The sequence below is a fragment of the Podarcis melisellensis genome (assembly GCF_964234715.1).
Source record: "Podarcis melisellensis genome assembly, chromosome: 2".
Lineage (NCBI taxonomy): Eukaryota > Metazoa > Chordata > Lepidosauria > Squamata > Lacertidae > Podarcis > Podarcis melisellensis.
The window spans coordinates 38,907,769-38,974,630 of record NC_138529.1 but is presented as its reverse complement, the minus strand read 5'-3'; the positions used below and the strand labels follow the sequence as shown (position 1 = coordinate 38,974,630).

General features: G+C 45.1%; 1 protein-coding gene across 2 annotated transcripts; it reads left to right on the top strand.

The window, feature by feature from the left end:
- Nucleotides 1-6,681: 6,681 nt before the first annotated feature.
- PMP22 (peripheral myelin protein 22) lies at nt 6,682-38,892 on the top strand. Of its 2 annotated transcripts, none has more exons than XM_081895642.1 (5): nt 6,682-6,836; nt 10,259-10,359; nt 11,626-11,725; nt 30,805-30,945; nt 37,144-38,892. In XM_081895642.1, exons 2-5 carry the CDS (start codon nt 10,282-10,284, stop codon nt 37,308-37,310), a joined length of 486 nt encoding a protein of 161 aa, XP_081751768.1. In that variant the 5' UTR covers nt 6,682-6,836; nt 10,259-10,281; the 3' UTR covers nt 37,311-38,892. The 2 variants fall into 2 exon arrangements, with proteins under 2 accessions (XP_081751768.1, XP_081751767.1); XM_081895641.1 differs by lacking the exon at nt 6,682-6,836 and adding an exon at nt 8,330-8,473.
- The last annotated feature ends 27,970 nt before the right edge of the window (nt 38,893-66,862 follow it).

Here is a 66,862-nt window from a genome sequence, read left to right as displayed (position 1 = left end):
ATGTTTCACAATTTGGGACATTCACTATTGGTGTTTTTATTTGAGGAGCAAGTATTCAGAGTTCAAAATGTGGTGCTTCATTGGAACAAAACTGAGGCACTCTTAAACACACTTACCCACTGAATACCATGAAGCCCACCTCTGCATAACTATGCCCAGAAGTACACTGGTAATATATGAGCTAGCAACTCAGTTTATCCAGCTAAAAAATAATCTGTGTTAGATTTTGAAGCTTCCTTAACCCAGGAATAACCCTAGAACAAGGCTGAACTCAGGGTTTTAGGCATTAGGCCAAGAACAACATATTTTGGCCCAGAATTTGGCTGTCTTTACACTGTGCCCCAAATTAGCTGCCTGATGAGGTGAAGATTTCAGACTGCCTCATGATGAGGCCAGCATTGGCTTGGCCATAGAAGTTGCTGCAGCTGTGAGATGTCAGCTCACAGATTAAATAGCTTGTGTACATAGGCTTTTTCTTGCGAATGGAGGAAAGAGGGTGGAAATGGTCAAAGGTAACATGCAAAATGGGATCGAAGGCTATTGAAACTGTGGTAAGTGGGGTGCTTTCCCACTGCGACTTGCTGAATCAGCTCCCTCATAGAAGGCCTGAAGTACATGAAGTGGGAGGTGAAGGAAACCAAATGCTGGCAATCCTCAACGTGTGTCAAAGCACGTTGTTGCAACACACATCATTTTTAAAGACTGGAAGCAGTTTGGTTTTTTAATAATAAAAAAGGTTTTCCCACCCTCATAGGAACATAGGAAATTGTCTTATGCCAAGTTAGACCATTAGTTCATCTAATTCAGGGTTTCCCAAACTTGGGTCTTCAGCTCTCTTTGGACTACAACTCCCATCATCCCTAGCTAGCGGGACCAATGGTCAGGGATGATGGGAACTGTAGTCCAAAAACAGCTGGAGACCCAAGTTTGGGAAACCCTGATCTAGTTCAATATTGTTGGTGCTGAGTGGTAGTGGCTCTCCAGGGTTTCAGACAGAGGCGTTCCTACTCCTATGCAGCGATGCCAGGGATTGAACCTGGAACCCCTGAGTTTTGGCTCTTCCCCGTGTTCATAACTATGCCTAGTTTCAGTAAGTCAATCTTGTCCATTATTTTCCCCAAGCTGCCCCTTTTCAGTCCTTCAGGGAGCTCACCTAGCCTTGTCTCCTGTTCCAAGTGTTTTTTCAAGTTCCAAGTTGAAATCATACAGTGATATGGATTCTGACAGGACAGTATACCACTGACACCACCATCTATTTATCCTTAACATCGGGGGCGGTGGTGGTGGTGGGGTGTCATTTCACTCTGGTGCTTGCTCAAGGACTGCATGCCATGGTTGGCGAACCTGGTCTACAGCTTCCATCTCCCGAACCAATGGCCATGCTGGCCAGGGATGGTGAGAAGTGGAGTCCAACAATATCGCCATGTTGGCTACCCCTGGTGTAAGGAGCAGTTCTGTGAACTGACTGAGAATGAATCCAAACAAGACTGAATATATCAGGTGGATCAGTGACTTGGAGCTATAGATAGACACCTGCCATTGGTTCTTCCTGGTCACTGAGTCATGCAGCCTTGAAGTGTTCCTAGAGACCCGGATTAAGATGCTGCTCCAAGTGTCTCCACCAAGTAGCCTGAGGCCTTTTCAGAGGCAGGAGGACACACCCAGGGCATGGAACAGTCTCTCACATAGGCTCAGCTGGCGTCTTCTTTACAATCTTTCCTTTGCCAGTTAAAGACCTTTTTATTCACCCTTTTCAAAAAATCATGGTATTGTAGAGTTAGAAGGGACCCCACGGGGTCATCTAGTCCAACTCCCTGCGATGCAGGAATCCTGCCCACATCTGCCCCTGGGTAGGCTTGAACCACCAACCTTCTGGTTAACAGCCAGCCACACTGACCCAATAAATAACTTGTGATCTAGTTATCTAGTCTATCAATGCCTGGTCTATATTATGTTGTATAGCTATACCCTCTTTTTTTCATTTGCTAGTTTTAAAATTCACACACACACACATACACTACAACAGGCACATCCAGTTTCCATGAGACTGTGATCTACTCCCACTATAAAAAAAAACTGGCAGTGATCTACCCATCAAAGTTGTTGAGTTTTGGGGGGGGAGCATCAGCCGAAGTTGTTGAGTTTTTTTAATGGGGGGGGTGATTGGGGTCCTGCGATTAACTAGGATCAACCAGGGACACCCCACAATCAGCCAGTAGATCACAATCGACCTGTTGGACACCCCTGTTCTAGAAAATGTATGTCGTTGAGTACCTTATACAAAAGCAACAAACAAATAAATGGCAAATCACACTGCAGAAGTATCATATCAGGATGGGGAAAGGCTGAATTACGGGCCTGGTTTGGGTGTGATTGCTGCACTAGCTCCAAGCTAGGACATTGACTTGCCTCTCTACTGTCTGTCCTGGACAGTGTGAGCGGCAGGGCTGTCAATACAGTGGTAGCCTGGCATTTCACTAAGTCCTATCAGACAGTGCCTGGGGATTGGATTGTGCCCTAGATAGCTATATGGGTGTGTTTGTGTGTGCGCTTATTTTAAACATTTAATATTGATATCCAACCAGGAATTAAATTCTAGTAAGTCTGTGCAATGACTTCCTCACATGTCTTAATGCTACATACAAAACAATCTCAGCTGATTTCCCCCTACACTAGCAGCAGCCTGGTATCTTACTGGACGTCCCAGTCAGAACAGCCAAGGGGGACAGGGTTGTTGGCAGTTGTAGTCTAGCAACAGCTGGAGGGCACCAGGTTGGGGGAGGCTGCCCTACAGCAGTCCCTCTTCCTTCGCTTTCAAGCAGCTGCTCAGGACTCTTAGTTAGAGGCCAATTACTCTGCACAACACTAACGCCAAGAAAGTGGGCATTGTACATAAGGAACAAAGTGCCTACTCAGTCTTCGAAACAAACTTCACTTTATCTGCACATCATTAGAAACTAAGAGTGCTTGAGTTCTTCCCCCTGGAGAGCACATGCCCATGTTTGGAATGCCTTATGGATGGAATACTTGAAGTGAAAGGGTGTGTGGGTGTGTGAAGGGAAAGGAGGAGGAGAGAGGCAGCTTCTTATTCAAATAGATCTCAGATAGTAGTGCTGGGGGAGTTTTTGGATTCATTAATCTTGCATTTTTATGTTGTGAACCGCTCTGAGATCTACGGATGAAGGGCAGTATACAAATTTAATAAATATGAATAGTAGTAATAATAATAAAAATTCAGATCAGAACCTGCTTCTACCCTGATGAACACATGATTCAAATGCACACCCTAAGAAAACTCTGATTTGTATAATAATTCACTAAAAGCAACACTGAGGTTGCTGGATTTTCCATAGCACTTGGGTGTCTCCTCATTTGTCTCTCTAGCAATTTACTTAAACCAAAGATCCTAACAAATTGTGAACTGAAATGTATGATCAGAGAGGACATAAGAAAATATTACCGAGGACTCCCATTGACCAAAAAAATGGTTAGGTTTCCAAGGTAAGGGGGGAGGCAAAATCCAAAAACACCTGCTTTCCTAGTGTCACTCATTGCATTGGGGCATACCCCATGAGTATATATCCCTGAGTATATATCATTCAACTCTGCTGGTGCTTACTTATAAGTAAGTTCAGTGAAACTTACTCCCACCCACCTAAGCATGCATAGCACTGCAGTCTTCCAGACTATTGCACAACATCATAAAATTGCTGAGCTGGAACAAATGTGAAGGCCACCATACCATTTGTTCAGCATGATTCTCCATTTCTGGCTTCTCCTACATGATTTGCTGGTACTGTATTATTCATCATGTTCTGGATGGCAACAAAAAGCATGGGCATAGCCAAGATTTCTGTTAGGGGTTTTTGTGGGGGTTTTTTTGGAAATCCAGTTGTTGAGCTTTATTGAGCTTTTTTTTTTTTTTAAGGAAATCAAGGTTATGGAGTTTTTCTTAGGAAAACACGGATAAAAATACCCCATAAATAGGACATTGCACGGGACAGGCTTCTGCAGGGGGCGGGAGGCAACCTCAGATAACTGAGTACTTTCAATGCTTTTGAATAATATTTGTGGATCCCGCTACCCTCCCCCCCCCGGCTACACCCATGGGTACAGGAGATGGGGAGGAAAGGGGGAGGAAAGGAAGCGACAGGAAGCCTTTCATGTGAACAACTCCAAATCCTTACCTAGTTTGGAGTGAGGCATGACTTATTTTTATTTTTGGACTGCTCTTTTTTGCAAGCATGGTAGATCACAAAAGGTGTATGTGCACATGTAAACAAATACCCATAGATCTCAGGTTTCCTGGGCTTGGAGCAACACCCACACACAAAGCTGATGTTTTGCGCAAATCTGCTATATTGAGAAACTTGTATTAAAAAAGAAAAAAAAAGGTTTGTGCTTACAGGTAAACAGATACCAGTGTGGACACCCATAATGACCTCAGGGAAGGCCAGCCCACCCATGAAGTGGTGTGAATTAGAAGCCCCCAAGTCAGCACCCTCATAGGCACCTCCTGTCAAGCCCCCACCTCTGCCAGAGAAGCAGTGCCAGTATAGGTGCTGATTTCCTGCAAAGTCTTGCAAGATGTCAAGGAGAGCAAATGATCTCATGAGATTTAGGTGAGATATTGAAAGCTCTTTCACGGAATCGGCACCCATGCCAGCACTGCTTCTCAACAAGCGACGGAGGTGACTCAGCTAGTGGTACAGCTGCAGTGCCACCGACAGGTGGTGCAATGGTGGTGAGCGTCCCACGGGTGGTGGTGCAGCAGAGCTGGGTGGCACTTCTTGTTTTGCCTCAAAATGGGACGTACCTCAGGATTCCAGAACTTACAGATGTCAGCCCAAGTGGGGCTTGCTAGTTCGGGGAGGAGGTATGTGATTCCTCAGCTGGAGTAGGCTCAGGACAGGTGAGGCTCACATGCCTCATCAAGCTCAGAAGGTATAAAATGAAAGCCGTTCTGGCCAGGCTGGCGATTTGGACTGGAGCCACAGTGTGGAAAGAAAGGATGAGTTTGCCCTTATGGGATCTCCAATGTGGTGTGCCCAGCCCCTACTCACAGTAGTCCTATGTTGTGAAATGTGGTGTTTGGGGGTGGGGTTGATTGGGATACTGCCTGTTTGTTGGTGGTGGGTTTTTTAAATATATATACCTGTGGTCAGTGCTATTTTTCTAGAAAAAGATGTGCCGGAAATCAACACAAATACCTTCCTTGTTCTCTTAGAATGGCATTGGTGCCCACCTGAGAGGTGCCGGAACTGTGGTTCTGTGAGTTCCGGCTGAAAAAAAGCCTTGCCCATGGTGATATCTTGCTGGATGCTGTCTCCCTCCATGCCCTCTACTTCCATTTTGTTTGCATCGGCCCAAAGTAAAGGCTGCAGTCTGCCTTTTCCCACAACCAGGTGCTGAAGGGACAAGTTATGGTATTTCTATCTTTACAATTAAAACAGCTCTTTTAGACAGAAATGCATTTGCGCAAAAGAGCGATATTAAAAATAAAAAGTTCCCCTTGCCTAGAAGCTGGACAGAAAACACATTTAGCAAAACAAACCTCCCTTGTAAAAGATGCATGTAAAAGATGCAGGTAGAGACAGATGAACCAAACCAGATTTCATCTTCTGAAGTTAAGTGAACAAGCTAGCTATCTAAAAGGACTTTTCATATCAGACCTTAAATTGGTCACGAATGGACTGAACAGTGGGCTGGGCCCTGGCTTCAGATCCTAGCTTTGGAAGCGTTGGCTATCTTCTGTCCATCTTCCTCAGCAAAGAAGAAATAAGCCTCCTTCAATAAGTTGTTCCTAGGATAAATAAACGTGATGCAGTCTGTAGAGTGGAATTAACAAATTCCGAATTAACACCCTCCAAACTTGATGGCTTTTAAACAGAATCTGCAAGTTCCATTGTCAAATCCAGAGGATACATGATGTTCCATGGCAGGGACAGACCTGTGATTTTCACATGGCAGCAGGCATGGCCTGCATTTTGATGGTTCTTTGGAGGAGGGGGAGAATGAGAATCCCTGTAAATGTGACTTTCCCCTCTTTTCTCCTGTTTGACTGAAGGCATCTCCTGTAACTAAACTTACAGGTGTTAAGGATGAGTACCCAAGGAACACACATCTGCCCCACCTCCACCAAGGACAGCCAGTCTTCAGGGATGATGGCACTGTGGATTGGAGGAGAAACCCTTGTGCGATCGAAATGCAAAGCGGGGAAAGTCGCTAAAGGCTATGCATCTCCCATTCTTACAACCAGGTGAGCTAAACTGATGTTGCAAATCTATTCAGTGAAGCCACTTATTGTATGGCACGGGAAAAATCAGAGCCGCTGGTTCCATCACCTTTAGCACTGAGTCCCAGGACACCTTGTCCGCTCTCCTTTTGCTTCGGTCTTTGAACGACAGCTGCCAACGGAATGATTGACATCGTTCCGGACTTTTCACCCAGGCTTCCGACCACGGAGATGTCAAGCCGGCCACTCCCTCGCGGCGGAGTAATCCTTTGCTCACCCTAAATAGGCCCTGCGTGCTGGCGATGTTCCCTGCCGGAGGATAAAGATAGAGAGGCGCTGCCCCTTTAAATAGTAAAGGGTGTTCTCTCTCAGGCCACCATGACATATCTGGGCGTTGGAACGGGGGCTGAATAAACGGGGCGAGCACGAGACCTGCGGATGCAGTAAAGGGTTTGCAACCAGCGAGGGCTCACTCGGCGCGCACAGGAGTTTAGAGGCAGATCTGCTTCTGTCCGAGATCCAGCAACTGGAGTTTAATCCCACCTGGCTCTCGCTTTCTGGGGAATACTGCTTGGAAAAAAGAGCGAGCTCTTTGGCCTTGGTAAGTTGTTTATTGTTTTTATTATTTATTAATTAATAAACGCTCAGCTCTAGCAGACATCAGTATTGGGACAGCCTTTCCTCTTACAGGCTTGTGGGTGTCAAAGATTCAGGAGGAGCACAACTTCGAGAAACGCGGTGGCTGTTCTCTTAATTCGGATTGCCACCGATACAACACTCTAGAACTGATGCTAGAGTTCCACTGCTCCGGTTACTATGGGCGGGAGGTGGTGGTGGTAGGAAGACAGGTGGCAGACGTCTGTCAGGTGTGAAATCCTAGCAATACAATCAATTTAAAGGGTGAGGTATGCTACCCCCGCGGTCGGATTCCTCTCTGGATGTCAGGTGAGCAGTCACAAATGCAGATAAATGAAATCGAGAGAGGAACGGATGTGATCGGCTTGAGAGAGAGCGTGCAACATAGGCAACAACAGGTTTTGGGGTGAGGGTGGCCGGGACAAACCTGAGCCTTCCGGCCCAGGAGCGATCGGACGCAGCTTGCTCTTGCACGCATCAGCTGGGGGGGGGGGCGCAGAGCGGTTAACCCCCCCCCCGGGAACACGCCAGAAATCGAATCAAGAGCAGCTATAAGGAGAGTGTAGGCTAGCGGTCTCTTCTCGGGGTTACCGATGGAACGCCTTGCGCGTGTGTTGTGTGCCACGCACCGCATCCCACCCCAGTGAGACGAGCACTGGGACGGGACGTGTGGAAAAGGAAGCGCTTAATGGACTTTGGCGTGGACGGACTGTGCTGAATCCGTTGTGCCTAGCTGAGCTCCCTAGGCACATCAGGCCGTTGGCCTCTTCTTCTTCTGAATCCCCGGAGCCCACCAGCGGCTCCATGGTAGCTGCGCCTACCTGGCCATCGCGCCCCCGTCCTGCGCCCCTCTCTTCGAGGGATTTGCATCCGCAGCCATCGAGGACGACCGGACGCGAAGATCTCCACCGCCGCCGCCTCTTGACCCGCCTTGCGTTTCAGCAAGGAACATCGCTTTCCCAGGACCGGAGAGGGGAGAGTGCTTGTACCGCGGGGCCACGATCTTTCCCATGGCCTCCGCCATAGCAGCCAACTCGTAGGGGCTGAAGTCCCTTTGCCCCCCCTAAAATATTTGAGTTGGTGGGCATTGCTATTCCTATGGTGTGGGTGTCCCTCATTTTGTAATCAACGCCCCCCCCCCCAATATTTTATTCAAGTTGGCACCCCTGCATTACGCTTTTCCACTGGGGATGAGAAAGAAAGAAGGAAGGAAAGAAAGAAAGAAAGAAAAACCCAGAAGAGAAACTGTAGTTATCCGGGCTTGGATTTCTGGGGCCCACGATCCAAGGCGGCCGCTCCATTGGCAAAGCGATCGTCCGCGCGCTCTCCCTTTTCCTTTCCCGTCCGGGAAAGTATTTATAGACGCCCGCCCGTTTCTCCTGCCCGTCGGTTTACGCCGGCGCCCTGGACCCGCCCTGCTTGGCGCCCGGCCACCATTGGGCGTTGTTCTTGGGGTCCCGCCCATTCGCGGGCTCACTCGATCTTCGGACGGGGAGGCACGCGGGCGCCCGCACTCGGCGCGCAGTCTTCGTCGGAGAGAGCGAGTGGCCAGGTCGCCTGCCAGAGGGAGCGCGAGCTTTTATTTTAATTTTTTGCAGACCAGTAAGTAACCCGCCTGTCTTCCCAGCGCATTCTTTTACAGATAGATATTTGGGGTGGAGGGGAGCAAGAGATTTTTCCACTGAAGCGCCCCCTGGGACCTCTCTTCGCAACCGGACCCATGGCCCCTCTACAGTCCGTGCGCGCACTCTAGATTTGGATTATAACGTCAGCAGCAGCCCCACCCAGCCTTCGACCCCTGGATGCGGGACCCTACTCGACCCAGCTCCCCAGAAAGTTTATCGGGGGCTCGCTGCGTCTTGATGCTTGTTGCATTGAACCCCACTTTGTAGGACTATTGTGTCTAGCGGTGAGAGTGGGGTGGAGAGCTCTCCCCAAGGCTTCGCGCCGCTGAGAAAGTCCGCTACTCCAGGCTGGGGCTGATATAATTAGAAACGGGTTGAAACATTTTAGCACGTAGATCTTTCCCCCTCCTCCCCCCCCCCCGCCGGCCCTGGAAGAATTCCACTCCTCATAACAGTCGCTTGGCAGATTTTGAAGTGTGCGTAAAGGGGAACGCGAGAGAGTGCATGGCGCTCTTCTGTGAAAGAAAACTTGCCTAAAGAGATTTCTCCCATTTGATTATAAAGATCCCTCCCACCCAAACTTTTTACAACAGTATTTCAAATAACTGATCCCCTGGTCCCTCCGAATCCGCAGGACTTGATCGTTGTGCCTGCTCCCCAAATTCCATCTCTCCCACAATTGGCCGCCTAGGAATCTTGCCCCCCATACACCCAAAAAAGAGGGAAACCATGGGCTTTTTTGTGAATTTCATGCAATATCTGTATTTTTGTACAGTTTCCACATTCTATTTAGAAGCTGTGGGGGAGATAGCTGGCTGGCTGAGTTTGTGGTGCTGGTGGTTTAATGGGCTCCAAATGTTGATTATTCAAGGGAGAATGGTGGCTTTGTGGCATAACGGTTTCCATTTCCCGCCTCCTGAGCCAGTGGAGGTCTAGTCCAAGCGGGGTGGCTGTTTTCCTGCTTTATTTTAGACTCTTTTCTTTTCTGCTTTGGAGCTCTTTCTTAAGCACTCATTTAGAAAACAGATACTTGATATATGTATATATCACCTCATCATCTGCTGGCTGTTTGGGAACAGAGTCCCCCCCCCCCCCGCAATAAAATGGAAACTTTGAGGAATGTGATGTCGTTTGAGTTTTTCCATATGCCAATAGTCACCATAAGTTTTCCAAATCTTGGAGGTGGGGGGGGGGCAGGGAGAGGAAGGAATCCAGCCCTGAAAAGGGAAATAATCTAAAAGATGTGATATTTTAGGGAGAGGTTGGAGGGGAGTTTCAGATCATTTATTCTGACCCCTTCAGCTCTGTTTGCCTTTTGATGGGTATGTTCACTGCACCAGGCTCTGGGTCTGGTTTATTTCAAATCTCACACTTTACTTTACAAACCTGCCAAATTGGTTGAATTTCTTCAGACATGCAAGATTAATTACTCCCTGCCCTGCCCCTATTGGCTAGATCTCCTAGTCAAGAAGTTTGAAAACTTCCCATCTGCCTCCACCTTCAGTGCACATTCTCTGCCCCCTCTTACTTACACACACACACACACACATACACATATATATGATGTATATTATTTTTTCATGTATTTATTTAGCTTCGTCAAACCATATGGTGTATATTTTCTGTCTCAGAGGCACCCTCTGCTGTTCGTGTCTCAAAATTAGACTTGCCTCATCATCCCAGGATTATGTAGAAGGCTGTTCACTGGTAACCTTTCTCCCATTACTTAAATGTTTCTGTGTGTTTTCTTTTTCCCTTCCAGATCTATCCAACACTTTTGCCAAAATGCTCCTTTTGTTGTTGGGAATCATTGTGCTCCATGTTTCAGTGCTTGTCCTTCTCTTCGTCTCAACAATTGTCAGTGTAAGTACAAACACTCCTCATTTGTTTTCCAATTCCCTTCCAAGTTGTTAAGGGCAGGAGGGTGAACCAGAGCTTTTGAACTCTGGTCCTGATGCTCTCTGCCTGCAGATGCAATTCCATTGGAATCTGTAGAAGTTTACTTTGCATTTAAAACTGCACTTTCTCCACTGAACTCAGTGAAAGGTCTGAACAAACATGTTAGGGTTAGGCTGTTTTTGTTTGCAGCCCCCAATGCTTCTTGATGGAACTGATCACGATGGAGATCCAATGGCTTCTCATGAAAAAGGAAGCTGTTGCAGCCAAAATGGCCCCCCAATGACTTCATTCTTTTCGTCGCAAGAATAGCTGAAGAACCGTTTGTTTTTTTCCGGAGATCAGGTTTCTGGCATGTGTGAGCATCTTGAAGCATATGAAACCTTTATAAATAATGTTAGTCTTTGCTAGTTAAAAAGAAAAGCCAAACTAGGAGAGCCACAAAGCTTTGTTAAATCTGAGCCACGACTCTGTCCCAGAACTGGTTTTAAGTTCTAGGGAAGACAGAGAGCCTGAAAATCTACAGAGCACATTTCCCTCTCCACTAAGTGACTTGCCTGTACAGTCAGCCACTACATATTCAGCATTCAGGAGAAGAATTACTATGCTGCTGGGTGCATTCACATTTCCATATCTGTTAGCTAATCTGTTACCTTAGGCAGAGGTGTGTCAATGAATGCCTGATTGTAATCAATCGTGTGAGCAGCTTGTTTCATTTGCATGCTTTTCAATAAGGTCTTACAAAAAAAGAAAAGAAAAAACAGCCAATGGATGTGTTGGGAGTGGGAGGTGAAGCTTGGGGAACTGGATTTCCCTTTCCCTGTCTATTTGGCAAAAGCTTAAAGAGAGAGGTGTTTGCTTTTTCTTTGAACTCTCTCTCTCCTTTTGCAATGGATGCAAAGAATGAAAGTACGAAGCACTTTTTCTTTATTTCAGTCAATTTAAATAGGATTGTGTTTATTTTTGTGTGCCCCCCACCCCGGAAATAAGCTTTTAGTTATGCGCAAAGGTGTTTTTTAGGGTTTTTTTTTTAAAGAAAGCTTAAAATGCCTCTTTACTGCTCAGGGCTTCATTTCAGTCCTTAAGGACAAAGCAAGAACAGACATGCAGATGAACTTGCACCAGGAGAGGGGTCACTTTTAGTACATGGTTTCTCTCAGTGCTTAGTTTGTATGTGGCCCTGCTCATTTTAAACTTCCCCTCCTCTCACTGTGTTCTGTCCTTCCCTTTCAGCAATGGCTCATTTGGGATGGGCACACATCAGCCCTTTGGCAGAACTGCACCCTCCAGGGGTCCCTGAGTTCGTTTCAATGCGCCAAAACGTCCGCAGATGGTAAGGATTCTGTCACCTTTTCTTCACTTTGCCTCCTATGATACCTTTTTAGAAATAGATTTGACAATGAGCTAGTCCTCAGGGCCTGCTCTGAGTGCAGTTTGGGTGAAATCCTGCACCCTACTCCCATCAGTGTGTGTGTGTGTGTGTGTCTTGCAATGGTCTCCTCACTGTTTAGCCCATGTTGCTCAAGGGATGGCCATCTGCCATGGATGCTTTTGCTGAGATGGATGACCCATGGGATCTCTTCCAGCTCTATGATTCTAAGGACCTACATCTTCTGACTTCTTGCCCAACCTTTCAGAAAACCTAGAGTCCGATCTGTAACATTCTTTTAAAAGAGAAAGAAAGAATTGGCCCACCATTCTTAAGATCATGTGAACTTACAGGAATGTGTGAAACTGCCTTATACTGAGTCTGTCCATTGGTCCATCTGGCTTGGTATTGTCTACCCTTGGAGCACATCTTCAGGGCTTCATGGATTCTGCTCTACCTGGAGATGCCAGGGATTGAACCTGAGATTTTTTAAATGCAACCACTGAGCTATGGCTCTTCCCCTTCTGTTGTCTGGCTTTCTGATAGAGAAGAAAATATTATTATCCATGAATAGTTAATACAGAGATGGCTGCTTAAAACATAATCTTGTGTATGATGTACTCTGGCTACCTACCCACCCACTTCTACCTACCCACCCACTCACTACTTGACATAAGCTTATGTCAACATTTAAAATCTAGCCTCACTTGCTGTGTTTTGAGTCTTGGTTGTGAATAAAACCTGTACAGGTGGCACACTCTTAGTGGCATAATGGACAGCTCTGTGGGTTGGGATATTCTACAGGCTGGATCACGGTTGTGCTTTGAAGATAAGCTAGAAAGAACTGTAATATATTTGGCACATTAAGGCTGCAGTCCTGTGCACACTTACCTTTGAGGAAGCCCTATAGTACACAGTAGGTCTTAACTGGTCAGTGAACATGCATTGGATTAAGCTGTAGAAGCTGTTAATAGCAGGTAAAATGAGGATTCATATTCAAGAAAGTCCTAGTGGAAATGTAAGTTGGCAACATTCCTAACTTGCCACAGAGTTGCTGCTGGTTTTTGTTTCATGTCTAAGTATCCAAACATTTCTGCTTACTTTTTTGCTCGCAGTTGATTTGTATTTGTTACTATCACTGCATACAGCTTGTTCACACATCTCACGTTGGCTTGTAGCAAAATACTTCCATGGCTTAATGGCTAGAGGTATCTTGTTTCTACAACTCAGGAGTTGAATAATTCAGAAGTTGGTGAATCATAAATCTTCTGACATTATTAAACCACTGACATTATTATTAACTAATTAGATGTGAATGCTATGGAGAAAGGCTTATTGTCAGGCAACCATGATTCTTTTGCAGCATTTTATTCTACAAAAAGGAATCCTTTGCTAAGAGGCCAGTAACTAGTTAAGGCAGGAGTCTGGGAACATGCATAAATATCAAGTTTTCTCAATGGACAGATGGGTGCAACAGATATATTGACACCATAGCTATTATATTTGTTTCATGAATTGTCTGGAACTAGAGGCAAACAAGGAAGTAGTCAGGACTGCTGATGATCTACTCAAATTTATGACAGCAAAATACCATGCAGGTAGCAAAGACTCTTTTGAATCCAGTTGACAGGATGAAAAGATGACAGCTTAGATTTTGGAGCAAGTTTGTATCACTGTTTTCTTCACTTCATATAATTAAAAATAAATAAATAAAAATAATGGAGCTAGAGAGGGTACAACAAAAACCTCCACAATTAAAATGATGAGGGGATGGATGATCTTTTCATCTGAATAAATGTTTAAGAATTTGAGGGTGGGGCATGGCGTCCAAAAGATGGTCACCAACTTGGATGGTTTTAAAAGGGGATTAGACCAGTTAATGGAGGATAAAACTAATAATGGTTGCAGCCCATTGTTTTGAATATGAGTATGAATATTCCTCTGAAGACCAGTTGCCGGGGCTCATGAGCAGGAAAGTTCTGTTTTGCTCCTGCCCTACTTGTGAGCTTCCCTACTTGTGAGTAGTCAGGCCCACTGATGATCTACAGAATGCTCAACAGTGGAGGCTGGTCTGTCAAGTGGGGTGTTACCCCATCACCTTTCACCTCCCTTCAGCCAGCTCCCTCCTCTTTGCCTTCTTACATTCAGCCCAGAGGATGGCATTGGCTGTCAGTTTCCTCTTCCTTAGTTTCAATGTTGCCATTGTAGAACACAGTGGGGAGGAGGATGGGAGCAGAACTCGTCAGCTCTGCCTCTCATTGGCTCTGGCTCCACCTACTGTTGGACTCCCTGCCTTCCGCCCCACCAGTCCCAATGGGCACCAGCCACCACAGATGCTGGACTAGGAATCCATTAGTCCCATGGTGGCTAAACTTGGTCCTCCAGCTGTTTGGGACTACAACTCCCATCATCCCTAGCTAACAGGACCAGTGGAAATGTAGTCCCAAAACAGCTGAAGGGCTGAGTTTGGCCACCACTGCTTTAGTCTGATCTAACAGGGCTCTTCTCCCATAAGGAAGGCGTGGAGGGAGTGTAATTTGCTTTCTATTAAATGAATTAATTGACTATTAAACTTTGATTTACAACCTTCTGAATATCTTGGGAGTCCTCTGAGTATGTAGAAGCCACTCCCTTATATTTGTTGCACCCCCTAAGCAATAGGCAGTGGCTCACAACCACCTGCATTTGCAATTATGTTAGACATGGTAGCTAAAAATGGAACCTCTGAGTTCACTGCTTGGAACAATCAGTGGGGGAGAGCTCTCCCATTGGGATCATAGTCATGCCTTGCTTATAAGGCCTCTAAAAGCTTTTGTTGGCCACTGGAGTAGATGAATGTTTGGTATGATGCAGCAAGACTATCTTTGTAGATTTGCAGCTGCACTGTGTGGGAGCAAAGCATCTCCTCCCATTCTCCAGAGTTAAAATCTTAAACCTAGATGATGTAAGCAGAAGCTGAATTTTGCCTATGGAAGAAGGTGGAGAGGGAGAAACCGTTTGAGAGTTATGACCCAAACTGAGCCCTTTTCCATTTCAGTTTGTAAATAATCACTCTCCTAAGATTGTTCTTCTACCCAGCTCAAGTCCTGGAATTTCTTAGCAGTTGTGGGAGCTGCTGTAGGCTGCAGTCCTATACACCCTAATCTGAGAACTAATTTGAGGAGACATGCATAGGATTGGGCTGTTTGACGCTGGGCCTTAGTGTTTCAAAATTGCAGTGACCTCTCCAGTTTGTTCTTAGGGTGTGGCAAAGATGGCCTTTCCTAAGATATTGTGCATCTGCTATCAACCACCATTCTACTTGTGGGTTGCTTCTGTTCTGAGGATGCCCTAAGGAAATGGCACCAAGTGTCAAATCCATATCATAGTTGTTGTTGCCTCCTACATCACATTGTCTCCTAAGGTCATGTGGCTTTGAGGGCACTTAGTGATTACAGATGTTCCTTATTCCATCCTAATTACTGAAGAGCAGATTTCCTCCAGTCATAACTTGGCCACTTTGAGTATCTTCTCAATGAGACACTAGGAGCTGAATCCCAAAGCATTTCTTTAGGCATAGTCATGCAATGTGAATTGCTCCACTTCTGTATCCCCTCCAGGCACATTTTTTCAAAAGTTGAATAGAGTTGAAATGTTCTCAAATCAAATAATTGGACAATTATTTATGTAACAATTAAGAGTTAATATTAAAATTGTGGTTGTGCAGTGGGCCATCATTTTTCTTCTTAGTTTAAAACAGCTCACTCCGGTAGAGTGATAGTTTGTGTTTCCATGGGAGCTGGAAATCTCATGGGTTGAAGGAGAGCTTTGTGACAATCAGTGGGACTGGCCAGTCAACATTAATGGTGAAGCAAATCTAGGAATTGATGCCTGATAGGAACTGGAGTGCAGTCACTCCACACATCAGCCAGGTAGGTGCTCAGGGAATTAAAGAATAATTGTGATTATGGCAGTATTGTGGAAGGTCACACTTCTTGTATTCATTTATAAGTTCCTTAACAATTTGGTCCAGGATACCTTGAAGACTGGGACGCGGGTGGCGCTGTGGGTAAAAGCCTCAGCGCCTAGGACTTGCCAATCGAAAGGTCGGCGGTTCGAATCCCCGCAGCGGGGTGCGCTCCCGCTGCTCGGTCCCAGCGCCTGCCAACCTAGCAGTTCGAAAGCACCCCCGGGTGCAAGTAGATAAATAGGGACCGCTTACTAGCGGGAAGGTAAACGGCGTTTCCGTGTGCAGCTCTGGCTCGCCAGAGCAGCGATGTCACACTGGCCATGTGACCCGGAAGTGTCTCCGGACAGCGCTGGCCCCTGGCCTCTTAAGTGAGATGGGCGCACAACCCCAGAGTCTGTCAAGACTGGCCCGTACGGGCAGGGGTACCTTTACCTTTACCTTGAAGACTGCTCAGTACCTTATATCCAGTGTGATTATTGAGGTTTTCAGGGGAGTCAGTGTTAGTGATTCTCCATGGTTCAGATGCATAGCTCAATTCCAACAGGAGTGTTCAGTATTGTGGGTTCAATTCTGTGGAACTCCCTGCCAGTTGAACAGGGAAAGTGCCTGTTTGATGTCAACTTCTGGCACTTATTGAAGACTTCTGAAAACAAATCAATGGGCATTTTAAGTGAGGTCCCCCCCCCCCGATTTTTATTGCTTTTATGTTGTATCTTTCATGTATGCCTGCTTGGAAATGACAGTATTAACTGGTATATAAAATATGAAGAATAAGGGGGAAAGGATAGAAGCAGAATTTAAAAACTGGTTGGTATTTCCATACAACCTATGGATCTCCAAGTGTAGTTGAACTCTGACTCCTATTATCCCTGACCATTTGACATGTTGGCTGGGCCCGATGGGAGCTGGGGTCCTGCAATGTCTTGAGGACGTCAAGAGTTTCCCATACCTGACGTACAAGATGAGTTGAAGACCTGAGGCTTGGGAAGGTGAGACATGGTTGCCTACTTGCATAGTTTGGGACAGTGACTGGTTGCTTGTTTTTCGGTTTTGTTTTTAAATATGGACCTTTATTCTTCTCTCACTTGTGTGGCATGTCCATATGAACATACTTCTGGGAGCATTTTCTTTCTAGAATCCTTGACTCCAGTGAATGGGAGCATGTTGTGTGTTGCAAACAATGAGCTGCTTTTGTTCTGTGGAAAGTCTATGAAGAAACTGGTGTGACCTTCTAAATCGCTGCAGTATATTTCATGCTGGAGCTCTGTGGTACCCTGGGTTTAAAAGATCCCTAGGTGCCCAGTAGCTGTTGTGGGAGCTCAGGGTGGAGGCTTCTGCTGGAATGTTAAACTATGCCGAAAGCTTAAAGGCCCATGGCTGCTCTTTCCCCCAGAAGAGAAAACTCCGGAAAATGGGTGTGTGTGGATTGTGCTGTTTTGTGCCTCTCTGCTGGCCCCTAGTGGAGCCAGCTCCATATACAAGCGCCTGGGTACATCTGTGTAACAATGTGGCAGATTTACACGGCTGCAGCGATATCCTTAATCAGCATTCAGTGGCATTAGTTTCGGCATAGCTATATGTGCAGGGTAGGCAAGCCGTTTCAGAGTCGCTCATGCATGGCGGAATTTGGCTGTGTTTGTGTTTCCAATAAAAGATGTCCTTCTTAATTATGTCCTGCAAATTGGGGGTGCCTGTTAGCACAGCAGGGAAAGGCTAAACTATTATTAGCCATGTAAATTTATAGTGGTGGATGTTCCAGATTTTACTAACTTATGGGAAGGAAGTACAGTGGTACCTCGGGTTACATACACTTCAGGTTTCATACGCTTCAGGTTACAGACTCCGCTAGCCCAGAAATAGTACCTCAGGTTAAGAACTTTGCTTCAGGATGAGAACAGAAACCGTGCTCCTGCGCCACGGCAGCAGTGGGAGGCCCCATTAGCTAAAGTGGTGCTTCAGATTAAGAACAGTTTCAGGTTAAGTACGGACCTCCGGAATGAATTAACTACTTAACCTGAGGTACATTTCTTATCCCAAAGGATAACTACAATTAAATAATAAAGAATTATAGAGTTGGGCCCTGAGGGTCAACTAGTTCACTGCAATGCAGGAATCTTTTGCCCAACATGGGGCTTGAACCCGCAACTATGAGCTTAAGAGTCTCATGCCCTACTGACTGAGCTATCACTTGGCTTTTGTTTTGGATAAGTAAATTGTGAGAACAGGAGGGTGGCCCATAACAAAACTTGGATTCCTTTTCCCTGCCTCCTTATTTCTGTTACTTCGTCAGCTTCACTTTGACACTGTTACGCTCTCAGCTGCAACAATGAGGCTCACAATCTTGTACTGATGCTAAGGCTGAAATTGTATTGAAGGCTAGAATGTCACAAGTCCCTCAGAATGCTGCGTGTTTTCTGCTCTGCCCTGTAATAAACCCAAACCCCACCTGCACCCTGAGAGCTGGTTGCTGCCGAGACATATAGCATCTCCTTCCCAACGCATGCGGGACACATGACAGTGCACCCAGTCATTTTGTGTGTGTGTGTACATATTGCACAGACCACAGAGGGAGGTGATCACCCCTACTTCACTTAATGGGTATCAGTGACCAGTCAGTCCTCACATCCTGGGATGTGGTTCCATGCTTACCAAGCATAGCCTCTCATTTGGAGGCTTGGAGAAGAGCAGGCCTCTAGATGCCTATAGGTGTGGTGCAGAAAGGCCTCAAGGAATGGTTAGGTGTGTTTTAGTGTGCTCAGTTCATGGCCAGCACTAAGGGGGGTAGGATTGCAGTTCATTCTGTGAGAAGTACCTGTACCATTTGCCAGCTCATATGTGGTGTAAGCTGATATAGATCTGGTATTGACGACACCACAGCCCATTCCCCAATACAAAGCTGGCAGAATTCCCAGGGGCAATTGTGGGATCCATATACGTCCTGCTAAGCTCCTGAGGGAATCAAGAGCACCCCTTTTCAAGAAGCTGCTGTGAACCTGGAACTGTTTCAAGTGATTTGTCTGCAGATATGCCTTCTTGGTTTCCCTTGTCAACCACAAATGTGCCATGACTAGTTTGTGAGTGTGCATTAATAATAATATCGCCTTCTTGTCTCCGGTTCTGTGGCCTGTAGGATTTTTAGCTATTGAGCCCTATAGGTAATGGGTTTTACCAGTTGTGCTTTTCATTCACACACCTTTTCTTTCTTTCTTTCTTTTTTTTAAAACCACCCTTCCCCACAAAACATCACCAGTGGCAGCATTGTACTTATTCTATAAGAGGGGGAAACTGAGGCAGTTGCCAACACCCAGCAGGATCGCTGTAGCAATGCAAGTAGCAAGTTGCTGACCGTGGTCTTTCAAAAGTCTACACCTGCCTTTCCTCATCTAACACAATTGGTATTCTTGCTTCTGGCAGAACATTGCCAGAAGACTGAATTCTACACTGGGAGGGGGAGTTACAGAATTAAGCAGAATGCCCTCCTCCCTTAGCCTTTTATGTCTGGGACAAGTTTGTTTGATCTGAGCACATTTCCCCCAGTAAGGATAACTCCTCAATTAGCTGATCAGTATGCGGTCATTGCATGTTCAAATGTTCTGGTCATAGTTTAGTTTGTTCTGCCAGACATTCCTCGTGCAGACTTATCTAAGGAATTCAAGACTGAATCCCACTCGTACCAAAATGAATATCTGTCAGATTCTCTGTTGAAGTGATGCCGCTGCAGTTGGTGAAGTATAGCCTCTCGATCAAGCCCATATAGCATTTTTCAAATTACATTTCTAGGGACACAGACACCCACCCACCCACCCTTCTCTTCTCAATGTTCTTACTTTCCCAGCATGGTTGCAGAATCCAGAGTCTTGGGATTGTTGAGGTCTTCAAAGCCTTGACAAGACCATGGAGCTAGGTGTGCTACCTCTTCTCATTAACCCTGTTTCTGCACTTTGAGCACAGGACTGAATGAAGCTTTTTGCCATATTTCCCCCCTGATAAACATGCTATGTCTTTAATAGTTTGCATAACAAGTGGAAATCTATCAGGTTCAATTTCATTGCAGGTCATTGCATCTATTTGAATTTCTTCATGACAGTCTTCTGCTGTGAATACAGAACCTGTTTAGAATGGAATTTGTTGTGATGATGGTACATAGCCCTATATAGAAATATCTCAGCTCCCAAATCTGCTTTAGTTTGTTCTCTGGATGCAAACAGGACAGGATTAGGCTAGCTTCTACTGGTGCATAGGATGATCATATTTTTCCTCACAGGGTTCTTGTGACCCCCCCCCCCCAATGTGGGGATGGTGAAACAGCACCTGTTGAATCTCTGTTTGATCTGTAGCTGTTTAAAGGCAGAGGAGCACTCCACAAATTTGGCAAGCATACGGCCCTGGTAATCTAGCCACTCTGCTGCTGTGCAGAACTGGAGTCCTACATATCACGGAATTGAGAGTGGAATATAAGGAAACAGCTGACTGCTTCAGTGCTTAATACAAACAGGCAGATGGAGACACCTCTTTACACGATGTATGATGAATTTATGGAGTTTGATACCACAAGATTGGGTGCCAATCACTAGCTTAGATGACTTTCAAGGAAGACCAGGCAAATGCATGGAGGAGAAGTCTTGTCAATGGCTATTAGTTGCATGAGGGATGTATTCAGCATCTCAGTGCTGGTTATTGCCTTCACTTCCTGTTTGCTGTTTCCCCAGAAGCATTGGTTGGCCGCTGTGGGAAGCAGGATTCTTCTGTTTGACCTATCAGTGCCCTGTTGCCTAGTTCCCTGGAGCTCTTGAACCAGAGTTGAGGAACCTTTGGCCCACCAGGTGTTGCTGACCTACAACTCACACAATTCCTGGCCATTGGCTGTGCTTTCTGGGGCGGATGGGAGTTGTGGTTTAGGAGGGCCACAGGTTTCTCACACCCATGACCTCAAGAAATGGGGTTTCAGCAGCCTTGCTTTGTTTGCAGATTCTCCCATCACAATATCCCTGTTTCAGGCAAAGCATTGGCTGCATGTCTGGCCCGGTGAGGAAAAGTCAGTGGCAGCACTATAAATTAGGGTGTGGTGATATTTAGGGTGGGATGCTTTCTCAGCCAAGGATTATTGTGTCTCCTAGGAGTACCATGAAGTATTCTGCAAATGCCCTGAAGCATTGCAACGGAGCCCAAGGGGCATTAGAATTAGGCAGGAGAAAAATGTAAGGCATGCCAAACATCTCCTTGGGATGTTCTCCTCTTTGGGAATGCTTACCTTGCTTGCTGGAGAAGCCACCAGGCAGGAAGCACATAAGTGAGTCATATAGACATGCAGGCGAAGGCACCTCTCCCCCCCCAAAAAAAAAATTCAAAAAGCTTTGCAATCGACTAGAAATCTTGTGTATTTGCAGATGCAAGCAGCCTCTGCATGAAGAGGGCCCAAGTGCATTCTTGTCATTCTTTCGTTAGAAGAATCTCAATTTATGGCTTCTCCCCCCTCCTCACTCGTAAAGAATTCTAGTCTGTTAATTTCACTTCTCAGTGAAACCTGCTTGAGAGCCTGGTACTGCAAGATAGCAAACAGAACAAAAAGATAGCGCCCTTATTTTTCTTTCTTTTTAAATGGCACGGTTGCCCTTTTGGCTTGGACCTCATGACCGTAATATATAAATACATCTAGGAAAAATAAAACGCTGCTAAAATTACAGATCAAAACAGGCAACTGAAAGGCCTCCCACATCTAATTCTCTCCGCCTGCTTAGATAGCAAAAGTCTTACATCATTCTTGGAATATACCTAGATGGGAGTCTCAGCTAGAGACCAGCCTCTTGCTGATGGTATTTAGGGGCATGAAGGCATCGTTGGGAGACTGCAGTGGATACAGTGGTGCATTGTGAGGGCATGATATGATCCTGGTAATGTAGTGCTTTAAGTTAAAGCTCCGACCATGGGTCCTCTTCCTCAGCATGCAGACGCTTTAGGTGGGATTTATGCTGGTGGAGGCATTCAGATATTCAGGTGTTGCTGAATTACAATTCTCATCAGTTCTAGCAAGCATGGCCAATGGCCAGGAATGACGGGAATTGTATTGTGTGTTCTTTTAAATTCTGTTGGAAGCTGCCCAGAGTGGCTGGGGCAACCCAGATGAGCAGGGTACAAGTAATAAATCGTTGCTGTTGTTCAGCAACATCTGGGGAGCCAAATCTTTCCCACCCCTGAAATATGTGATGCCCTACCTGCTGTCAAAATGGCGCAGTCCAGGAAAAATTCAGTGACTCGGTCCCTCCATGGCAAAAGACCTCCCAGCTGTTATTGTTGCAGCCTCCTCTCAATTCATCTCACCCCCATCCAGCCGCCCAACTATAGTCAGGTGCTACCCTGTACAAGATTAGCTCGGTGGCACCATTGTGAGATTGGGTTACACAAATCCGCAAGGTTAGTCCACACCAGTTAGTTATGACTGATTCCTGCAACTTGCCATTTTGTTTTGCAAGTGCAAGAGAGCCAGGTTTTGTCAAGAGGGCTTATAATGCAGGGGAGACAAGCGAGGGAAGTGGAGCACTAATGTGCTGCCTTGGAAAACAACCTGCCTTGGTCTAAACTGCTTCCCTAGTGTTTTGTGGACGGTTGGTCTAAAAAGAGCAGACAGGAGAGAGGGCGCCCCTAAATAAGAAAGCTGCCAAATTGTTGACAAATTGGCCCACTGGTTTTTGTGCTCCATCTTTAAAATTGATTTGAGGAAAACTAAGATGGATTTGGTTTCCTCCCCCAAAATACTGGGATTGGAGGGTCTGGGTAAAATTGTTTCCTTGGATTACATGCTTGACAACAGAACTCTCTCTCCTCCCTCTTCTCTCCCTGCCATTTCTTTAATTTGGCTAGCTCTATTTTTGGGGTGATGGTGGTGCCCAAATTACTGGCTCATCACAAGGTGCTTTAGGGGTGGGGTTCCCACTTCAACTTGGAGCACCTTATCTTTAAGTTTGCCAAGCCCAGAACTCCACCAAAGACTTTGGGTTTGGCTTGGGATTCATTTGAAGCTGCTACACACCCCTAGAGAACAGGAAAATATTATTTCAGTTAACACATGTACTTAGCGTTGTTACAGTACATGTTACATTGTGAATATGGGCTGTGTGTGTGATCTTTTTGCTTGGCAATCTTGAAAGTGCTAATCCCAAAACTGGATTGCTGGGGGGCAAATAACATGTATGAGCCCACTCATCAAACGGTGCATTTTCATTTGCTTCCGCAAGGCTGCAAGTTCAGTCAAAAACATGCAAGCCAAACCAATGCTCCCTCTATCCCAGTATGGTTGATGCTGCCTGGTAGCTGTTCTCCAAGGTTTTCTGGCCAGTCTTAATTGGAGATGCTGGGGAGTGAACCTGGTACCTTGCATGCAAAACATGCTGCTCTCAGTGTTCCACGAATGGGGGAAAGGTGTACAGGACTAGCAACCTTAACAATGTGTGGTTAAAACAGTGGTGAAAAATCAGCCCTCTTAATGCAAAGGCTAGGTTTGGTGAGGAAAATCTTCACTGCAAGCTTTCTGTCTATCGGTCTGTCTTTCTTTTCTTTTTAAATATACAGTGGTACCTTAGGTTACATACGCTTCAGGTTACAGACTCCCCTAACCCAGAAATATTACCTCGGGTTAAGAACTTTGCTTCAGGATGAGAACAGAAATCGTGCTCCGGCGGCACAGCAGCAGTGGAAGGCCCCATTAGCTAAAGTGGTGCTTCAGGTTAAGATCGCACCTCTGGAACAAATTAAGTAGTTATACCTGAGATAAACTGTATTCATTATGTTTTCAAAAACAACATACAAACACTAAAGAAACAAAGACCAATGATGGTGTTGAGAACAATATTGCAGTTAAAACAAAACAAAACAAATGTTCGGTATAGTTTTGCAAGCATAATAATAAAATGGATTCCACAAACTGACATTTTTGAAGTCAGAGCTACATATCAATAAGGTAACCACACCGCACAGAGACACGTGTTGTTGGGGGCCTGTGCAGTGCACAATGTTTATTTATAAAGCATATAAATGGAGACCATACAACATCAAAATGATCTCCTTTCATAACTCCTCCTGAAGCCCTCTTGTGATGGTTTAGATGCTCAGGCAGGGTAATGTCCCAAAACCCTGTCAGATCATCCATCCCTGGAGAGAATTCACTGCATCCTTATCTCATTCTGAATAGCTTAGCTGTGGAATTGTGTTTACTTCTTTTCTGCATATTGTTACATTTATTTTAATATTACCCCCTCCCCCAAAAAGCCTATTTGGGCTACCAGATGTAAAGTAAAGGTAAAGGTACCCCTGCCCGTACGGGCCAGTCTTGACAGACTCTGGGGTTGTGCGCCCATCTCACTTAAGAGGCCAGGGGCCAGCGCTGTCCGGCGACACTTCCGGGTCACATGGCCAGTGTGACATCACTGCTCTGGCGAGCCAGAGCTGCACACGGAAACGCCGTTTACCTTCCCGCTGGTAAGCGGTCCCTATTTATCTACTTGCACCCGGAGGTGCTTTCGAACTGCTAGGTTGGCAGGCGCTGGGACCGAGCAGCGGGAGCGCACCCCGCAGCAGGGATTCGAACCGCCGACCTTTCGATCAGCAAGTCCTAGGCGCTGAGGCTTTAACCCACAGCGCCTCTATGCCAATTTTTACTATGTATTTTCCATTCATATGTAAGATTCTATCCATTGTTAGTGGGCTGCTCTGACATCCCCATCAGTCCAAGCATGCCACATTCTTTCCACCTACCGTTGCCTCACTGCTGTACTGTGTTTATCTTATCAACATGCCTCTTATATCTTCTCAGGCAAGTTCTTTTGCTCTGACAGTCTTATTATTCTGCCCCTTGAAGATTTAAAGGAGTTTTTCTTTTGCTGTCATATGCTGCAGTCAGCTGGCACACTGGTGTACATCAACTGAAGCTGCTTGCTCTGCGGGTCATGCTCTGAATTAGCTGCCCTTTACCGTTTCAGTATTGTTGACTTTAGTTAGCTGAGACTTTCTGAGATCTCCGGCAGAGGTTTTCCCCCAGACCTACTCCCACTTCAGGTCTTGCTTGGATCAGATTTGCTAGGGAATGAAATCAATACCATTATACTTCATTTATTTGACTTACATTCTGCCCTTCCTCCAAAAGGGAGCCCAGGGTAGCAAGCAACAAGCGATAAAACCAGAAAAAAAACATATTTTAGACCAGGGGTCAGCAAACTTTTTCAGCAGGGAGCCGGTCCACTGTCCCTCAGATCTTGTGGGGGGCTGGACTATATTTTTTTTTTGGGGGGGATGAATGAATTCCTATGCCCCACAAATAACCCAGAGATGCATTTTAAATAAAAGGACACATTCTACCCATGTAAAAACACGCTGATTCCCGGACCATCCGTGGGCCAGATTTAGAAGGCTATTGGGCTGGATCCAGCCCCTGGGCCTTAGTATGCCTACCCATATTTTAGAAAAACAATTCCATACAGATCCAGACTGGGGAATATCTCTATTTAAGAGGCTTCTTGGAAGAGAAAGGTCTTCAGCCAGGGCTGTGAAAAGGCAACAAGGTCGGCAACTATCTACTGTTCAAAGGGGGGGGATTACATAGGGTAGGTGTGGCCATGCTAAAGGCCAGATTCCTACCCTGAGGAATCAGGAATGGGCCTCCTGATAAGATGGTGCCTGCAGGAGCAATCCCCCTCCCCCACTTGCAGAGTTCAGTGATCATTTGGGTACATAAGGGATGAGTCTATCTTCCATGTGCATTCATGCTTTCAAAGCATTTAGTTCAGTTTTTGCTTTTACACCCCACCTTTTTGTCCAAGGAGCTCAAGGTGGCATACACATTTCTCCCCCTCTCCAGTTATTCCTCACAATAACCCTGCAAAGGAGGTTAGGCTGAGAGGCAGTGACTGGACCAAGATCACACTCGAACCCAGGGGTAGGCAACCTAAGGCCCAGGGGCTGGATGTGGCCCAATCGAATTCTCAGTCTGGCCCATGGACGGTCCAGGAATCTGTGTGTTTTTATATGAGTAGAATGTGTCCTTTTATTTAAAATGCATCTCTGGGTTATTTGTGGGGCTTGCCTGGTGTTTTTACATGTGTAGAATGTGTGCTTTTATTTAAAATGCATCTCTGGGTTATTTGTGGGGCATAGGAATTCGTTCATTCCCTCCCCTCCAAAAATTTTTTTAGTCTGGCCCACCACATGGTCTGAGGGACGGTGGACTAGCACATGGCTGTAAAAGGTTGCTGACCCCAGCTCTAAGCACTACACCACACTGGCTCCCACTAGGCTATTGCTGCTGCTCTGCTCTGTGTTTGACCCTTGGTGCCTGGGGGGAAATAAGCACACCATGTCCGTAAATGAACTGGGCCACTTGTAAAGTCCTCCAACTGCAGCGCTCTTCCTCTGAGAGCCTGCAATCTGGAGACAGCTGCATTTATTTATTAGTTGCTTACACTAGTGACACTTGTAATAGCTCTTATCTGCCTGGGGCTACATTCTTGAAAGCTCCTACAATGATAAAAGGCTTGAAAGAACCTGCACAGTGCATATCGTTCTCATTCCTCCTCCTTTTTCTTTCTTTTTAATCTAAAAGAAATAAAGTAATAAGTAGGCATTCAAAACCCTTCATGTGGGTTTCTCATTAAACCACCTAAATCTCCAAAATGTTATCTTCCTCTTGGATAGTTTTATTCAAAGGGTGTGTGTGTGTGTGTGTGTGTGTGTGTGTGTGTGTGTGTAGAGTAAAAGCTCTCCCCGTCACTGCTGTGGGGTTCAGTTGCAACTTGCGGGTGGGGCAGATCATGTTGGACTTGCTCATAAAATGGGTAACCCATCTTCAGGCATCAAAGTTGTAGGAAAGCCCCACACAATCCACTCCACCCACCCTGTTGCATCATTCTCTCACACTCCCCCTGCCCCATCACATCATGGAAAAGTGGCTTCTACGCTGGTGTGCGTGAAGCGAGTCACAATCCCTTCTGGAAACTCTGCATTTCAACACTTTGTAATCCTTCCAGAACTTCTCTTTCACCAGCAGAGGCACCCACCCGCCAGCATTTGGCTGTGCAATAGCAGCAGAGTGACTGCTCCTGTTCAGTAAATAGGGAGCCGGTGGGAAGATTTGGGATTCCATCAGAGGTAACGTTGTGTCACATCTTTTGGGAGAAGGGATGCAGCTCAGTGGTAGATCACATGCCTTGCATGCTGAAGGTCCCAGGTTCAGTCCTTGGAAGCCACTGACACTAAGTCTAGACCAAGCTGAGCTTAATGGACCAGAAGCCTCTGATATACAGTACTATCATTTGTGAAAAACTCATAGGAAATATCCCTGTGGTTTGTACACATTTTTTGAAAAGTGGGTATTGTTGGAAGAGCGAATTATATTTGTCCTCGGTAGTGTTTGAATTGGCTTCCACTAATTTTGGTGTGGGCCGTTCTCCTGTGATAGACAGTCTGCTTGGATGAATGACTCCAGACGAAGTTCTAAGGGAGCAGGATGTACGTGTGGGAGTTGAGATTTATTTGGGATACTGGAATGACAGCTGGCCCTTGCGTCTGTAAAATATCTAACATGATTGGGGCAAAATCCTAAGCACACTTTGGTTGGAAATAAGACTCATTGAAACTGAATAAGAGTGCATAGGATGGGAACGTTAGTGACTCACCAAGAACAGTGAATGCCCAATATTCACCATTTTTATCTGGACTTAACCTAGTAGTACAAGCCCTACTTTTCCCACTGCTACCTAACTGAAGTCTGTCTTCTGAGCTGACGGCTAACTTCTTTCCACAGCAGTATCTCTAGTGGTGAAATGGAAATATTTATGGATTTATTTCATAAAATTTATACACTGCTTGATTGTAAAAAAACAAAAACCCTCAAAGCAGTTCCCAAATAATAAAACAGTAAAATCAAGAAAAAATTACAAGCCTTCTTGAAAACATACAAAAGTTTCAATGCTGAAACACTGGAATTTGCCTCCAAGTAAATGCTCTTGGGATTATGGCCTAAATATACTGAGTAAATATTACTATGTTCCTTCTTAATAAACAATGCATTTATTGAAAAGAATTTTAAAAACCTGAGCTTTGGGGATATTCAGGACTTCAGTTTGCAGAAGCTTATGTTGTAGCTGAAATGGGGGCTGGAAGAGAGAGATGATTACAGTAAATTAAAACTAAAGGTAATATGGTGTTTGCATGGGAATAATAGGATATCGTAAATTTCTGCTTAAGAAATCAAGTGCTATGGCCAAAACCTCTTTTAAAAGCTGTAATTTCAAAAGAACTATGGCAATATTAGATAAGTCTGTCTTCTGAGCTGACGGCTAACTTCTTTCCACAGCAGTATCTCTAGTGGTGAAATGGAAATATTTATGGATTTATTTCATAAAATTTATACACTGCTTGATTGTAAAAAAACAAAAACCCTCAAAGCAGTTCCCAAATAATAAAACAGTAAAATCAAGAAAAAATTACAAGCCTTCTTGAAAACATACAAAAGTTTCAATGCTGAAACACTGGAATTTGCCTCCAAGTAAATGCTCTTGGGATTATGGCCTAAATATACTGAGTAAATATTACTATGTTCCTTCTTAATAAACAATGCATTTATTGAAAAGAATTTTAAAAACCTGAGCTTTGGGGATATTCAGGACTTCAGTTTGCAGAAGCTTATGTTGTAGCTGAAATGGGGGCTGGAAGAGAGAGATGATTACAGTAAATTAAAACTAAAGGTAATATGGTGTTTGCATGGGAATAATAGGATATCGTAAATTTCTGCTTAAGAAATCAAGTGCTATGGCCAAAACCTCTTTTAAAAGCTGTAATTTCAAAAGAACTATGGCAATATTAGATAAAATATGTACCCAGATTCCCAATGCCCAAATCTTTCATGTTTTCCTAAGGAAGATGGGATACATTGTGGGTCAAGATGGAACTCTTCTAAGGCAGAGAGGACCTGGGTACCATAAACAGAAACAGCAGATGTTACAGACTTGACAACACACAAGCCTCTCATCCAAAGGATGCTCCATTGAAGCCCCTCTTGCTTCCAAAATATGCAAAGCTAGGGCTCTGGTGAAATTCTCAGAGCCTGTCTTAGAATAGCCAGACCACCAGTTTGCAGGTTTCTATGCCTCCTAGACATAACAGCAATAGTAAGAGCCCTTGTCATTGAAAGGCCGTCTGTTGCATGTGCAAGTTGAGCAATCTTTTTGCTTGGTCTGCTAACTTTCTGGGGGCTATAAATAGGTGGAGCTGTTCCACTGGGTTAAGCCAACCCTGCCGTCTCCCTTTTATGCCTGCAGGAGTAAACTGTGTTATAGAGAAACTTAAAGGTTCCTGGGGTGAAGCAGTGCGCTGTTGTGGTATTAGGAGTGCTCATTGTAGTGTTTGTTTTGCAAGGGCACTTACCCACCCTCAAGGCATGCAAATAGTTCAGCTCTGACTCAGACATCAAGGATGGCCTTTTGACTGAACTCATGTTGTAAGTCTCCTGACTTTTGACAGCTGGGCTACAAGTGCCTCGCCTTAGGTTCCAAATGGGGACAGGACTGTCACTTAATGATGCTTGGTTATTTCAGACTTTTGCAGCTTTCTTAGCACCCCGGTCGAAGCAGCAGCCATGTCTAAATAACTGCTGTTTTACCCCCTCTGGAGATTGCACAGCTGCTTCTCTAAACCCTCTTGCCAGCGTATTGCTGCAAGCACTGCTGCCATGGAGAAATTGCAAGTGTTCAGTTCCTCAAGCCACTGATAAGATCAGTGGTTTGGAAAGTGCAATTCTTCCCCCAGCAACTGCAGGTCATTCAGATGAAGTGCTGTGGTTAGCAATCTGGGTCATGAGCATAAAGGTAAAGGGACCCCTGACCATTAGGTCCAGTCGTGGCCGACTCTGGGGTTGCGGCGCTCATCTCGCTTTATTGGCCGAGGGAGCCGGCGTACAGCTTCCGGGTCATGTGGCCAGCATGACTAAGGCAAACTAAAGCAGCACACGGAAATGTCGCTTACCTTCCCACCAGGGTGATACCTATTTATCTACTTGCACTTTGACGTGCTTTCAAACTGCTAGGTTGGCAGGAGCAGGGACCGAGCAACGTGGGGATTCGAACCGCCAACCTTCTGATCAGCAAGTCCTAGGCTCTGTGGTTTAACCCACAGTGCCACCTGCGTCGGTCATGGGCATAGTGCCTAGCAAATGACTGTGGAATGTAACAAAATTGGGATGGGGAACCTCCGGACTGCAGGCTGAATCTGGTCCTCTAGCTGGCCCTGCTTTGCATCCCAAAAGGGCAATCGTGTCAATTAGTTCTGTTTGACTCAGCCAGGATCTTTCAACCTCACCAAATAGGTAAAATATCAAGAGCTGCAGGCAAGCTAGCTCTGGAAATGATAGAAAGGGGGCTATGAACAGCTGCTTCATTATTAGGTTCTGGGAGAGTTGTGAGCCAGTGAGTAAGTTGTGGTCTCCTTGTCGTACTTTCCGTGTTTACCCTCTGGAAATTGGATAAAAAGCACTGAAGATTTGGTTGGAGATGGCACAAACGGCCAGAAAAATTGCTCAGTTCCTGCTGACCCCAGAAGCAGCACTTATAAAACACCCTTCAATTTCCTCCTTGTTTGCTTGAGATGAGATTTGCAAGAGACTCTATTGGTGCCTTAATTCTGGAACTGCTTGGTTACCTTCCCAGGAAGAAACATGTGCCCCAACAAGCTGAGTCTGAAAGTGCTTGACTTCTATTAACACATAGCAGGGGTAACTATCCTGATGCCCTCTTAAATGTTTTTTGGACTCCCATTATCCCTATCCAACATGGCCAATGGTGAGGGATTTGAGGAGCTGTAGTCCAACAGTCTCTGGAGGCACCATGTTGGCTACGATTGATATATATGTTTATGATAGTCAATAGATTTGTACTGTAGCTTTCATAAAAAGAGAATCACTGGATCTTTTTTTTTTTACTGCTTTGCTATCTCATGTTCAGCAGCCAGAGAAGGCAATTTTCTGCCCTTGCACAGATAAATTTGTAGAACCTCTACCTCTGGTCTGCATTGCCCTAATGGTTTTTTGTGTGTGTCTTCATTTTTTTTTTTACAGAATGGCTGCAGGGTGTCCAAGCTCTGATGATCCTTTCCATCATCTTCAGCGTATTGTCTTTGTTCCTGTTCTTCTGCCAGCTCTTCACTCTCACTAAGGGCGGACGGTTCTACCTTACTGGCATTTTCCAGATCCTTGCTGGTAAGTAAAGGGGAGTGGAATTGCACATCCTGGAACATTGCCATGGGAAGTTGTCCAAGATGGAGCATTGGTTAATGATGGAAAGCTAGGGAGACTCCAGAATAGCAAAGTTAAGATGCAGAACATGAGTTTTTCTAACCTGTCATGTGCTCTGCATGTATATAGGATCAGTGGCGTAGTGTGGGTTGTCAGCACCCGGGGCAAGACAAGTAATTTGCACCCCCTAACCCATGGATTTGCGCCCCCTAACCCTAACCCCCAGATGTTGCGCCCGGTGCGGCCGGCCCCCCCTGCACCCCCCACGCTACGCCACTGTATAGGATTATTCTTAAATTTCTTACACAACATTCTAAAAGAAAGGGCAAGACAACTTAAAAGAATATAGGATATTTAATATTTTTTAAAAAATCATTTAGATGACAGCACAGCACATATAGCAATTGAATTTTAATAATTTAAATTATTAATAATTATGCTTACTATTGAGAAAGGCTGGTTACTATTGTAAGGAACAAGAATTCTCTGATTGTATTGAACAACATTATGCATGGTGTGAGGAAGGCGCCGTAACTGTCTTCGTGTTGGTGCACCTGCTCCCTGTCAGAGAGAATGCAGATCTTGCTGAGAAAGGAAACATTGTCTGGAAAAAACAATCTCAGAAAATTAGAATATTGTGAAAAGGTGCAGTAGCTATTCAATCCATAACACCTGCAATGGGTTCCTGAGCCTTTAAATGGTCTCTCAGTCTGGTTCAGTAGGAAGCACAATCATGGGGAAGGCTGCTGACCTGACAGTTGTACAGAAAGCCATCATTGAGACCCTCCATAAGGAGGGGAAAGCCTCAAAAGGTAATTGCAGAAGAAGTTGGATGTTCCCAAATTGCTGTATTGAAGCACATTAATGGAAAGTTATGCGGAAGGGGAAAGTGTGGAAGAAAAAGGTGCACAAGCAGCAGGGATGACCGCAGCCTGTAGAGGATTGTCAGGAAAACACGATTCAAACATGTTGGGGACTTTCACAAGGAGTGGACTGAGGCTGGAGTTAGTGCATCAAGAGCCACCACACACATACGGATCCTGGAGATGGGCTTCAAATGTCGTATTCCTCTTGTCAAGCCACTCCTGAACAAGAAACAAGGTCAGAAGTGTCTTACCTGGGCTAAAAAAAGAACTGGTCTGTTGCTCAGTGGTCCCAAGCCTCTTTTCTGATGAGAGCAACTTTTGCATCTCATTTGGAAACCAAGGACCCAGAGTCTGGAGGAAGAATGGGGAGGCACACAATGCCAGATGCTTGAAGTCCAGTGTGAAGTTTCCACAGTCTGTGTTGATTTGGGGAGCCATGTCATCAGCTGGTGTTCGTCCACTGTGCATCATTAAGTCCAGGGTCAATGCAGCTGTCTTACCAAGAGATTTTGGAGCACTTCATGGTTCCTTCCGCAGACAAGCTTTATGGGGAGGCTGACTTCATTTTCCAGCAGGACTTGGCACCTACCCACACTGCCAAAAGTACCAAAACCTGGTTCAATCCCATGGGATTACTATGCTTGATTGGCCAGCAAACTCACCTGACCTGAACCCCATAGAGATCTATGGGGCGTTGCCAAGAGAAAGATGAGAGACATGAGACTGGGCAATGCAGAAGAGCTGAAGACTGCTATTGAAGCATCTTGTTCTTCCATAATATCTCAGCAGTGCCACAGGCTGATAGCATCCATGCCACGCCGCACTGAAGCAGTAATTGATGCAAAGGGGGCCCAAACCAAGTACTGAGTACATATGCATGCTTCTACTTCTCAGAGGTCCAATATTGCTCTATTTGCAATCCTTGTTTTGCTGATTTCATTTAATATTCTAATTTTCTGAGATGGTTAATTTGGGGTTTTCATCAGCTATATATGCCATAATATCACAATTATAACAAAAAAAAAATAAAGGCTTGACATATCTCACTTTGCATGTCATGAGTCTATCTCACATATTAGTTTCACCTTTTAAGCTGAATTACTGAAATAAACGAACTTTTCCACAATATTCTAATTTTCGAGTTTCACCTGTAAACCAGAGCCTCTCCATCTTGAGACAAGTTATCAATAAACTTTGTGAAGATCAGACTGGAGCCTACATTTGTTGGGAACCATTCTGCAAAGAAACAGTAAAGATGTTTGTACCTTTAAGAACTGTTTCTGTGAGCTCTGGGCAGATTGGATACAGCTGGTCATGACTACAAAAGGAGGAAAAGTTGCACTTTGAACTTTGCCTGCAGGGAGAAAACACCCACAAGCTTTGTTGTTTTTTGTTTTTGTAATAAAACCTTTCCTTGATTTGTTTTACACCGGTCTCGTGGTGTCGTAGTTTCTGTCATCTGCCACCAGAGGGGGAAAAAACCTCTAACAACATTAACTACAGAGACAGTACGTTGACATGGATTCTCCATAAATCACTGGGTGGAAATTGGCACAGTCACTCTGACATTCGTCGAAGAAACTCTTAGAACCCTCCAGTTTGCGAGTACAGCAAAAAATATGAAAAATCACCCCATAATAAATGAAGTTATGAATGAGGGTGTCCTTCTGAAGAGGTATCATTTAGAGATTGAAAACCTGGAGCAACACATAGATGATGTTTCATCACAATCCCAGCCGGCACAGATCCTTGAAGAGAAGAATTCTCTTCAATAGTCCCCAAACAGCTGGAGGGCCAAGTCTGGCCATCACTGTCCTAAGATAATCAGGACTGCCTTATGTACTGCCTTCTGCAATGGCACCATCTCTTGGACTTGTTTTGTGGCACACTTGCCAGCCACTTTCCCAGGGCCAAAGTACCATCAACCGCCATTCACCCACTCAGTCCACATTTCTGACTGCTGTAGTGCCAGGCTTGAAAGGGAGCTGCTGTGTGCTTCTGAATAGTTCTTGTGTTGGCAGCTTCTCCTGTCCCTCATCTCACTGCGCTTCAGCCTAGCATTGGGTGAGCATTCCACACCCTGGCTCCGAGAGAGAGAGAGAGAGAGAGAGAGAGAGAGAGAGAGAGAGAGAGTCTGTTTAAGAGCCTCCAGAGTGGGAGCTGTTTTGGCTTGTGCTCAGATTAATTTGCATTCCTCCAAAAAGGTTTGCTTTTTCAAAGTCAGGGTTGCATTTCCTCATAACATTCCTGGGGCTTTATGGACATTAATCCATACCTTGTATATACCGTTGCTGGTAGCTGTGAAGATTTAGGAGCCTCAGCAGCCAGCATAAAGATTGCTCCTGTTCGTGTTTTTCCTGATTCTCTCCGGCCAATTCAGTGTGAGCAATTGGAACCTCTGTTTCTGTTGGGTGGAGCATTTGGAAGCCAGCCCTGCTCTCCAGTCCATGAGAAAGCATTTCCCAAGCTGTCAATCACTTTCTTTGCAGATGATCTTGCCCCCAAGGCAACCTTCCTTCCTGTGACTCAGCCCTGTGCTGCTTATAAACTGCAGTTTAAATATGCCTGGTTTTAATGTGTAACTTTCCAGCATCTTTGGAAGGAGCAGGGTGCTGATCACAGGGAACTGTCTGGATAATATTAGGTGTACTTCTGTTCTTTGTGTGGGTCTTTCAGCGAGAGGGATCCTGAGGTTCATCTAGTCCACCCACCTGCAATGCAGGAATATGCAGCTGATCAAACTTGCAACCTTGGCATTATAAACACCATGCTCTAACCAAGTGAACTATCCAGGAAATGCAATTAAAACTGAACTCAGTCTCAGAGTACATGATGGTTACACAGTATTGTAACTAGAAAACAAAATCTGAGTTTTGAGCATATGCTTTCATAATAGGTTTATCATGCCAAATTCAGTAACTTTCATGCAGATATATTTGTTTTACTTTTACAATGACTGATTGATGCCATCAGCATTTGAATACAGCATGTTATGAATCTGTATCAAATCTGAAGGGTTTTTTTTCCCCCTGCAGAGACATGCAGAAGTAGATCAGATTACAAGATCCATTTGTGTGCATGGCAGATACTGATTTTCAAAATAACACTTGTGTTTGGGTTCCCAGTTCTATACTTCGAATGCAAACGTTCCATAGCACCAGGTTTCAGTCATACAAAACTTATCCTGGTGTTTCCAGTGGCTCAAATATTTTGCTTTGAAGTTTCTTCCAATGCTCAAAGTTGGAGGCCGGGGGAATTATTTGGAATGGCTAAATTTTATGTTAGGCCCAAATCAATTGACTGGTGCCATCTTCCTCTCCTATCCTATAGGATAGTGCTTCCAACTTCTTCTGCGTGTGCCCTCCTTTTGCTAGAGATGCAAATGAGTGCTGGAATTTCAGCTCTATTCTGGTTCAGAGATGAACCCAGTGGCCTTTGCTCCCCTGGTGGGTGTTCTCCCATGGAGATTGCATCAGATAACTGTCTCTAGGAATGGATTTTCCATTTTCTTTTGCAAGATGGGAACAGAAGACATTTGTATTAATTCCTTACCCCTTTAAGTGCCTTCTCTCTCCACCCTCCCTCCACACTTGTTGGAGGTCCAGTGAAAAAATTTGGTTACTTCAAGCAGAAACAAAATCACCACCATCTCCTCCTCCTCCTTCCCAGCTCTTCCCATGCACAATCCACACTCTCGTCTAGTGCCAGTAGGTGATTTGTGGCACGACTGCTCTGCTCTTTTTTTCCACCCCATCCCACCCAAAGTGAGAGACAATTGCTTATGCTCCCAGTCCATGGGCTGGTGGCTGTGGCTGTGGGTGTCCTCTTGATGGCCCAGAGAATGGGAGCTGCATCAGCAGCTTCTGAATTCAACACATTCCCACTCCTGCACTTTTGTGCAAACAAAGGGGGCAGTGTGGAGGGAAAGAACAGCTCAAATATCACTGTGGTTAGGTGTAGGTGGTCCTGAGGTCACAGGGCTTTGGAACAGAGACTACTCTGGTGGCACATTGAGCAGGTTGTGGAATTGCTGGGATCAATGAAAAGGCCTTGTTCTGGGCACTGAATAGAAGAGCCATTGTGCAATCCTGGCAGTCGCCAGTGCTGAGCTTTTCAGGAGGAGGGAGGAAATAGTTCTAGAGCTGGTATTGCTGAGGTGGCAATACAAAGATGCTGAACTTAGAGGCATTAGTGCAGGAAGGGGGCCTGGTTTGACCTGCTCACGCTTTGATCACAGGGGCTTAGGGCATTGGAGGCAGCAGAGTGGGGAAAAAGAAGACAAACTTCTGCTTTAATTATTAGCAGCAAGGCAGGATTAATTATTCCCTAGTACATTATACAGTAGGGCCTCGGCCAGACCAGCATACCTGTTGAAATGCAATGGAGCAGTCCTTCGTAGGAAGAGAGGGCTGATCCAATTTCCTTGATTGGGCATTGCAGACTCCTCCAGCTCAAAAAAGAGGATTGGTGGCCATTTTTTTTCAGTTAAGAGGAACTTTTAAGGTGGCAGTTACTAGCTCAGTGTAATAGGAAAACGTAGGTACTGTATACCACAGTAAATCCAAGATGTGGTGTTTCTGGAGATAGAAGGATAGGCTGATCCTGCATGAATTTAATTCTCTTCTCAAAGCGGATAAAAAACAAACAAAACTAAGGTCCTTATATTGAAGAATACAAAATTGCAAAAGATAGTGGTGCCTTGGAGTTTGCAGAACCTTTGAAAGTGAGGCTCATCTTGGCAGACACCTGTGTGATCCTGCTCTCAAAGTCTCTTTCCTTATTGGGTTTCTCTTCCTCAACAGGGAGATCCGTTGAAAGCCAGAAGAGAATGTGTGCACATGGACACATGCTCAAACACTCGCCCAGTTGGCCCTTGGGGTCAAAAAGGCTGCTCACACCTGCTTGCAGCCTGAAATTTCTTGACATAAGAGGAACCTTGCCGTATTGGGCCAAAGGCCTGCCTAGTCTGGTATCCTATTCTCACAGTAGCAAACCAGGTGTCTTGAGGTGCTCCTAAGCAGGGGTATGAGCACAACAGAACTTCCCCCAGCCACAGGCATTCGGAGGCGTATCTTGTCAAGGTCTGTGGCGAGCAGACATTGAGAGCTTTGTCCTCCATGAATTTGTTTAAAGGCCCCCAAGCTGATGGCTCTTGTTAGATATTGTGGTAGGGAAGACCAGAAGGAGTTAGGTGGGGAAGGAGAGATGTTCATTATAACAGACACACCCCAGCTTGATCTTCCATGTTGGACCTGGATTGGCTTGCTTACATTCTTTGCTGACTTCTCTTCCGCAGGTCTATGTGTGATGTCCGGGGCCACCATCTTCACAGCGAGACATACAGATTGGCATCCCCCTGTAGACAGCCTCTCCTTTGGCTTCTCGTACATCCTGGCCTGGGTGGCCTTCCCGCTGGCCGTCATTAGTGGGGTGATCTACGTCATCCTGAGGAAGCGCGAATGATGTGTCGAGGGCGGCCGCTGAGACTACAGCACTCAGGACAAGGGGGCCTTGATGAGTTAGGAAATGGAAACAAACAAAGAAAAAGGAAGTTAACCAAAACAATATCAACAAGGAAAAGAAACAAAACCAAACTGAAAGAAGGGTTACTGTGTTCATTGAAGATGTATATAGTATCTATGGTTTAAAAAAACCTATTTATAACACTTTTTACATATATGTACATAGTACTGTTTGCTTTTGTTTGTTTGACCTGCCGCCATGTTTAAAGCCTAAAGAAAGTGCCTAAGGACTCTTTAACTCCTAACAGCATAATCAGAGTGCCGTTCCCCCCTCCCCTCTTGCTGTGGAAGCAAATGGATCCCTCCTCCATAGCTCTCCACTTCCAATCCCCAAGCCACATGACAAGTCGAGAGCCATCAGCTTGGCCCTCAGACAGGTGTGATATGCCGCCCACTGCACTGATGTTTGCTTATGCCCCTCATATGCTCACATTAACTAAAAGATGGGTTGCAATGGCCACATAGAGGGCAGGGAGGGGAGGGGAATGTCAATGATGAGGAAGGCATGGCTGGGCGAGCCCAGCTTTGGAACCCCTTAGGATGCTAGTCAAGAGGTGGTGTCGTATGTGAAGTATAGTCCCACCAATGCAACCAGAAGCTGCATAATATCACCACCTTCCTCACCCCCCTCTTTGTAGGACAACTGGAGCTCCTGGGAGCACAGAAATGTCGCCAGGCCTTCATAAATCCCTCTTGGAAAAGGAGGTACCTAGAGCTAGTGCTCCTTTCCATATGTTAAATCAGGTCCGTTTCTCCGTACTTTGAGATGGCCAAGATGAGCACCGATGCTAAGAAGAAACATTGGAGGGAGACATGGGACGAAGAAGTCCGTCATGTTGGTTTGTAACTAGCCATGGGTGTGTCGCCCCCCCAACCTTGTCCGTTGTGGGACAATAGGCAGAAAGAATAAGCTAAAGTAGGGGAAAGCAAGGAACCCTTTTAAGTTCCAGATCCCCACCCCACCCCTCTCCATAACCCCTTTTACAAAATTGAATACCAAATCTGTGAAATGGTGCTATCTATTTACCATTCCTTATATCGCTAAGCCATTTAACCTTACTCACTGGAAAGTCAGATAACGATTTTGAGATAAACCAAGGAATAGGAATGATAAATAATTCTTGTGTAATATATACAGCCTGTAACTGCTTTTGTACTTAGGAAAGTTGCTATCATCATTATTATTACTATTATTATTTTTTAATAAAGCATTTATAACCAAGGTATTTCTCTCCCCACACTCCTTTTACTTCATGGTTGGGAGGGAAGTAAGTGAACCTTCTAGCCCCTTGAGGATCCCTCCCTCCTTCCAGCTCCTCTGTAACCCTTTTCTGTGTCCCCCCCCCCAAAAAAAGTGTGTCTGGCAATGAACTGTATTGGCAGCCGTGTGTAGATGTGTAAGCGGTGCCTTTTGATGCTAAGACTCCAGACATTATTATATGATTATTTTGCTTTGCTTTTCTGATTTTATACCAACTTGTGTGGACTAAGAAGCAACAAAATAAAAGTCAGAATAACTCACATGCTTTGGCCTTTGGTTGTATATCTTTGGGGAGGATGCAAGTATATGTGGTTAGAACAATAAGATGCTGTATGTATTTATTTAAGGCAGGGGTAACCAACGTGGTACCCTCCAAACGATGGCCTAGAAATCCCATGGTCAATCATCAGGAATGATGAAAATGGGCATCTAGCAAAATCTGAAGGTACCTGTTGGTTACCCCCATTTGGGGCTAGCATATCCACTAGCTGCCTGCAATGAATCATTCCATAGGAAAATCTCTCTCTCTAACCCATTGCATTCCCCAACACTGAAGACAAGCAATAAGCCAGGTAGAAGAGATACTCAAGGTAGACATTTCAGGGCTGCTTATAATATGACCTCTTTTCCTTCCCTATGGGATGATTCTCTTGTCCATGGGTAGGCAGACTAAGGCCAGGAGGCCGAATCCAGCCCAGTTGCCTTCTAAATCCAGCGTGTTTTTACATGAGTAGAATGTGCATCTCTGGGTTATTTGTGGGGCATAGGAATGCATTCATTTTTATTTTTATCTTCAAAATATAGTCCAACCCCCTCCCCCCAAGATCTGAGGGACAGTGAACCAGCCCTGTGCTGAAAAAGTTTGCTGTAACCCTTTGTATTCTGAGTTATAGCCTAAAGATGACTGTAGTCTTTTTGCTTTGTGATGCTGGATCTTAATGGGAAATTGATATGGCCGCTGAAGCAGGCTACCTCTCTGGGGGGTGTTGGGGGCCAAGAGGTCATGACTTAAATCCCACATGGGGTTGGTTGGGCTCCTCCTACATCTTTGTGAACCAGGTTGCCTGGGTGGTCAATAAAACTGGTGATGCTCCACTCACTGTTTTTGTGCTTAAATTGGGACAGCTGACTTAAGAGGCCAAAATGGAAAGAACATTGCCTCACCAAAACACCAGCACTTTCACCACTCAGGCTCTCTTACAATCTGCTGTGGTACAGGTGGCATGGAACACTTTAAGATGGATTTTTTTTGGGGGGGGTGCTAGACAAACAGTCTCCATTTGGCCTTTGGCCTTTCTGTTGCCCTCACAGTGGTTAACACTAAGGGATCTGATAAGCCTTGCTGAAACCTAGTTCCCTCCGGATATGTTGGACTACATCACCCATCAGCCTTTAGCATTGTCATTACTGGCTGGGACTGATGGGAGCTCAACATATCTGGAGTTAATTGGTTGGGGAAAGCTGGATTTCAACTTTGATGTTCCAAGTGGCTGGTTGGCATTACAATATTATAAGGCAGTCAGAAAAAGTAAGTGTATACTCAACATCACATGGGCAGAAATAAGGTTAACAGGTTGTATGAGGAATATTTGGCCTTCCAGATATTACTGAACTATAACTCCTGTCAGCCCCTGGCAAGTTATGAGTCAAATACTGGAGATTCAATATGTCATTGGGTTTTGAAACATCTGATAATGGATTGGGGCAAAGAATGATTTTCCCACAATGCACTCAAATTGTTCTTTAAATCTTGGATGAACTTGGAATTCCTGAAACTCTATCTTTCTTCCTCATAATCTCTGCCCTACATGCACAGTCCTGGAAATTATAGAGCCTCATGCATTTGAGGGAAGCTTTTCAAATGCTCCCTTTTCATTCAGAAATGTTTGATCTGTGAATTTCCACAGAGGAAAAGCTTGGCTGATATTCAATACACCTTTTGCAGGCACTAGACTGGATTACAGACATTGCTACACTGAAGAAAATTGTGCTTGGTGTCTCAGAGAAAAAGCATGTTTATGCTTGAGCAAAAAGCAAACAAACCCCTTTATGCTTGGCAGTAGCAGTTTAGCAACTCTTAAGTCTTTATCAATGGGAAAGATGGTGAAACTTTGCCACCTCGTGGTGAAAGGTGGCACTACCAGCAATTGCTCTTCCCGATGTAATTTGAAATGGGAAGAAAGGATATGGGTTTTGCTTTTGAGCTTTTAAACATTACAATAATTTTGTTTTTAATGCATATTTTGGGGGGAGCTATAAGACCACAGGGAAATGGCCTAAGCTTTCTGGAAATACGAATCCACTCCTTTACAGTCTTTGGTCTTTCAAATTTCAGCAGTGCCCTGCACAACACCAATATTCAGGGCCCCTGCCTCTCGCCTTATGTTCTGCTCAGTTCACTATGTGTCATAGTTGCAATGCCCTGCAGTGCTCCCTAGGCTTGGCACCCAGTGTGGCACAACCAGTTGCACTGCCCTAAATCTGCTTCTGCCAACAAATGCCCACGGAAAGCTCACATGCTATTTAAATAAGAGAAGCAGGGCAAGAGCAGTCCTACGAAGTCCAAGAAAACAGCAGCATGATTAATGAGCAGAGTCAAGGAAGCTATTAGAGGCAAGTAAGCTTCATTCAGAAAATGGAGCTCTTGCCCAAATGGGAACAACAAGGAACACAATGTTGGCACAAGAAAAGCAAGCGGATGCCGAGGGACATGAAAATAATATGAGCAGTGTATCTCTGAAAACATTTAGACGAACCATAAAAATATATTTAAACATATGAGAAAGGAAACCAACTGGGGAGGTGATTGGACAAGAGAGTTAAAGGTGTGCTATGGAAGGATAAGAAGATTGTAGAGAAGTTTTATGAACTCTTTTTGCACCTATCTTCATGATGTAAGATATAACAACCTTAACTCCACATATACATTGACATGTGCATCTCATGTCATCATCTGCTGGGCAGCAGAGTGGGGTTAAACCCTGTGTTGGCTGTGTGCACCTGTTCCTAGCAAGGAACAGGGATGCACCGTCAGACTGAGCAGGATTCAAACTCTGATCTCCTTTGGAGCTGGGAAGACACAGAGAGGCCCAACTTGCTCCTTGTGCTGCAAGCAAAGCTATGGCTTTGCAAGAGGGAGGGAGGGCTGGAAATCAATAGGGAAGCAAGATCTGTTGGAGCAATAAAACTGCAGACACTTCCGTCTTATGCTCAGCCTGTGTAAATAAAGCTATATATCCAAAAGACACCACAGTCTCTGATGGGCTTCATTCTGAGGAAGCCCAATTCAAGGTATGTGCTCACACCCCTTAAATCTCTCACCCCTTGGAGACTGGGGTTCACGGGATACTATCTGCTTTATCCACATCATGCATACACATCTATCCTGCTCCCCTCTTTCATCACCTTTTCTCCAAACTGAAAAGCCCCATTAGGGCTGTCCACTCAAGTGTACAGTGGTACCTCGGGTCACATATGCTTCAGGTTACAGACTCCGCTAACCCAGAAATAGTACCTTGGGTTAAGAACTTTGCTTCAGGATGAGAACAGAAATTGCGCGGCTGTGGCGCGGCGGCAGCAGGAGGCCCCATTAGCTAAAGTGGTGCTTCAGGTTAAGAACAGTTTCAGGTTAAGAAGGGACCTCCGGAATGAATTAAGTACGTAACCAGAGGTACCACTGTACTCAGTCTTTATGGCCACATTTCCACACATATCCCATATTCACCTCACTACTTTAAAAAAGTATGCCACTCCTATTTTTGGCTGGGGGAAAAAAGATTGCTACAAAGTGGAGCGTCTATGAAACGCCAACAGTGAAAATGTGGTTGGTTAAAATGTGGAATAACATAGAAAGGTTGCAGAGTACATTCAGTTGCAGGGAAAACCCTCAAATTCTATCATAATTGGGTATTGTTTATAAACCTTATGGGAAATAGATATGGATTAGATATCAACTGTGATAATACATTCCAACTAACTTGGAACGGTATTGAGTTATAATGATGATTAATAATTGTATTTAAAAACTTGGCCTACATTACACTTTATTATATTTACGCTATCATTTAATGTACTTGATTGTATTTGGTGCTATTGATTGGTACTAACCTAGAATTAATCAGAATAAGGAAATATGAATATGGAATAATATTGGGTAAGCAAGAAGGGTGGCCAGGTTTCTGAATATTGAGTTGATTGTGGAGATGTTAACAGCTGCTCTGTATATACCAGGTGCAGATTAACTGAACTCTCCTTTTTGACTACTGTTCTGGACTGAAAATAAGGCTAATTATATGTATATATGCACACATACGTTCACATACATTGCACTGTCCCTGCAATTTCTTCCCCTAATTTCCTGGTGAGGCCACCAGACACTTGAACAGATCTTGCCATGTGCAGGCAGATCTGAGGCAACTATGTTTGGAACCCAAGGAACCTCAATGCACTCCCATGATAGCTAAATTATAGCAAAACTGTCTAGGAAAGCAGCTGGGTAGGAAACCAGCATCAATATGCTGAGAAACAATCCACAGAGGAAGAAAGAGCACCTATTGGAGGAAAATATTTAATGCATGCTGCATCCTAAAAGTAATTAGTTTAACAACTCCTTCCTGCACTCGACAATAAACCCTTTTGCAAAACATTTTGAGCAAATACCTTTGTCTTTCATTTACCACCTTGTGAATGCCAACATATAATTGCAATGCTCTCTCTGTGTTTGTTTAATTTCATTTTCGTTGCATGTGTACCTCAACAACAGTACTTCCTTATTTGGCCACATGGTGGCAAGATTTAGCTGGGTGTAGACCCATATCGAAGGCACTGTAATTGAATTACTTCTTCTTTGACTCTGAAGACTTCCCAGTGGATGTGAAAGGAGTGACAGCAGCAAATGCTTTGTAGTGTGTGTGTGTGTGTGTGTGTGTTGCTGTCTGTGCTGCCAAATACAGCAGTTATTTCCAAGGATATCAGGACAATAGGAATGAGGAGGTGAGGGGGAACCAAAACAGTTTTATTAACAAACCGCAGGCATACAAAGCATAAAATAAAACATACCCGACAGGGGCTACCCAATCTCCCCTTCAGCTGCCCGGAGCCCCAGGTAGAGCAGCAGGCGAAAGACCCTGACCGTCGGTCTCCCAGCATCAGGTCCTTTGATCTGGGCAGAAGCTCCCCGGGCCCCTCCCACCTATGGCTTTTATAGCCTGCCTTGGTGTAATCAAGTGCACCTGGCATTACTCATGATTAATACAGAGTGACTGAGAGTCTCCCACTACCTGCAACCGGCATCCAGCCAGCACTTGCAACACAGAAGAACCTAATAAACCTCAGACAGGTGTGTGTGAAACACAAGAATCCAGCAGACCTCAAACCGGGGATGTTAAAGGGAAAGGGACATGCCACCTAACTAACTCCTCGAAATACAATTGTCTTCCACATTTCCACTACACTGTCACAAAGAAATAAGGTGAGCAAAAGCCTGAATGAGGCAACAGAAGGCCTGTTTCTGTCAGCAGTGTATCCAGAAGTGAATGTGTTTAGGAATAGTTCTCAGATTATAATATGTTCCCCACTATCAGGCTTTGTTCTTATGTTCTTATCTAGAGTGGAACCATTGGCCAATCTAACTCAGTGGGTATGTTTAGCCTGGAAAAGAGGAGACTGAGAGGAGATATGATGGCCATCTTCAAATATCTCAAGGGCTGTCACATGGAAGAGGAACAAGCTTGTTTTCTCCTGCTCTGGAGGGTAGGACCCGAACCAACAGCTTCAGGTTACAATAAAGGAGATTCTGACAAAATATCAGGGGGAACTTTCTGACAGTAGGAGCTGTTTGACCGCGGAACAGACTCCTTCTGGAGGTTGTGACTCTCCTTCATTGGATGTTTTCAAGCAGAGGTTGGGTGGCCATCTGTCATGGGTATGTTAGTTAAGTTTCCTACATTGCTGGGGTGGGTGTGTGCATGTGCATTGGAGTAGATGACTCTTTTAGGTCCCTTCCAACTCCAGGATTCCAATGCTATGTTTCTTGTGACTAATTCCCTGCTCTACTACAGGTATAAACAGGAGCAGTGGGCTCCTGCTGTGGAACTGCCATGCTGACAATAACATGAGAGAGCAGAGCAGGGTAGTCATGAGGCTGGGGTTACACAGGCACCCTAACAGGAAACTTGTACAGTGGTACCTCGGGTTACAGATGCTTCAGGTTACATACACTTCAGGTTACAAACTCCGCTAATCCAGAAATAGTACCTCGGGTTAAGAACTTTACTTCAGGATGAGAACAGAAATCGCACAGCAACAGCGGGAGGCCTCATTAGCTAAAGTGGTACCTCAGGTTAAGAACAGTTTCAGGTTAAGAACAGACCTCCAGAACGAATTAAGTTCTTAACCTGAAGTATCACTGTATTGGCTAGGAGGGCAGTGCCAGATTTAGGGTGGTGCAGCAGAAAGTTCCCATGCACAGGTCACGCAACAGAAGAAGAAGAAGAAGAAGAAGAAGAAGAAGAAGAAGAAGAAGAAGAAGAAGAAGAAGAAGAAGAAGAAGAAGAAGAAGAAGAAGAAGAAGAAGAAGAGGAGGAATAGTAGTAGTAGTAGTAGTCTGGATTTGATATCCCACTTTATCACTACCCGAAGGAGTCTCAAAGCGGCTAACAATCTTCTTTCCCTTCCTCCCCCACAACAAACACTCTGTGAGGTGAGTGGGGCTGAGAGACCTCAGAGAAGTGTGACTAGTCCAAGGTCACCCAGCAACTGCATGTGGAGGAGCGGAGACACGAACCCGGTTCCTCAGATTACAAGACTACCGCTCTTAACCACTACACCACTCTGGCTCTGAGAAGATCCATTTGGGGGTGCCAAATGTTGGCCTCACTCATATTACCATATTACCAAAGATGACCAAAGTCTGCCCCTACTCCATCGCACCATGCTGGATGCTCCCAGGTATTAATACAATTATCTCAGAAATGATCACTGATCCACTATTGTAAGATACTAACATGTGGCTTGTTTAACGTAACATTCAGCTCTAATAATCACTGGCTGCATTCCCCCCCACTGCCATTCAACTCCCACCGTACTATTTTCTCCATTATGCGCTTGCCAACTACAATTTCTTTTCATGCATTTTGTGTCATGGATTTGAGTCCATGGATGTTTTATGCTATAATACATTTCACAGAAACATAGAACTGCACAGTTGGAAGGAGCCCCAAGGGTTATCTAGACCAGGGGTCAGCAAACTTTTTCAGCATTGTCCGATCCACTGTCCCTCAGACCTTGTGGAGGGCCAGACTAAATTTTGAAAAAATAAAATAAAATAAAAATGAACAAATTCCTATGCCCCACAAATAACCCAGAGATGCATTTTAAATAAAAGCACACATTCTACTCATGTAAAAACACCAGGCAGGCCCCACAAATAACCCAGAGGTGCATTTTACTCATGTAAAAACATGCTAATTCCCAGACCATCTGTTAGAAAACCTCCAAGGAAGGAGAGTCCACTTTCTGATTTCTTAGTCTTTAAGGAGCCACAAGTCCCATGAGTTGCCTTAGAAGTCTTGGTAATGAATATCATTAGATATGTAAACCCATTTACATAAAATAGCATTTAAAAATAAAAACTCACAATTGCTTGTACCTTAAGTGTTTGAAGATCCCTCAGATCTCCAGTATTCCAGTGGTAGGTAACCTGTTCTTTAACTTCCTTTTATGCAGTCCGATTTGCCACCTCCTCCCCAACATCCACGTTGGGTAAGAAAAGACTGTGTGGTGCTAGAAAACAAAAAGGCACATGAGGAGAATTGAAACCTCAAACTTGTGCTCAAAAGCAGTAATTTATTGTTGCATGTTAATTGTCCAAAGCATTCAGTAACCGTCTTCCTATGGGACAGTATAAATGAACAACACATGTGAAATATACATATATGACACGACACACCACATTTGTATTTATCTTCCTTTTGAAGTTGGACATTCATTGATTTGCTTTAAGATGTTGCTTTCATTTTAATGTCTATTTCATATACGTTATTCATTTGCACTGTCCCCGAGGAAGGTGGCTGAACATCAGCTGTATAATTTATTGCCTTTGTATGCCTGTCTTCTTTCAGGAAGTTCAGGACAGGTTACACAACTCTGTCTATCACATAGACCCTTTTATCCTCATATGTTGTGAGGTAAGTTAGGAGGAGATACAGTGACAGGTCCAAGGTCACCCAATGAGTTTCATGGCTGAAGAGGGATATGAACTCTGGTCTGAGTCTGCTTCTTTAACAACTGGTGTACATCACAGTATTTCCAAAATGTATCAGGTGACTTATATGGACAACTTTTCAGCAGTACACTGAAGCTCCAGCGTTCCCCTTGGGTTATTCTTGTTGGTTTTCTTGTGTGGCCCCACCTCCTTTCTTTTGTCCATCATTTCATTGGATAGGAACATAGGAAGCTGCCTTGTACTGAATCAGATGATTGGTTCATCCAGTTCATCATTGGCTACCTTGACTGGCAGTGGCCTTCTAGAATTCCAGACAGCAGCTGTTTCCAGCCTTACCTGTAGATTCCAGGGATCAGAGGCACCAGTTGAGAGGGTGCTTGGGGAGAGGGGGGACAACGTCACACACCAACAAAGGGACATCCCCCGGGACCTCTCACAGTGCACAGAGAAGTGAGGTGTGTGCCTATTGCCCAGGTGTACATAAAGAGGCTCTCCATGCAATTGGGAACAAAGAAGGAAGTTGGGTAAGGAGATCAAGCATTGTCCATTGTGGAGGACCATTACAAGAAAGCTTTTGTGCAAGCAGAATTTGATAATAGCCGCTTCCCAAATCTGGCATAGAGAACCACTGACAAACATGCCAAGGCACCTTGATTTCTAGGCATAGTATAATTTGTCATCTGCACAAAGTTTCACCATTTCATTTTTCTTCCTCTCAACTCTAGGTTAATGATCCCACCTGTCTTACACTCAGACGGCCTCATTCCATTGACAGCCCTCCTTCACTGAGAGCCAGTGTGGTGTAGTGGTTAAGAGCGGTAGTCTCGTAATCTGGGGAACCGGGTTTGCGTCTCCGCTCCTCCACATGCAGCTGCTGGGTGACCTTGGGCCAGTCACACTTCTTTGAAGTCTCTCAGCCCCACTCACCTCACAGAGTGTTTGTTGTGGGGGAGGAAGGGAAAGGAGATTGTTAGCCGCTTTGAGACTCCTTAAAGGGAGTGAAAGGTGGGATCTCAAATCCAAACTCTTCTTATTCTTCCTTGGATAGTCTTTTCCTGGTATCTTGGTGGGGCAGAGGAAGAGGAGGCTTGGTGCAGAAAACTGACAGCCCACCTCCCAAACCTGACACTCCTGTGGAAGATAGGTCCTCAAACTGAAGACGAAAATCATTTCTTGTTTTCATTATCAATACTATACACACACTGTTAAATCTTTGGTAGGAAGTCTTTTAGTGTTTTTCGGAGTCAGAACGAATCCATAAAATAATATATAAATAACAATGTTCATGAATTCCCTCCTTGCATCTTATCCCAGTCCTATAGGCATTTTTCAGTTCCCTGGACGAGGTTCTTCATAAGATCACAGAACTGTAGAGTTGGAACGGTCCCCAAGGGTAATCTAGTCCAACGTCCTGCAATGCAGGAATCACAGCTGAATCCCTGAAAGATAGCTATCCAATCTCCGGTTTTTAAAAATTGCTTTCATTAAAGATTTTCTTGGGTTACAAAAGCACATACATTGCCTCTGTTTTCAGAGCAGAGTCCACCACCTTTTGAGGTAGTCCATTCCACTGACAAACTGGTGGCTTTTACCACCAGAACATTCGTCCTAATGTTTAGCCAGAATCTCCATTTCTTGTACATTGGTTTGAGTCCTACCCCGTGGAGCAGCAGAAAACAAGCTTGATCCATCTTCTATCTGAACATGTCATCCTTTGGGGTATTTAAAGATGGTGATCATATGACCTCTCAGTCTTATCTTCCCCAGGGTTAACAATCCTTACTTCATCCAACCATTTCACATAAGGCTTGGTTTCCAGACCCTTGGATCATATTCAGCTTGACTTGCCCAAGACTCAGGAGCCCTTGCCGCCATTTCCCCATTACTCCTGACAAACACCTCCAGCAATGGCTGCTCTGTACACCATCCAAAGTCCTCTGCGTACACCTTGCCACAGCTTATGCTGCCAATGAGTCACTGCAGAAGATTTATTGCATTCAATTAGCAAAGCAACGAAGTTTGTTAGCCACACGTAATTAATCAGCCAAACAAAATCAGAAGAGACGAAGTGCCCCACTTTCCACACCGGCACCTTGCATTCCACTCAGTGCAATTTCTTGACTCCGTTGGTTAAAGCTTACTCAAGTTTTTATTAGGCAAATAAAATGAGCTTACAACAACACACGCTTTTTATCGCTATCTTTTAGCAGGATGTTTTTCTCACCCTTGTTGTTTCATGTGGCATAAAATTTTATGGTGGCACTTTCACCAATAGGGTTTATTGCCACTGAAAATCAACCACGATGCAGGAAGCATAGTGTTCCTTCGGTAAGAAAACATTTTGCTTCTCTGGCCAATGGCTTGATCTAAGTGGCTTCTCAAAATAATAATAATAAAAATAAAAATAAACAGCTACATGAAGGATCAATAAAGGAAAGACAATTAAAGGGAAATGGGGGAATGGAGTGGCTGAATACATTCAGTTTTCATAAAAAGTTCCCCAAGCACCCTTGTTTTGCAATATCACACCCCAGGGCACCAGAGGTAGGTGCCTGTTAATGTGCTCCCCCAAACAGCAGAGCTTTTACATCTTTCCTTAACACCTTTAATGGTGTTTTTCCCCAGGCCCTGATTGGCTAGCATCCTCTACTTAAAGGATGCCTAAAGTAAAATCTACACAGCAGCCTTAAGGCTTCACCATCATTCCCTCTCATTAGATAATCATGTGAACTGTAGTTCTGGGAGTTGGGATCGGGGTGTGCAAAATAATTCTCAGTGGGTCCAGCCTTAGACTATTTGGTGCCCCATATGAGGAGTATCTTTTGCACCCTCTGCCATTTTGTTTCAGCTTTCTTTTTCGAGTACCATTTGAAACCAATTTCACAACACTGATACACAATTTGCATGCCATGGTTTGTTCCCGTCATATAAAACAAAAAATTTGCACACACGTAGATCTGATCACGAACACTCATGTGCACACAGTTTGTTGAAGCAGCACTGCTGTTGCACACATTTTTCTCACATTTAAATAAAACCATGACTGTTAAGGCAACACTGGTCAGGCAGGTCAATGCTGCCAGCGTTACAAGTGAAGATGCCATCCTGCTAGCTACCCTGAGCACCAGTAGGAGAAAGGAAGGGGTCTAACAAGTACAAGAAACAAGCCAGCAAACTCATCATCCAAGGTGGTTACAAGGTGGTTACAACTAGGGCCAGGGCCTTTTCAGTACTGGCCCCAACTTGGTGGAACGCTCTGTCACAAGAGACTAGGGCCCTGCGGGACTTGACATCTTTCCGCAGGGCCTGCAAGACAGAGCTGTTCCGCCTGGCCTTTGCTTTGGACTCAGTCTGACCCTTATGTTTCCCTCCCTTTATGGTTTTCGTCTATGGGCTACTTTTAAAATGAGGCCGCATTTTAAATTGCATTTTAACCTGTATTTTAAATTGTCCCCCCCCCTATTATGTTTTTACTGTCATTTTACTGGTGTTAGCCGCCCTGAGCCCGGCTCTAGCTGGGGAGGGCGGGGTATAAATAAAATTTATTATTATTATTATTATTATTACTTGAATCACTAGCCTCTAAATCTGGCTTTGATTTTCTGCATGAAATCAAACTACAGTTTCCAGGGTTTGGGGGGTGGAGTAGGAATGTTAGCACTGAAATTGCTTTGAAAGCAATGGTTATATGTGTAAGTATGCATGCATTCATTTAGTGTCTACCCATCACTGTCTGATAAGAATCAAGCAAGGTGGCTTACACCGTTCATCAAACACAGGAAAGCAAAACAATAAAAGCAATTAATAGGAGAACGGAAAATGGGAACAATGACAGCAGGTGAAAAAGACAATATAGTGACACCTTGGTTCTCGAACTTAATCCATTCCGGGAGTCCCTTTAACTCCTGAAACCATTCAAAAACCAAGGCGCAGCTTCCAATTGGCTGCAGGAGCTTCCTGCACTAAAGCAGAAGCCGGGTTGGATGTTCGGCTTCCGAAAAACGTTTGCAAACCGGAACACTTACTTCCAGGTTTGCAGCGTTTGGTAGCCAATTTGTTTGGGAGCCAAGGCATTTGAGAACCAAGGTTCCACTGTAGTAATGTTGGAATATAAAAGCCATGTATCATGTGGCTTGCTGCCAGAAAAACAGTCATCAGCAAGTTAGGATTTTCCCACCCAGATTTCCTTAACTCTTCTGCCTTCAGTGCTCATCCTCCAACAATTTTCTTGGTCGCTGATCTGCATGGGAATTACAGCACTTCAAAGCTGATGGCAAGATGAAACCCATCAATCCCAGCCCAGATGCCCGATACATGTTGACAGCAAAGTTAGTTAGTAGGTGGTTGGCCATGGTGTTGTGTGACCTGCACTAATATTTATTATAGTGGGGGACTTGGAAGAAGCTATTCTTGCTGTAATCATGGGGGGAGCAAATTTTGAGGAGCACATATCCTATATGCACTGTGGGGGAAAGAAAGGGGTTGTGTGTCCTACCCTGAGTCTAGTCCAAAGTGCTGGAGCTCAGGGTATCCATACAAGCTCTGCTTGCAGGGTTGATGAAGAGAGATTTGATTGGATGCCATTGCTTAGGAAGGGAGGGAGGGAGAGAGCGAGCTCAGGCCACACTGCATTAGCTGTTGCATCCCACCAGCAGGAGGTCATACAGCCCTCTTGGCTTTGATCTCTGCTTCCCATTTTGCATCCATCAATGTCACTTGCTATCTGTAACTGCCTTTGCCCTTTCCCTTTTCCATTCCCCCCCACCTTATCTATAAAGACCTGATTCCAGTATTTCAGAGAAGTGTCTGAGTGGAGGCCAGGTGGAAGAAAGGAGACAACCCCTGCCCCTAAAGATGGCTTAATTACAGCATCCCATGGGTATATAATATCTGAAGAAAACTCGGTTGCATATAGGCCCTGCCTGCCACTCCCCACCTCCCATCCCTCCAATGGCCTCTGTTTGAAATTCACTCATTTTCACAGCTTCATCCATCAAAGAACACTTTTCATCTTTAGAAACAGTGTTAAAAGAGAAAGGGGGGGGGACAAACTCAGGGAGCTTAATAGGATTTTGGACCACCCCAAAACACAACACCCCCAGTTGCTGCTGGTGGTGTGCTGTTTGCTTCTTTAACTCTCCCATCAAAAACTGTTGTGTTTAGGAAACCATTTTTTTTAAAAAATCAGAAATAGCTCAGCTGCTTTCGGCAGAATCTATTCTAGGTGATGAAAAGATCACCCTAATTCAGACGCCTGTCTTGATTCTCAAAATTGCAAAGGGATGTCCATTGACATTGTTTTTAAAATATTTGTACTGCAGAGAATCCAGAGAAACTTATCCAAGTCTGGCCCAGGTGAGCAAAAAACTAAAGCAGTCTTTTGGGGTGGGGGGGTGGGGAAGAACAATGATACTGCTTAGGGGTGCCAATCATGGGCGGAGCCAAGGGAGGGCATGGGGGCAGCTGCCCCCAATCAATCAAAATCAATACAAATCTGATGTTCTGCCCCCCCCCTAACAAAAGCCTGCCTCCCTTGACAAAAATCCTGGCCACGCCCATGGTACCAATGAAGAAGCACATGATCTAGAAGGTGCACCCCAGAATCTTTTGCAATGTCATAGAGAAATGCATAATGTTTGGAGCAAGTGGTGCAGCAGCAGCAGCCCTGGGATAAAAGGTGTTCGGCTTGCTGCTTACGAATTAGCAGACTGTCTCCTGCAAGGAAGGCCCAGGACTCAGTAACACAGCATCCACCCATAGTTTTTTGTTTCACATTATGTCCCAGATTTTCTCCTTCCATTGCTTTATTGAAGGTATCCTATCCATTTCCCATGCAATCAATATGCATCACTGTTATGTGACTAATCAAAAGACGTTACTCTGTCCTTGAAGTTTTAGATATCCCAAAACATTGTTACCGGATTCAGCTGTGGTTGACAGCCAGTTGTTTCTTCAATCCACCCCCACAGAATACTTAATTAAGCAACCATCCCATCATATATGGGGAGGAGGAAAGTACCTTTAACTAACCTTCCTACATCTGCAGCAAATATCTGATACTGTTCCATACACTTTCATTTATCTGGACTATAATACCTGCTATATATTATTTTATAAACATCTCCTTTGAGGTTCACGCTAATTAAGTTTATCGCTTTCTGTTTGCATGCATATCCCCATTTTTCATCAGAAATCTCAAAAGAGGCATTTCGGGAGGGAAATGAACTCCTTTTGTTCTTTATTGGAAACAATACCCTGCAAGGGTATCAGTTTTGATGGATATTCCAAGCCAAAAGCGCTGGGAAAGACACCTGCTTGGAGCTGGCGAGTCAGTGTTGACAGTTACATGAGCTACATGGATCAATGATTTGACTCACGATACAATGGCTCCTAAGACAGCAGTGGGGAGCCCTTTCCACCCCAAGGGCCACATTCTCTGCTGGGCAATCCTCCAAGCACCACATGCTAGAGTCAAAAGTGGGTGGAGCAATAAATGCAGGTTTTACCTTAAATGGTAGGCTGTTTTCGACACACAAACTCATCTCTATCCTCCATCCAAACAAACAAGAGGCATGACCAGAGTTCAAGGGTATCTTCCAGCCACACAAAACACTTGGGGCTCGTGCAGAGTGCCCATTCCTCATGCCAGCAGAGTGTGCCAGAAGAACACAGGAATAACAGTTCTAGGAAGAGCCAGTTGCTTTACGGACAGCATCATGCTGTTTCAGTTACATACAGTTGTAGATACAGTCTTTCCATACAGCATACTGACCACACTCCGGCCAAGGGCAGAAACCAGGGGCAAACCTGCCTTAAACACAACATTTATACTGTAGATTGTGCTGAGTCATTCTCACATGCTTGCTGACTCATTCTCACATGCCTAACTAGCTACAGGTGCAGGACAAAACACACCCAAATTAAACAGCACACTGAAACTAACCCTTTCTTATCCTTTTCCCTTCGTGTATAAACCCTTATACAGTGGCTTGGGAAAAGTTTCAGGGCCTAAGAAAAGTGTACTTACTAAGTTTTAGGATAAAGTGCTGGACAGTTCACAGAAACCTAAAAATTTCAGCAGAATTTTCTTGTGCTCTGTCGGGGTGGGGGGCATCCTCTTCCCAGGCCCCTGGGGGGCAGTGTGAGGAGGCACATCTTTCAGGTGGGGTGGGGGTGGCTCAGAAACCAGGGGAAGCTGCCTGGAGGAATTAGGAGATGGGAGAGGACGCTGAGGGAACACTTCACAAAGGAGGGTGTCTGAAAAGGGGTGAGAGGGTGCCAGCTCTGCAGGAAAATGGGTGACATAACTGGGCTCCTGAGCCCCACAGGGGTGCCGCAGAAAGCATGTAGTTGGTCAAGGGAGATGTGGACTCAAAAAGGTTGAAAACCTCTGGTTTTAGGTAGGCAACATTTGCCATTCACTGCCAGGTGAGGGAAAAAATCATTCTCGGTTGTCCTGTTCCAAACCTCTTGGAATCTCTGTCCCGATCTCACACTGTCTTTTCTTGAAACACCTACTGTGGAAACCACTAACCTCACGATGTTGGAATTATGCTTCCAACCCTGGTTATTTTCCCAGCGGTTTTTGTTCAGAGAACAGTATCCTCCTCCCATTTCGGAGACAGGGCTTCTTTCTCTCCCTGCCCCTCTGGCCCCTTCATCCAAAGAGAAAAGAGGCGATCCATTCACCCTCAGCATTCAGGGAGGCCTTTGAAGTAAATTAAACTAAATTAGTGCCTGTGATACAGATGAACTTCAGGGCCTCCTGCTGTGGCCCAGCCAGGCCCTTTGAGGAATCCACAACCTTGCTCCCTTTCGCCATTGCTACTAATGCACCGCGAAGCACCTGGGGGGTGATTTGGACGTGATCCCATCTGCCCTGGCACAACACCTATTCCCCTGCCAAGGAGAGGGGAGCCTTTAATGGGCCAGAGAATGAGCCGGGATAATGAATTACTTTCCGTTTGCTATGCTGTGTCTAATCTTTTTTCTTTTTTGCATGTGTGCGCTTGCCCTTCCCCTCCTTTAATGAGAGACCCCCTGAGTCCTGCCATGACCCACGCCTCAAGCGCTGGTGCCTCTGACTGCACAGGGCAGGCCTGGAGCAGCACCTGACCCTTCAGCCACACAGAAGCAGGTGGGACAGACTGGGGATTTCATACAGATCAGATCAGCAGATGATCATTAATGCTCCGTAGGTTACATTTCCCCAATGGGCAGGCTACTCTATGAGCTTTTGTGTGCAACGAAGCCACCTGGGAGCCTAAGGGAGGGAGCGTGAATAGGAAATAAAAGTCAATTTGGGGTCTGGGGCAGTGTGTTTCCTGATACAACTGTAGGGGAACAGGTTAGGGGGATTAGCAAGCAGCTTAACTAATATTTACAATAGCGGAGAGGAGAGTTTGCTTGTTGTGTTTGGTTGTTTGTTAACGCTTTCTTAAGACTTCCGGCTACTGCCCTCTGAGCCAGCCGCAGATTTCACTGGAACAACACCCAAGCGGTGTAAGGGAATTTAGGATCATCCCCTTAAGGAACTTGATTCTCTCCCTACAAAGTGGAATGTCCCAAAATATGCCACTGCCATTGGTGCCATCTATTTGCAAGAGAGTGTCGAAGTACAAGTAGATAAATAGGCGGGAAGGTAAACGATGTTTCCGTGCGCTGCTCTGGTTTGCCAGAAGCGGCTTAGTCATGCTGGCCAAATGACCCGGAAACTGTACACTGGAAGCGAGATGAGCGTCGCAACCCCGAAGTCGGCCATGACTGGACCTAATGGTCAGGGGTCTCTTTACCTTTACAATTGATGGCCTTGCCTTGTTTAGGGTCAGGAATTTGAATGAGTCTACACTGTGTAGCATTCAGTTGGATAGAACCCTTACATTCTAAAAGCATGAAATCCCCTCCTAACTAGGCCATGTTCTACCTTCCCCATTGTGAGCAGCATGCCTCTGAATACCAGTAGCCTGGAATCACAAATGGGGAGAATACTCTGGTGCTCAAGTCCTGCCCATGAGCTCCCCATAGGCATCTGGTTGACCATTGTGGGTGCTGGGCTCTGGCCTGATCCAGCCGGGCTCTTCTGCTGTTCCCGTGGCTGACCAGGCATCACCAACCTGAATCAATGAGTGAAGACTATGTGGGGTCAACTGGGGATGTGATGTTTTTGTTCATTTTATTTTTTTAAGTCTTGCTATTTCACACACCCCAAAGAAACCCTGAAGTATAAAGAAGTAGAGATTGTAATAACTCTTTGGATCCAGGAAAAATAAATAAAAGTAAAATGAAAATACACAGGCTAAAAGAAAAGACCATAAGCCAGGTAGAGAATCGGATTAAAAAAAAAAAAAATTAAGGGAGAGAAGAAGGAAAAGCCAAAGGCCTAAACATTCCAGTCTCTATTTCTTCTGGGAGATAATACTTTTAATTTTTGCTACACAAAGGCTATGTCCTGAACCAGAAGGGGTTTGCCTCATTCATCATGCTTCCTTGCCACACAATGCCAGGCCTGACAACCATAACACTTGAAAATGAGAGGAGTGGACATAATTAATGCTCATGAATTGCAAAGACTTCTTTATAAAGGGCTCCTGCTTGCCCCGGACCATCTGCTTGGTATCACCAGGCCTGGAGCATCCCGAGGCTATAATAATTTGTGGCTTTAATAATTTTACCTCTTAATTAAAGCTCAGTTTGCAGCATAGTGAACACAGGCCAGTGGGCCTTGCCCAGGCTGGATTTAAATGAGACCATCCTTGATGGATGAATAACAAACACTGGACTCCATTAGGCAACATTACTGAGGGCAATGAGTGGACCACTTCCAGGTCCCCCAGCCTCTGTTGTTTGACCCATGGAAGGGGACCCTGGTTGCTTCCAGATGACCTGTTTATTGAGTTTTCATCCTGAATACTTTGCAGGGAGATTAGGAAACTCAGCTATTTATCAAACATTTTCTCTTCTTTGTTTGCAGGGTGGGTAGATGATGTTCCATCAAGCCAAGGTTGTCCCCCACTCACTAAAATGCGTTCCCCTTGGATTTTCTGGTATGCAATTGAATCTCACCTGGAATGATAGCTGGGCTCTCCCTCCACAGCTGGAGACAGTAATGTTTCCAAATACCAGTTTCTGGAAACCAAGGAAAGGGTGAGTACTCTTGTGGTCACATTCTGCTCCTTGGATTCCCACTCAGGCATCTGCTTATCCACTGTGAAAGCAGGATGCTGGACTAAATGGACCATTGGCCTGATCCAGCAGGCTCTTTTTATGTTCTTATCTTCTTAAACAAAATGTGACTGTGTTGCTTCCCCATCATCCCTCCCCTCGCCTTGTGCAGAAAGTAAATGTTGCTGGATGTTTTTGAGCTGCAGCTATTCTGCAGATCTGAAGAAGTGTGCATGCACACGAAAGCTCATACCAAGAACTAACTTAGTTGGTCTTTAAGGTGCTACTGGAAGGAATTTGTTTTGTTTTGTTTTAGCTATTCTTTACTTAGGGAAGACTATGAGATTCCAAATAATAATAATAATGATGATGATGATGAAATAACATCACCAAAACATCCATAAATTGCTTTGAAGGGGAAACTCCTGTAGTCCCTTTGCTAGCACACCTGCGCAGAACAGGTTATCTAATGAATCTAATGCATAAAGAAGATTGCGGTAGGGGAGCTTGATGTGAGTTCAAGTGTTGCAGGCGGTGTCCCTCTTCTCCTTTCATCTGTGAGCGCTCAGAGGGCATGCACCAGTGGCAATGCAGCGAGCTCATTGCTTATACCTGAGATCTTGGATGAGGTGACTGTGGCACTCCCCAAGGCTCCCTGTCCATCTCGATTTGTAACTTTAATTGGGAGGTTTGGGCTTTTTTTGTTTGTTCAGTGGGGTTGCCTGCTTTTTTGGCCTGTCTTCTGTTTTGGGGTGTGTGTAGGTGCTTTGCCTGTTTGCTTGTATGTATGTAAGAGGCAGGTTTTGAGCATCATCAGTTTCTCTTCTATGAAATGGGTACTTAGATTTCCAAATGTGCATGTGCATGTGGGTGCTAGCTTATAATCAAGTATCAAGGAAGGTTAACCTTTGAAAGAATGGGGAAACAGGCCAGAGGAAATATAACAGACATCAGAAGGGCACTCCCTGATATATGACTGGGCTAATGCAAAACAGGAAGGCCTCTCTTTGGCATCTTTTTGCCTGATTATTGTTTTTGTCAGGGAAATGGGGGGTTCTTGCACCATCCATCTTTAGCTTGTGAATGAAGCTTTGCTATCGTTTGTTAAAAGACAATGGCTCTGGAACAGGTCAACACATTTTGTCACCAGAGGTGAAATACAAGATGCTTCCCCTTCCACACACAGATGCCGACTAGAATGGCAGTTGAAGTTTACTTCAACACTAGCATACCCTCCAACATTTTCATCCCCCAAATTGGGGTGTCAGGAGGAGTGTGCCTGCTGGTCTGACACTCTGGTGATCTTCCACAGGGTTGCGCCAGAATGCCTTCTGGCCCAGGACTCTGGCATGAAGACTCATGCCAGAGCACTGGAGTAAAAAAAATAGGAACATTCTGGAATCCAAACAGAAGCCAGGATTGGCTTCTGTGATTTCCCGCTTAAAATAGGGCACTTGGGGAGTATGCACTAGTGATGGCACAGTACCCTCCATCACACAAAGTTGGTACTGACCTTTAAAGCCCTAAACAGCCTCAGTCCTGTATACCTGAAGGAGTGTCTCCACCCACATTGTTCAGCCCGGACATCGTTCAGTTCCCACATTGCGAGAAGTAAGGTTACAGGGAACCAGACAGAGGGCCTTCTCAGTAGTGGTGCCCGCCCTGTGGAACGCCCTCCTATCAGATGCCAAGGAAATAAGCAGCTATCTTATTTTTAAAAGACATCTGAAGGCAGCCCTGTTTAGGGAAGTTTTTAATATTTAATGCTGTATTGTTTTTAATACTCGATTGGGAGCCGCCCAGAGTGGCTGGGGAAACTCAAGCCAGATGGGCAGGGTATAAATAAATTATTATTATTATTATTATTATTATTATTATTATTATTATTATTATTATATACTTGAGGACAGCAGGCTGGTTTAGGGAGCTTTGCCCCTCAGTCCTTAGCTGCTGCTCACTCATGGTTCTGCCAAGCCCCAGCTCGCTCCCCTCTCCGACGAATGGTGCAATGTGGCAGCAGTGTCAGGTTGTGCCACATGGGCAGATCAACAAATGTCAACACATGATGCCTGCTGGAGTGTGTGGACCTGTGCTGCCTGCCTCTCTGCTTCCTCACCCAGTCAGGGAGTTTTCCCAGTGACATCACTTATGATGCAATGAGAGAAGGGGATTAGGCAACCCAGCCTGGCCAAACAAGCATCCCCACCACTGGGCCACCAGTGGGTGGGAATGGCTAAGGGTAGCCCCCACATCACCCACTTGCTTGGGGGGCAGTCGCCTCCTTCTGTTTAGTGGTTGAGGCAGCCCTGGCATGCCAAACTGTTGGTGTGCATCTCGTCTCTGCCACTGGTCGTCTCTTCCACAGGCTCTCACTGAGAGTAATGCTGCATTTGCGCATGGTGCACACAGCTGAGATGTCCACGGCAGGACTTTGCAGTGAAGGTTTGGCAAAGGAGAAACTGTAGTCGCTGAGTCTAGTGGGGACCTGCCACAATGAAATGAAAGCCAGCAAATCCTTTGTGACCGATCTGTGACACCGGCCAGGACCAGATGTTTTAGAGGAATAAGCATGGAATGGAGTAATGGAATAAGCTGCTATCTTTGCACCCAGACTGTCCTCTTCACCCCCCCCCCCCGTTTGCATCTCTTATGACCTTTCCAAAGCTGCACAATATTTAAATGAGAAGGAGTGACCGTGCGTGAAATGGACGGGGGGGGGGGAATCAATTCACACCTCACTGTTGCTAAGAGTGAGGCCAAAGGCCAAGGCCCATTAAGAAAACCAGTTATGAATTAATACCCCATAATTCACATATCTGGGGGCCGTGTATGGACAGAACATTTTAAGCCGAAATGTTATTTTGATTATTAATGTGTTAATTGATTGATATAGTTCTGGATTCAGTGGGGGGGGGGTCATTTAAAAAGTGAGCATCAGCAATCACTTTTAAAATGATGGTCTGTTGGTTGAAATGGAGAAGTTAATTAGTAATATATAATCTAAACTCACCATCGTGAGTTTTCTAACTGAGGGCGTGTTTTGGAGAGAAATAGTCAAAACAACCCAGAAAAATGCTGAATTTTCGGGAAAGTTGCTAAATGATGGATGAAGCTGAAGCCTGAAGGTCTTTGTCAGTCGTTGGGAACCTGTGGTCCTCTGGATGTTGTTGGACTCCAACTCGCACCAGCACCAGCCAGTGTGGCCAATAGCAAGGGATCTTGGGAGCTGTAGTCTGACAACATTTGGAAGGCCACAGCTCTGCTACCCTTGGTACATGCTCTTGCATATTTGTGTGTGTAAAAAAGTGAGTAAATCATTTTATTTTATTTTGAGATTTTAATAGTATGCTTCATTGATTTTATTATAATGTTAGCTCGCCTCTTCTGCAGAGAGCTCTAGGAGATATATCCATGCACACCCCAGCCAGACCTAGGCTGCTTAACTTCAACAGGAAATAAAATCTTGCTATTATAAAGAATTATTAGAGCATGCTATTGCTTTGCCAACTAACCGGGCTGTTGACTTCTGTGAATGAGGTTTTAGGAAGGAGCTGTAGCTCAGTGGTAGAGCAATGGTGTGGCATGTAGAGGTTCAGTCCTCAACATCTCCAGGGTGGGCGGCGAGAGACCCCTGCCTGAAATCCAGGACAACCACTGCCAGGACAGTTTAGGCAATACTGAGCTAAATGGACACATATAAGGCAGCTTCCTATGCTCCTCTGTTGCAACTGGGAAGACTTCCGAGGTGGTGATGGTGAACTTATTATTCCCTCTTCTGATTAGAGGGTCAGTTCTGACACAGAGGACAACTCAGGTGTGCCCCAGGCACCGCTCCCTATTCCCATGTACCTCAGTGGGGGAAAAAACTTTATAAGGCTCCATTCAGAAAGACTGCTAAGGTGGAGGCAAAGCTCTTTCCCTCTCCCTTGCATTGCAGTCCTTTTTTGGGCACCTCCAGACTGTCACTATTGCACAGGAGGGATTCCAGAATATTCTGGAACTTTATGCAATTAATGCAGATGAAAGGGTTCTGTTGTCCCAGTGGAACAAATCCACTTTAAAAAAGTGGATTTATACTTTAGCTCCCAAACACCTTGGATTTGAATGTTCTGGCTCCCGAACGATTGAAAACCGGAAGTGAGTGTTCCCCTTTTCTAACATTCTTTCAGAACCAAATCTCAGACGGGGCTTCCGAAGCTTCCGATTGGCTGCAGGAGCTTCCTGCAGCCAATCAGAAACCGCGCTTTGGAAGTCGAGCGGACTTCTGGAACGGATTCTGTTCGACTTTTGAGGTACGACTGTATTGGACTTTTTTGCGGTTTGGAAAGTGGCGGAAAAATGCATTGAAAAGCATGGGGTGCATGAATGGGGAGATATGTAAACACCCCACGACCAAATCAGGAAGAGTGCCTTGGTTGTATAGCTGCCCCGCAAACAAGTAAGAAAGGGTATAATCTAGCCTCAAACAGGATGAATGCTTAATGAACAGGTCATGTGGAAGAACCTTGTATTTAATGCAGATGCACAACCTAAGCACTTTGTAATTTCAAGCAGATAAATGAGCAGAGTTGATATCTGACCAGATTTATTCTTGCAGTGGTACTCTTTGACCTAGTAGCTAGCATAAACCAAGCAAAGCAGCAGCATGGTGTAGCCTGTAGGTATCGCATTCCCTCTTTACCCCACTAGAGGGAGGCTTTGAGCTATGTACCTTGATTTATGCAAAGAAATGTCTTTTTCTTAACCCCAACTCTTTTCTAAAGAGCTGCCGCTGTATTAGAAGAGCTTCTCACGAGGACAAGTGTATTGAAATCCATGAGGAAACGACTTCCGCTGTGATGCAGTGTGGTGGGTTTTTTATTGTTGTTGTTGTTTAGTCGTTTAGTCGTGTCCGACTCTTCCTGACCCCATGGACCAGAGCACACCAGGCACTCCTGTCTTCCACTGCCTCCCGCAGTTTGGTCAAACTCATGCTGGTAGCTTCGAGAACACTGTCCAACCATCTCGTCCTCTGTCGTCCCCTTCTCCTTGTGCCCTCCATCTTTCCCAACATCAGGGTCTTTTCCAGGGAGTCTTCTCTTCTCATGAGGTGGCCAAAGTCTTGCAGCCTCAGCTTCAGGACCTGTCCTTCCAGTGAGCACTCAGGGCTGATTTCCTTAAGAATGGATAGGTTTGATCTTCTTGCAGCCCATGGGACTCTCAAGAGTCTCCTCCAACACCATAATTCAAAAGCATCAATTATTCGGCGATCAGCCTTCTTTATGGTCCAGCTCTTACTTTCAAGCCTTGGTTTTTTATTGGCAACTCTTAAATCCTGCTGAAGTCAAAGGAAGAATCTCTTTGCAATATTCCAGAACACACACAAAAAAGTAAATTCCACATCAGTTCTGGTTGGCAGGCAGAATTCTGATGGATTCTGGGTCTGAACGAAGAAGAGCAGGTATGATGCCTGTCTGCACTAGGCTTCCCAGCACCCATTCCAAGCTCTGCAGCGCAACACATTAAGGGGTTGACGGTGCCACTAAACCTCATCCTCCGCTCCCATTTCTCCAATACAACCAGAGGAAAATAGGAGATCTGCATGAGACTGCTCTTCACTTTCAGCTGTGCCCCAGGGCAAGAGAACTGCTTGCACCAGCCTAGTGATGCTCCTGCCTTTGGGTTTAATTGGTTTATTTATTTTGAGGAATATTATGAAAAACCACGGCGGCACCAGGGCTAGATTTGGGGGCAGATGTCCATCTGAATGAGCAGCAGGGCAGGCCTCCCACATTTTGAACTGATGAGCATCTAAGGTCATCAAGTCTGGAGGCCAAAATTATATAATCACACCATGTCAGAGAAAGCCTTGTTGTTGACTCTGCAATGTGTAGCATGCATCTCTTGAACCGTGTGGACTTGTTTTTAAACTAATTGTGGACCCTGAAGGTACTTTTGCAGTGGTGCTGGACTGAGGAGGAATGGTGGGAGCCCCCTTGCCTCTCTGTACCTTCCCGAGAAGAGGAGGACAGTATAGATTTAGAACAGTGGTTTGCAGAAGGGCATAGTTCAGAGGTTGCTGAGGGGAAAAGCTGGGAAATATTAGGGGAGCAGCAGGAAGGAGAAGCATTGGGGGAGAGACAATTAACAGGCTCAGTGTCTCATGAAAGCATTCCTGACCCCCCCTCCCAGAACCAGGCGTGCCATGAGAGTAGCAGAGCAGAAATCTCAGAGGCAGAAAGCACTGACCAGCCAGCGCTGGGGTGATGTCGATTAGGAGGGACTGAGGGGGTCAGACTTTACTTAGAGCAACATCATTATTTAAGATAGACCGCAAGCCTGCATCTCTCTCTCTCTGTGAATATTGAATAAACTCCTTGGTAAGAACTCTTCTTATTTTTTTCTGCTTCTTGGCATCCCCCATGGGAGGGATAGGATTCTCTTGAAGCCTTGACAACAACATTCTCACAATTGTCAATTTTTAAAAGGGGAATAGTGGGTGTCGGGGGGGGGGCGATATTAATTTGGACCTGACACGGCTAGAGGGGCTTTAATACTTTGCCCCTCACTGTAGTCCTAATCCAGTTCAGACTCTTACACTTGCAGCTTGTATTGGAAGGAAAGTGTCCATTGGTACAAACGAGAGCTTTATCTCCAATGTAAACATTGGGTATGGATCAGGTTCTCAGCAGCAGACAAAAAAACCACTGTCTCCTTCCAGGTCTCATGCCACATAGCTCCTGAATTTTGTATTTACTTTTTGAATGCCATGCATTTGAAGTTTCTAATCGCATGAATGCCATGCTGTTCAGTTTTCTTTCAGCGCCATCCTTGCTCACACCATTCTTATAATTCAGGACAGTGAGGTGCCTATTTAAGGCAGCAGGTGTTGGTGGGTAGAGAATGATTCTCCTTAGACCAACCTTCAAACCTTTGTTGTGCTGGAGGACACTGGCCATGTCCAAGTAAGAGTCAGTTTTGCATGCATTTGGGGTTAGGGGTGGAATAACTTGTCCTTTGTCTCAGGTGGCAAAACGACCCTGTCCTTGCAAACCTGCTAGCTGCAGAGAAGGGCTTTTAAGCAGCACAGGTGATTCTGTAAACTCCAAATTCAGGGTGACTGGAAGCCTAACACACCTTTCTCCTCCTCAAGAATTTGAACTATGTTTCCCTTCATGTGGTTTTCAAAGGTCCTTCTAGTCCTCAGATTTATTTATTTAGATATTATTTTTTCACTTTGAGCACCTGGTTCTCATACACGAGCTGACATGAGCGAGCGGAAACTGAGGTTACGCCGTCTCCTTCTAATGCAATTCCAGCATCCATTAACACCAGAAAAGCTTTTTTCTCCTTTCTGTGCAGAAATCATAATAATGATGGTGGGGTGGAAGGGGGGAGAGGAACATAAACTGTAGAATGGAGAAGCAGAAGTCTGGAGAAAATATCATTAATAAAGGAGAATAAACATACCGAGCAGGGATTTTCAAAATGCATTTAAAACCGCAAATGTTCCATGGCATTTTGCCTGCTAACAAGTAAATGGAACATATCCTAAATTATTGCAAACTGTCAAGGGGAGCTGGGCGATGTGAAACCACTATTCTATGCTTCAGGGGAATTTAATTCCCAAAATCAAATGGGCTGCATAGGCTTTGATTCAGCATGAAATTTTATTTTTCCCACTGGCAAAATGCATTTTTTAAACTGAAAGATTACAAATTTCAGCCCATTTTTCCAGAAAATGCTCAGGAGGTTTGTCTGTCACCTGATAGAGGAGGGAGATTTCCATATTTTTCATAAAAATAAAATAAGACCAGTATCATTTTTAACATACAAGAGCCCAATGAAGAGGAGCTTTTTGCAAGCTATGCTTCGTGTCCTTGTTCAGCCATCCATGAAACTGCCATCTATGGATGTATGAAATTAATTTGTCCCAGTCTGGGCTTGTGGAACCAAAGCTGGAGGTACAATATACATCTGTAATCAGAAAACATATTCCCTAGCCTAGCAGAGCACAAATTCACTGCCAATGATACATATGCTTGAGAAGATACTTTCCTCTTTCACACCAAGGAAGAGGAAAGCACTTGGTTGGTCACACCCACAGCATATAGCACTGGGAACTGTAGCTCTCTGAGGAGTTGCCCATCATTCTTAGCAACCTCAACAAACTACAGTTCCCAAAATCCAGGGTGGGAGGAGCCATAACTTTTTAAGTGGTATGACTGGTTTAATGGCTGGTGTGGATGTGACCTGCCCTGCCACTTCTGCTGCTGGCACCATACCTGTTGCCATGGGTGGTGCTTCTCCACCCACCCTGCTGCCTCCTCCACCAGTGAAGAAATTGGGGTCAATTTGATTTGGGCAAGATCTCGCTGAAAACACGTGAGCCCTTTTGCGCTCGCAACATCTTATGCAATTTGCGACACAATTTCATCTGATACCAGTTCCACTTCCACATCTGTTTTCCTAATGGCAGGTGTGCCAACCCAGGGAAAAGACTGAGGGGCTGGCAATGTGCCCAATGTCACAATGCCGTGTCTGGGTGTTGTGTGTGACATCACAATGATGTGTGCAATGCCTGGACGTCAGCCATGATGCTGTTGAGATTCCTGCTCCGTGATTGCAGTCATGGGATTGTTGTCTATTACATGACGGTGTATGTTTTGACTCCACAGAGTGGGAAGTGACGGAGACAGGATGTTTGTGTTACTGTGTTCCATGAAGTGGGACTATTGTCCTTTGTTCTTTTTCTCTTTGCTGTCTGATGCTAGAGAGAGAGGGAGCCATGTTGCAGTGCTCCATGTGTGTTTATATGTAAATAAAGTAGATTAGCCAAAATGCTGAGTTGCTGAGGTCTGTTACGCAAACTGCAAACACTCTGTGGATCCCTAAGTGTGCTGATGCCTTTTGGCATCGGTCATTGTGATGTTCGGGCAGAAGAAAGCTTTTGAAGCTCCTGAACGATCGACCAGGTAGGAGGAAACATGCCAGTCGGGCATGTGTCTCTGCCAGGGTCCTACTCAAGAGTAGGACGAACTCCTGACAGATGCCTGGCTGCAACACTGTCACGTGCAATGTCTGGGCATCATGCAACTCAGCTTCCATGGTCGGCTCCTGCCGCTGCTGCTGCCACCATGGACCATCGGCTACTTCCCCTCTGTGGCAGGAGGAGGAGGAGCCACCATGTTCCTGGCTCATGTGACTGCCACAAGTCTCCGTGGCTGCACTTCTGGAAGCTGCTGACGTACTTCCGGAAGCACACTTCCGACACCAGCTTCCAGAGGTACAGCAGTGGCAGCCTAGCAGGCCTGCCAGCAGCCTAGCAGGCCTCATGCCACTGGCAGTGGACTGGCAAGCCTTGCAGCAGCAGCAGCAGCTGCTGTCCATCAACTTTGGGAGGGGCTCAGACCCATCAAATACATTTGAGGGAGGCACTGAAGTCACCTCAGTCCCTAGGAGTTGGTGCCCCTGCTCAATGGCATAGCTACATGGATGCCTCCACTCTGAGTGGTTGTCTCCACCGTTTCCAAAACCCTTACATACTAGCAGGACGCCACTGCTCTATTGCAGAACTCAGTTCGAGAACTCAGTGATGCAAGCTAATCTTATATATTTCAAAGAACTGACCCCAAAATTTGTTGGTGAGACTCTTACCACTCACACACATTCTCTCTAGTTTTATAGAAAATGGCAGCCCCCAAGTCCAAAATGATGTTTATGCCACTCTCCATTCTTTCTTTTGCTGTACACTCAGAGGCATTGCTACTTTGAGGCCCCCCTTTTTTTTCTTGGTGCAGAGACACACTACAAAAGTTTTTTGTTTGTTTTTCATTTAAAATAAATAAGAACTTGGCTCCTGAATCCT

Excerpts from the sequence above, each read along its gene's own strand:
- PMP22 (XM_081895642.1), top strand. The coding sequence starts at position 10,282 with ATGCTCCTTTTGTTGTTGGGAATCATTGTGCTCCATGTTTCAGTGCTT. Across the intron at positions 10,360-11,625 it reads TCGTCTCAACAATTGTCAGT|CAATGGCTCATTTGGGATGG; the intron begins GTAAGTACAAAC and ends CTTCCCTTTCAG. Across the intron at positions 30,946-37,143 it reads CATTTTCCAGATCCTTGCTG|GTCTATGTGTGATGTCCGGG; the intron begins GTAAGTAAAGGG and ends TCTCTTCCGCAG.